Here is a 72,089-nt window from a genome sequence, read left to right as displayed (position 1 = left end):
CTGGAGAGTGAGGAGAAAAAGGACTGAGCATTATCACCTGAACTGCAAGAGAATTATGTTAACAAATCCAGTGTAAGAACAAAGAACAGTTTGCAGAAGAAACAAAATCATCAAAGATGTACCTTGCTCAATGGTCTTGTGTTCTGTACTGTTTCAGATCTACCACTAGGAAGGTAATAGCAATATTTGTCCATGCAACAAAGATACAATTTTACAATTATTTTCATGGTAAAAAACAGCATATTTCTCTCCCAACTGTCTCTGAGGCCTTCGTTTACAAGCTCTGGGAGGGGAGCCTGAAATAATATGAAAGTTGTGGGTGAGAAAAAATAAGCAAAAGCATTCCTTTGAAATGTTCTTAATAAATTTTTAAATTAATTTCCAGGCTGATAGGTCTCAGGAATCAATTTAAACTATTTAACTCACCATGCAAGAATGAAATTATTTAAAAAAAAAAAAGTCAAGCTGAAAAATTTCGAAGGCTATGTGCAGAAAGCCTTCAGCAGACAGCAGGAAGGAGAACTACAGGCTTATAATGGGATTAGGAGGGTTTTTTTCCTCTTGGAAAAGTGCTCACTGAAGAGTACTAAGAGGTCCAATTAAAAACCCCATTATACTCTTATGAATAGTTGAGATTTCAAAAACTCATCCTAAGATAAGAGTTCTAACCAGCTGATACTAGCTGATCCTAACCTGGTTGAGAGGTTTTTGTTTTTTGTCTTTTTAAATCATATCTTGAGTTCTATCTTTACAGAAGTTTACATTGTAGGTGCTAGACTATCTCTCTTCCCTTCAAAATGTGTCTGTTCCTGGATTTTCTATATACATACAAATAAACACCAACTCTGTATATCCTATTACTCCATTAAGAGAAAGAAAAGTATCCTCATACTCTCATAGCTTTGGTCTCTCAGACGGAGCAAAACAGAGTAGAAGAAATCTAAATTTTTCAGGCAGTTGATAAAGTCTTGACATGTTTATGCAAATATAAACCAATGCCAAATGTTCTCGTTGGGTATACACCTAGAATACAGGGCTAGAAACTCTTCCTCGTCCAACCTTTGCATTTCTGGCTGTAGTGATGGGTGAAAGTGTAAGTTTCATAAGTATTTGGGTTATTTAATGAGAGTAGTGTTCCTCCCAGTGGTGTCTCGTTTTTATAATTCATATTCCTTGGATTGGGAAATTAAGAGCCAAGCATTTCTTCTAGCCTAGGCTTCTTTTTAATTCAGTTCAACTCAATTCAGTTCCATTCAATTCCACCTTGCAACTACTTAACTAACTCTTTCCCTCTTCAGAACCGGATTAGTGCATGTTAAATAAGCCCAAGAACCTGCCTGCTTCATTCCTTTACTCATCTACTCTTCATTTAGTAGCAAAGATGTAAAGCATTCATCTAATTGACCATGGAGATCTCTCTGTTTTTCTCTGTCTCTCTCTCTCTATGTTATTATATTATATACACATAGTTTTCTATGTATATGTATAAATACCTATTAAATATAGAATCTAAATATCTTTCTATCCATTTCTTTTAGGAGGATTTTACAAAGTATTTTTAGAGGAAAGTTAGGAAAATAAATTTTACCTATATAGTTCCTTACCCTACCTACATAGGCTTACACACTCATTCACTCACACCCACATGCACACTCACACACATTCTTTTTTCCTTATTTGAATCAGTCACCACAGCTGCCAGTGCCTCAGGGGTTTTAAACATCAATCAGTTTCACAGCTGGAGGCAGAGTGATCTACAGCAATAAAGCTTTAAGTGCTTCCTTTTCTGATATAATTTGATTCTTCCATTAGAGCACTCTTTTCTCTCTCTCTCTTTCTTTCGTTTGTTCTTTCTTTCTTCCTTTCGACTAGAGCAAATGTTCTCTGTCCATACCAGGGCAAATAAACAGTTACCTTAAAGAAGCAGAAGGTATTACCCACCAGTTAGAACGCTGGGTGGAGAAAATCAATCCAATACCCCTTACTTCTCCGCTGCTGAGTTTCTCACCCTCATAGCTAGGAGATTTGCCACACTCCTACTTCCTCAGGGCTGCTGGTGACCTTGGTTCTGCTGCTCTGGAAGTGAATTCTGGTAGTTATAGTAGAACAAATAACAGTGGCTTTATTGAATATATTCTTGGCTTTCTAATCCTGTAGAATTCAATGAAAAATACAGAAAGGTGTTATGACAATCACTGTCCTATTCCCCGCCCATAGGACCCAAAATGCTTAAGTTTCAAAGTTTCTCCACCAGCTAGAAAGCAAACCTTGGATCACCAATTTTAGATGATCTTAAACATGATCTATTTCTATCTTTACCAGTGTCTCTCTGATAAGCTCACTGTAGTCATTACTCTTTAGTTTTGTAGGTGTTTTTATTTTGTTTTGTTTTCTTTTGTTTTTAGTTTTTTTATTTGCTCTATATATGAGAGAGACAGACAGACAGATGGGAGGGGAGGGGCAGGCACAGAGTGAAGGAGACTCCCCGCTGAGCAGGGAGCCCCAAGCAGGGCTCCATCCCCGCACCCTGGGATCATGACCTGAGCAGAAGGCAAAGCCTCAGCCCACTGAGTCACCCAGGCACCCCGTTTTGTAGGTTTTTTTTTTTTTTTTAAATTTTAAAATGTACAAGAAAGGGTAGAAAACAGTCTGAATGCCACCAAACTTTGACAATGATAGTTGCAAAGAATTAGTTGTCGTTAAGCTTGTGCATTCAAAGATTAACCGTCAGAGTGGGTCAGAATCCAGGTATGGAACATAACTTTGTGCTTTCGTTCCTATCGAAGAAGACTGATTGGAATATTCGGGTTTGTTTTGCATTGTTTTTTTCCCTCAAAAGACAGAATTTTGGCAACAAAAATCCAGATGATTTTTTAACAAAACCAGCAATCGCATCTCAACTGGAAGCCTGCTAGCCCGGTCCGCTGCCGCCGCCAGCACTCCTTTCCAGCTGTAATGCTGGCCACTGCCCTTCTCCTGGCTCTACAAAGTTTCTCTCTTGCTATATTTTTAGCTTGATCATCCCTTAGAAATTGTTAGGCGAATCTTCATTTAGGCAGTCTATTCGATAGTTAGAAAGCATGAATCTATAAAGCCAGTGTGTACCGAACTTCATCGTTGATGGAATCCGCATCCTCAGACCTCCTTAGCCCTGTACTGCCCCAGCTCCCCACTTTATTTTTAAATATTTTATCTATTTATTTATTTGACAGAGAACGAGAGGTCACAAGCAGTCAGAGAGGCAGGCAAAGGTGTGGGGGGGAGCAGGCTCCCTGCTGAGCAGAGAGCCCAATTCAGGGCTCAATTCCAGGACCCTCAGATCTTGACCTGAGCCGAAGGCAGAAGCTTAACCCACTGAGCCACCCAGGTGCCCCCAGCTCCCCACTTTTTACAGGGGAGAAATCCAAAGCTTGGGAAACTGAAATTTGGGCCCCAATTTTTCTAAATCCCTTTTGCTATGGACTGAATTGTACCCACCTGGGCCCCTGATTCATATGTTGAAGCCCAAACTCTCCATGTGACTGTATTTGGAGATAAGACCTTTAGACAGGTAATTAAGTTTAATTAAGGTCATGGTGGTGAGACCTAATCTGATAGGCCTGAGGCTTTGTACAAAGAGGAAGAAATACACATTTTTTTCTCTCCACCATGTCAGAACATAGAGAAAAGGTGACCATCAGTAAGCCAGGAAGAACACTCCCAACAGGAACAAATCCTGCTTTCTGGCCTTTAGAATGGTGAGAAAATAAATGTCTTTTGTCGAAGCCACAAAGTCTATGGTATTCTGTTAGGGCAGCCCCAGTTAAGACATCTAACTTCCCAATTATTTATTTATTTATTTTGTATTTTATAACAGCATGCTGAGCTCAAATTTTTTATAAAAGATCCAGTTCTGGGGCGCCTGGGTGGCTCAGTGGGTTAAGCCTGTGCCTTTGGCTCAGGTCATGATCTCAGGGTCCTGGGATTGAGTCCTGCATCGGGCTCTCTGATGGGCAGGGAGCCTGCTTATTTCTCTCTCTCTCTCTCTCTCTCTGCCTGCTTGTGATCTCTCTCTGTCAAATAAATAAATAAAATCTTAAAATAAAAAAAAAAAAAAGATCCAGTTCTACTATGGAACACTGAGTGCAATATGGAGGGTTCCTGATAAAATGGGTCTACTGGCCAAGCACACCATCAATAATCGTGCCCACTGCCTGTGTCTGAGCCAGAACAGACACATCAGGAGCTTAAACACCACCTGTTTTTATTGTGTCAAATTTGTCTAGCTTCAAATGCACACAAATGGAGCTAGTTTTCATTTATATTTATTCTCTAAGTGCCTGCTCTTTGGTTTAGTTTTTCCAAGTTGGTGTGATGCCCACTACCTTGTTTTGTTCCTATCTCCTTATCTTCCTTTTCCATCTTCTCTTTCTACTTTCTTTTTGTCCTAGAGTGTTGCAATAATTTTATCAAAAACCCTACAATCTGTTCTAGAAGTTTATTTTTCTTTATTCAGGATTCACAAGGGGACCCTTCTTGAATGAATGCCTTTGTCTCTCTTTGAGACAAAAACAATGGGGGGGGGGTGTGGATTATATCCCCGCTTGGGCCAGAGTAAAAATTAGTTTTTTCCCAGGTGTTTACTTTTCAGATAGTCAATTTATCTCATATTCTATATTAAATTTTAAGAGCTCTATTTAGAATTATAAATAAGTATTCGTTAGCAACTCACATATTTGTTTTTGAGTTTTTAATTGGCTACGGTATTTTAAGGAAAAAAAAAAAGAAATATGTTATACTCCAGTCTTCCTACAATTGTGCTTTGGTGCCATCTTTCTTTTCCAACCCATTGCATTGAACTTCTCTTAAAGAGGGAAGTAAAACTCCTAAGCCCATCTCTTGAGGCTCTTCATGACGGAGTCCCTTCCTCCCAGCCTTGATTCTCTTGGGTCCCTTACAGGTTTCCTTGCCCTTAACAAACTGGTTGACCCCTAGTTTCCCAAAATCACCATGTGCATTTCTATCATTTTGTCACTTTTCCTGAACTGAAATGTCTTCTTCTCTGCCACTCAAGTACCTTCTACCCTTTCTCCACCATTAGGTCCCATGTCCCATCGCTTTCCCCAGACACTTCCACCAACAGTGATTCCTCCTTTCCTGTTCCTTCTCTCCTGTTTCGCCTGGATTGGTCTGTATTTGCTACGTCTATGCTCACCTGTCATAGCATTTATCTTCCGTGTGGAGAGGCCCTGGATCCTTAAGAGTCAATGCTTTCCAACACTCTACTCAAGCACCTGACACGGTGCCAGGCACGTTTCAGATGCTCCTTTGATTTGTCAATGGCGATAATAAACTTGTTCTGTAACTATTCTTACTGCTGTCGCCTGCTACCTAATGTGCAGGAAGCAATTATCATCAGGCAAGTGGTGAGCCAATGCCTTACATCAGTTCCTGCGTTGCCTCTTGCCTCAACCCTCTGACGTAAGTCCCCTTTGCTGTTTCACAAACAAAGAAAATGAGGCTTGAGATGCCAGAGTAGAATGATTATTTCATGACTAAATGGTGGAGAAAGGGACTAAAACAGGTTTTTGCCTTTTCCCTGTCAGATACATCGCTTAACTTTCACAACCGTCTGTCCAGTGACTGGGTTTCATCTCCCAAATGAGAAAATCCAACTCCAAAAGGTTACATAGATTAGTTAAGGTCAGGCAAGGTTTCAGATGTCAGATTCCTCCTGTTTAAGGATAATAGTCTTCAGTACCTGCTGTGGGGTTTGGGAAAGAAAAATACTATACTGCAATGTAATACTTTTTTATTTTCTTTCCTTTTCCTTTTTTTTTTTTTTTTTACCCAAACTTAAATTATATGCTCCCTTTATTTTTTTAATTTAATTTAACTTAATTATTTCCGTGTTCCAAGATTCATTGTTTATGCAACACATCCAGTGTGTGTCCTCCCTTTAAATAAGAATTGCCAAATGCAGATTGAAGAAGTGGTTTAATGATATTTATGAATTAGAAAAAAAAAAAAAACCCTACTTTAACCAATTAATGGATGTCATTCTAGCAAAATTTGTATGTTGGGAAAATAAACTTCCTGAAGTTTGGGACTGTTTCGTGATAATTGATTTTAGGTTGTTACTGTGAGGAAAAACCCAACTCAAATGGCTGGTTCAAGGTATGGCCCAGAGCTTCTGAGCACAGGGCACTTGGCAGAGAGCACGTCTGGAGTCTGCCAAGCAGAGGGATAGGTCTCTTCAGAGAAATACTACATTTTAAAGGAAAAATTTTTTTTCCCCCTCTTCACAGCATTTTCAAATCTTGGCACTAAAGAGGGGGAAAAAAGGTATGTCTTTTCTTTGAAATACTGGCTTTTTCTGAAAAGACCACCCTCTCCCCAAGCCTTGGAAACTTCAAACAGTCTGACCGAGAAGTCAGAACTCCTCTGGTTGAAGAAGCTGTTATCTTGAAAGCTGCTACAGGCTATAAGCTCTTAGAGGGTCCTGGAGCTCAGAGTCTGTTTGTATTCATTTTTAATAAGCTAAATGAAAAGTGGAAGAGAATTCTGAATGTCTGTATAAATGCATACATACATGTACATCCGTAGATGCATAAATTCTTGATTTTTAACATTATAAGTATATAAAATTTAGTTAAATATGCACTTAGGAAATGAAGTATTTTTAAAAAAGATATAAACTTCAAATACAGATGTAAATTTATTTGAAAAATTGTCATTAGGCTTTTTACTAAATATATTCTTATAGCAAATTTCCTGTGAAATTTTAATTGGATTTCATCCTTTTTGTCTTATTTTTATGTGCTTCATATTTCACTACGCTGTAAGAATTTGACACAATTTCCATGTGTTTCTCTTACCTGATATTATAGTTTAAATACATTTTAAGTGCATGAATTAAAGGGCAAAATCCAAAGTCATTGACAAGGGTGAATATTAATTTTAATGTAGCTTCTCTATTTTTGGCACTTCTCTCTGTGAATACTTCCTTGGCCCCTCTAATTGTTACCCTAGCTTTCTACATTAAAAAAAAAGTCCCAAATTAGGCACACAAACGTGCATATGTGTCTAACTGTCCTAGAAATGCATTCCGAGAAGAGAATAATGACCAGAGCATTGAATGACAGTCCACCGTGCTTGGTTTTCCTGCAGTTCCCGTAACTCCAGAGGTCCCAAAGTCTTGAAGAAGAGCATAACGTATCTTTGGGCTACCTGGGACACTCTTTAGACTCTGCTTTACATCCCCTCTATCCACTTTCTGCTCTAGCTGTGGCTCTAACACCCCATCTCACACAGGTGTTACCAGAAATACCTGGCCTCGGTAGCACCCCCTTCCTTTTTGACCAAGGGCTTCTTTGATGACTTGTGACATGCTGTCACAACCAACCAACCCATTCTGGCACTGCACATAAGGGTACAAGGAGTCAGCTTCCCATGGAGTTGAACAGGGACCAATGACAAATAGGATGTAATAGATAAATACATCCTTTAGGTGAACAAATCAGAGCTGCATCTTATACAATTCAGAGGGTCTCCACCTAAATGGAGGCCCAGCTTTCTAGATAATGACGAACTTAATCTACCGTGAACTCCTCCTCCTTCTGGGTGTCACATTATGCCACCTGTTCTCAGCTGTGGATGATTTTGCTCCCTTGTCCCCATTCTCAGAGTATTTGGAAATGTCAGGAGAACTTTTTGTTTGTCACAACTTCAGAGGGAAGGCTATTGGCATCTGGAGGGTAGAAGGCAGGCATGCTACTAAATAGATCTTACAATATATATATTGGGTTTGCCTATGTGATAGGTGCCTGTATAATACACAATACCTATATTGTATATACAAAGCTCCTACAACAAAGAATTACCTGAATCCAAATGAAAGGCCCCATTTTTTAGGGAAATCCAGACCAAGACAGAGGTTACTGGATTCTAGCTATGTTTAAGGAAATCCAGACCAAGACAGAGGTTACTGGGTTCTAGCTATGTTACCTACTACAAAGCATTTTTAATTAAAAATGTGTGTGTGTGTATCAGCTGTCAACTCAAACTGCTTTCTTAGGCTTGCTTAAATTATTCCACCACCCCCCCTTTTTTTTTAAAAAAAGATGGTATTTATTTATTTGAGAGAGAGAGTGAGCATGCACACACATGAAAGAGAGAGAGAGAGGGAGTGCACAAGAAGGGGGATGGGCAGAGGAAGAGGAAGAAGCAGACTCCCCACTGAGTAGGGAGCTGGATGTGGGGCTCCATCCCAGCACCCTGGGATTATGACCTGAGCTGAAGGCGGACCCTTAACTGACCGAGCCGCCCAGGTGACCCTCTATCAACTTTTTAATTCCATGCAAACAGGTCTGCGGGGAGGGGGAAAATACTAAATTAAAATCTAATGACACTTAAAAACTTAATAAAAAATGAAACAAAATCTAATGACCCTTGAAGAAAAGGAGGCTGAAAATCAGCAATTTATGTTCAACATGAACAGGTTTTACAGTAATTGGTTCTGGGCAGCAATGAGCCAAAGTTTGCAAAAAACTTTCCCTGAACCAAGGCTCTTCTTTTTCTAAATGGCAATTCCAACTTTAGTTTTTGAGGGGAACAGTATTTCTTTTTTTACTCAGTGGACTGTGAATTCTTTGGAGACAGGGTCTTGTTTCATCTGTGAATTTCTCAGAACTTTCGGTTTGTCTCTGTGCAGCAAATGTTCAGTTGGTTAGTGAATTTGAGACAGAACCAGGGTTGTGGCCTCGTCTCTTGGTTCTTAGTGCCCTCCTCTTTCCAAGGAACATGGATGGTCTGGGCTGTTTAACCCAAGGACGACCAATGAAGCAGAGCAATCATTCCATAGCCATTGGAAAACAGCATTCTTTGTCATCTCTAAGGATGCATTGCCTATTTTTCTTTTCTTTTCTTTTCTTTTTATTTTTAAAGATTTTATTTAGTTATTTGACAGAGATCACAAGTAGGCAGAGAGGCAGCCAGAGAGAGAGAGAGAGAGAGAGAGGAAAGGAAGCAGGCTTCCCGCTGAGCAGAGAGCCGGGGCATCAATCCCAGGACCCTGGGATCATGACCTGAGCCGAAGGCGGAGGCCTTAACCCACTGAGCCACCCAGGCGCCCCTGCCTGTTTTTCTATCATTTGGGAGTCTTTTAACAGTTCATTTCCATCAGTTTTTGTGTTTAAATATTATCATCAGTTCACTCTTGTTTCCCAAGAGTGAAATGTAAGAAAAGTATCTCAAGATCTGCTGTGTTTGTTTCTACTTCTTAGGGTACAAGACAACAAAATGACTTCTTCTCTAAAAGAGTTGGTTACTTTCAGATACGGGTTAAATCTCTGAATTCCTTAAACTCCTCTACAGCTACAAAATGGCCAAACGAGAAGAAAACACTTTGGAAAACATTCGGATCCTCCAGTTATACTCCCAACTGGGAACTTTTCACCTCAATATTCAATTATATCTTAAAAATTCAGTAAAATTAAGGAAAGAGGATTCTACTCATTCTTCTGGTGCTGTTAAATCTGAATGGAGATTTGAAACCGTGAAGATAGTTCAGCTAACCCGAGTCCCTCATTTCGGGAATGAGAACGTTTAACTTCTCTCTGGGCAGACCTCGAAGAGCCTGCCCTGATCGCTGGTGGATTGGGTCGCTTCCTCGGAGCAGAATTTTCTTTAATTACAGAGCAGTGGCATCGCTGTCTTCCAGTTCTGCCTGTGTCTTCTAAAGAGCCAATCATGGCATTAGTATCAGCTGCAGCACTCAAGTGGAAGAGGAAAACAAGAACGTAGACGAGTGAACAAATTATAGTTTTTCATGCTTATAATGCACCTTTTCAAACAAAGAGAAAAGATATGTAACCTTGAATGAACTTTTGACTTCAGTTCTGCTCCCTGACCAATGGCCTGGAATCCCTTGGCCTTCTCCTTCCCAGGGAGGAACAATAATATGATATACATTCTCCTAAAACATCCGCAGAGGTTTAAAGATCCATGTTCCAAATGCATCCTGGGGACAAAAAAAAAAAAAAGAAAAAGAAAAAAAGAAAAAAGAAAATGGCTTGGGAATATGTAATAGTTTTATTAATTCACCTTTATAATGAATCATTAAAAGTGAGCCCAGAGCAACCTACCTGTTGTGGCTTCTTGCTCCAAGCTTTCTCTGTGCTCCCTACTCTGAACCTGAAACTTTGTTGAGAATGTGCATCCACGGTTTCAAGGTTCGTTAATCATACTCCCTGCTGCATATGCTTTCTGCTGTGCTGTGATGCTCAATGAGATTCCTATATTTATGCAAAATATTAACAGAACTTTTTTTTATTAAAGATGTGCTTTATTAATCTTAATAAATCATAGTTTGTTGGATCCTTTCTGACGCTTCTCAAGTAAAATGGGGCTTGACTGTGCAGTAACAGTGTTTATGTCATGCTTGAATTGTTTAAGGTGAGGCTTTGAGTAGTTTTATTGCTTTTGTTTATATAGGTAAACCCAATCTGCACATTTGAAATGATTGATGAACTGCAGCCCCACTTGGAGTGTTTGTCATCACTCATGTGCTGAAGTGACATTTCTTTATGTATTTTGGCATAAACATATGCAACTACTGGCAAAGCATTTGACCCTAGAGTCTGACTATTTGTCATTCTAATCTTTTTTTGCCCAAAGTCAGGCAAGTTACTGTATATTCTATCTTCACGCACATTGCTAATTATTCAACAGACAGTAAAATAGTCTTGTGGCTGGGATTGCATAAATTGCTGAATGTGCGATCTTCATTTCTCCAGCCAGGCAGCGAGGTACTATGCAGAAAAATAAATAAAGTTGAGACGCATGTAAATGTCAGGGAAGACAGCCATATTGAACTACAATAGCTTTTCAGGAAATTCTGCAGCTTCTATCAATGAAAAAAAAAATGAGAGGAAAATGCTATGAGTGTGGAGTTTCGCAAATCAAATGTAGGCAAAGATTAAGCAAAATTCATTGAATACGACTACCCTGGAATATAATTTTCCTATAATGAGTCTTCTTTGAAAAGCAAGTAACCAATAACTCATATCATGTGGACAGAGATAAATGAAAGGCTTCCTAACCTCCAGGCTCAGAGTTCAAACTCGATGTTGTGTTGTTTGAAAACTTGTGATTATTTATTGGTGAAGATGTCAGAAAAATAATTAAAGTGTGAAGTAATTTTCTGAAGAAAGCAATCACACCTCATTTGGAGAACTCTGCTATGGCTGTTTTCCTGTAATCCTGCATGAGCAACAACAGAGAGGGAGAGCGGAGATGGGTATGAACAAATTTCAAAACACTGTAACAGAAATCAGAGTAACTGACATCGTTATTACCCAGTTCATAGAGCATGGTGAAAAGGCAGATGGTTAAAGTTTCATAGAAAAATAAGAGCTTACAATTCTAGACTGAATACAAGACTTGGGTTTTAGGATATACATTAATGAGAAATAAGATAGCTTGCCCTTTTTTAGGATACAAAGATATGTTAGTTACCATCAATCAGTTGTAGGCTAACTAGTCAAGTCTGGATAGTTGACAGTGAAGAAACTCTGGGTTGAGCGGAGGGATTTCAAGTCCTCCTCCATGACTGACGTCACTCTGAAGCACCATATGGAAGGGAAAGTTTCCATCTTGCACCTTTGGTAAGCAAGATGACACACTGCTCCTTGTAAAGCGAGTCTTCGTTCGTTCACGTATGGAGATCAAGTCTATTAGTAAAATGAGAAAAGGTTAAAGGGTGACCTGAGAGGATAGTAGTCACTGAGCTCGTCACAAAGAGAGCATTGAGGTCACCACAAAACTTCACAAGTATGAAAGTATAAAATGTACCATTTTTATGTTAATTTTAGTTGAATGTTATACAGTTCAGGTAGTGTAGGAATTCCCTTTTGTTTTTAATTTATTTTTTACTGTTTTTAGGTTGGCTTTTGTTTTTATTAACCATAGTCGGCTACATCATTGTTTAAAGTATTTGCTGCCCCTGAAGTGGATTTGACTCCCTTGTGATTTTATTTATTTATTTATTTATTTATTTATTTATTTTTAAAGATTTTATTTATTTATTTGACAGAGAGAAATCACAAGTAGGTAGAGAGGCAGGCAGAGAGAGAGAGGAGGAAGCAGGCTCCCTGCCGAGCAGAGAGCCCGATGCGGGACTCGATCCCAGGACCCTGAGATCATGACCTGAGCCGAAGGCAGCGGCTTAACCACTGAGCCACCCAGGCGCCCCTCCCTTGTGATTTTAGATTTAGTTGTGTAACTGGCAGTGCCCTACCAGCAAAAAGATTATGCACCAGGCATGGCCATGTGATTTCTTTTGGCCAGAGAAATGTGTATCTGGAGTGGCCTGTGACACACCAAAATAGAGCTTTGGAAAATCATTCCATATTTCCACCATACTCTTTTTCCTCTGCTACGAGTCTGGAAATATTTCTGAAAAGGACAGTCTACCTGCCAGGCCCAGAACAAGAAAAGGAGCAGAGCAGCAGGGGTTCATGAAGGACATGGAATGTGAGTGTAAAAGATACCCTTGTGGTATATTTTTAAAGATCTGAAGGTTGTTTATTATGGCAAGATGTTAACCTAAGGATTTGGCAATCTTCTGTAAATCAGAAAAATATATGGAAATATTCATCAGGGACTCCTTCTGTTTGTTCTTCTATTGATTAAATCCAGGTCAAAAGATAATCAGTAAGCACCTAACACTCTGCAAGGTGGTATGAAGAGGTACCCAAAAAAGCATGCGTCATAATCCTGGCCTTCAGAGAGCTTACATTTTAGTCGTTTTTACAGTCTCTATGGAAGGAAAGATTTCTCCTACTCTTGAGACACAGACACGAAAACCATGCACACCTTTACACATATGTGTGACGTCTAATTTTAAATATGATTTCCAGAAGCCAGTAGAAGGACAGTCTACTGCTTCATGTTTCTACCTCAGTATATCCATGCATTGGAAATGTCTTCAGAGATAGTGGACTGCTTGTTGCTCAACTCCATGCTGAGCATTTCCACATTTTACCCCTTATAAGCCCTCTCACTGCCCTGTGAGGTACATGTCATGGTCCAGACTTCACAAAGGAGGGCCCAGGACTTAGAAGCCGTGAGTAGGAAATGCCTGCTGGCCTCAGCCCACTCTTTTCCCTCTTGGCCACCCTGGTGTGGAACACGAGTGTTTCATGGTGATGGTGCCCTGGGAACTGCAGAGCACTGGGCCTTATGGGAATGGAGCTAAAGTCTTTTCTTCAGGCACCCTGAAGCTGTGTCCCCATGATGCCCTCTGGCAGTTTGTTCACTCATAATCACCTCATTTGGACAATGCATTTCAGTGAATTTCTTCATGGTTTATTTTGATGGTCATGGGAACACAGGGAGAAACTGCAACTTTCATTTCTCTCCCTTTCCCTTTTCCCCTCAAGGATAGTGATTCAAAGCCAATAAGCGATAGCATCTGGACTGTCGGCATAAGGAGATATGTTTCCATTTCCTGTTAAAATCCTACTGCATGTTTGGCCTGGCCTTGTTTCTTTTAAACCCCAGGTTTATAGCTTGTGTTAATTTGCATGGTTGCACTGAAATAATGAGGACAATAATTAGAGTCCAAAATATTATGAATCAGGGGATTCACATCAATATAACAAAAGCATTCAAGAGTAACAAGGAAGAGCATAGACGGAAAAACGCTGTTATAACGCGCTTTGCGAGACCGTGGACTAAAAGTAGGTACCCCCTTCTGTTTGGTATCAGAGAAAGCATTAGAATATCTTTTGTGTTTGGAGTTTGCACAGCATGGAAGTTATAACAGTAATAATATGGTATGTAGTACAGAATCAAGTCTAAAATTTCACAAGAAAACAATGACTACAGTCTCATCCCTTTGTAATTACAACTGGGGCATCCCCCAGATAGGAAGTCTGGTGTCAAAGACTCCCCCAAGCCATCCTCTTAAAGATGGCCAAGTTCCTTCAGCTTTGTCTCTGTTCTTACCGTTCTTTATGCTCTCCAATTTATTGATTTTACGCTATGATCATGTTATCTACACCATTCTCTTACACTGTATAACCTGTTGCCTAAGGTGATCTAGCACTCAGATGATTATTGAAAACAAAGTGATCGGGATATGATTGTTCATACATGAGTGTGTACCACAAACCGGAATGCAACCCGAGTCACCTAGGTTTGTTTGCTGAGTATAGGTAACAGGGAAATTTTGGTACTTGAATAAACATGATTCTGTTGCAGTACATTGATGTACACAAATTCATGCATGGATTCATTCTGTTTTTGAACAGAAATTTATAATAGGGATATGGATAACAATTATATATTCAAGTGTCCATTGATGATTTATTTGATGTTTCTTCGTTATCTGAGGACTTCACAGTTATACTTCCCTTCCTTTCGCCTCCTCCCTTCCCTATCCCTATATTCCCAATTGGGTTGTTATATTTAAAATACTAAGCTTTGTTTTCTTGGGTTTTCATTACTAACATATAATCATTCAGGCAATGATAGCTTCTCTCCAAAAATTAGAAATACCTATACCCTATCATTTATATTGGGAATTCTCCAGATAATCTCTCAGAACTAATAGTTTTTTTTTTTAATTTTTATCAGCAGATAGGGGTTTTTTTTTTCAATATTTTTTTCTAGAATTAAAAGAAGTTTCACTTTTCTATATAGAGATGATTTATCAGCTAGCTTTTCCTCCAAATTACTAAGCCAATTCAGGGGAGATGAAAGAATTTATTCTTTAAGGTAAACATAGAGAGAAAAATCAGAAAGAAATTGACAGCCTAGTGAGACAAAAAGACATATTCATTAAAGAAAATCTTTTTAAGAAAAACTCAGAACATTACTTCTTTGAAAAACTACTTCTCTGTCACAGCTGTGTGGCTCCGCACACAGTTAAAGCTACCTGCAAATAGGACAGAGATCTCTCTGTAGTGTGGTACACAAAGCCACTCTTCAGGTCTACATTTTTTTTTTCATCCAAAAGCGAGAGCAGGGAAGAAGATGGGGGATTCCTTGCAGAGAGTGGGGAGGCAGTGAGAGTGTGTCCCGGCTTTGCACTCTGATTGGATGAGCTTGGGCACATTATTTGACACTGTCTTGATTTCTTCAAGCGTAGACAGAGATAGTAATACTAACCTTGTGGGGTTTTTACAAGGATGACCTAAGACAACCCACATAAACCACACACCATGGGGCCTGGCATGTGGTCAGCATTCAGGAATTATAGTGTCTAATTATTACTGTGCCCATTTTTCCTTTCCTCTTTATTCATTCTCTGAAGCCTAGCCAAGTATGGACCAGAGATATGCTACAAAAAGATGAAACATTAGGGATGCCTAACAGACAGTATGCAGTAATCATCGGTCATCCTCAAAACTTTGATATGCTAAGCTCTGTTACCATGGAGGTCTGGGCCTTGCCAGTGATAGCAGTTCTACAGATGTTCAAATGCAGTGGAAGAATGCATGTACCTGGATGAAGGTGAATCATGCCAGCTGGTTTTACCATCATAGTTTAGATCTCACTAAAAAGTCTTCCTAACGACAGGCATCCCTGTGTGTGGCAGTTTTGGAGAGTTTTGGAGAAGGAGTTTACAGCTGTGGTCAACCAGCCTTGACAGAGACTTAGTCTCTCTGCTTTTCAAAGGCATTCCACCAGATAGTTTGGGATTTTTATTTTGGTTTTCTAAAATAGAATGAAAGTCAAAGAATTAAGTAAAACTATTCTCTTTATTTGTAAAATTTTCTTGCCATTCTCTTGCATTTAAATGTAAAATCTGTGAAGGCAGTGTCTCTATGTGTATATGCTCAGAGCTTAAAACACTGCCATAAACCTAGTGGGAGATTCAATTAAAAAAATTGTAATTTTGGATGACTAAAGAATAAATATATGAATGGTTGAGAAAAATGAAGGAATTAAATACTATCCAGAGGAGGAAATGTCTTTTTTATTCCCCTTCACATCTAGGACTGTGCCTGGAACTAAATGAAATTTTAATACCTGAATAAATATTTAAGATCTTGAACCTTAGACATACCCTTGACAGAAGAAGGATCCTAATTTCTTTAGGAAAATTGTCCTGTTCTTTCCTTTTCTTTTCTTTTCTTTTCTTTTCCTTTTCTTTTTTCTCTTTCTTTTCTTTTCTTTTCTTTTCTTTTCTTTTCTTTTCTTTTCTTTTCTTAAGTAGGCTCTATGCCCAGCGTGGAGCCCAATGTAGGGCTTGAATGCACAACCCTGAGAAAATTGGTCTTTTCAACCAAGGACACAGCTTCGAGAAGACATAAACAGGGCCATGAAACCTGGAAAAACATCATAGATGGCTCTCGCATTCAGCATATGTACTCTGAGACACCCCTTCGAAGGCAGGTTCTCTAAACTCCCACTCAACTCAGAAGATCTCCTTCAACAGTCCTGGAAAATGAGTATCTGTTCAAATACATCCTATAAAGAGAAGCTCATCACTTTTAGAGCCAGTCCATTAAACGGTTGGAGAGCTGTAATTATTAGAACTTTCCTCCTTCTATGGGATTGAAACCTGCCTCCTAACTAGTACCTAGAGCTCTTTGTTGTTCCCACAGGAACAACAAAATCAACTTTATTATCTCTTAAATATGGAAGATGAGATTCTTATCTTTCTGGTTTTTTTCTTCACCTCTAGTGTTTTTGTTATCTCTTATTCAGAGAAAATGTGTTTGATGCTTCATGTTCAGCGTGGGTAGCAATAATGTGTGTGGCCATTTATAATAATATAGAAAAGAATAAGAGAAGAAAATATGAAAACTGCCATATTTCAATCAGTTATTTCAAATGCACCCTTACTATCATTCTATGAAGAAGCTATTACTAGATCATTTTAAGGATTAGGAAACTGAGGCACAAAGACATTAAATCCTGTGAAAAGGCAAGCTGGAATTTGAACCCAGAAATAGCTAATTTGAAAAATATGTGCTCTTTCCTCTCTGGATACAGTGTGGTATCTTTTTGTAGATTTTGGATCATAACAATTTACTTTCTCTGAATGAAGGTAAGCTTACATTCCCCAGTGGTAAAGGTTTTGTTTCAAAACTAACCAGCCCTTGAGAGGCCTGAGTGGCTCAGTCAGTTAATCATCTGCCTTTGACTCAGGTCATGATCCCAGGACCCTGGAACTGGGTCCCACATGGGGCTTCTTGCTCAGTGGGGAGCCTGCCTCTGTCACTCCCCCTGCTTATGCTCTCTCTCTGTCTAACAAATAAGTAAATGAAATCTTTAAAAAAAAGAAAAAAAAAAAAAAAAACACCTAACCAACCCTACTGGGTATGTTGGGTATTTAAGGTTTCAGATCAGGTAAAGTACCACTAACATGAGCAGGGTAGTTGCGAAGTAATAAAAACCTGCATATAACAAGGCAGGAATGTCTTGGCAAGCTCTCTTAATTGGGTATCAACAGTTCTACAAGAACCTGGGAAATACAGAACATTCAGACAGTTAAGTCCACTCTCAAGGACACTGACCAAGGACAAAGACATCAGATAGCTGCTCTAGTCCTCAGCAAACTGAGCTTGAGGTCTGAGAACTCAACCTTAATAGGGTGGGTACTGAGGGAATTTCACAATCTATTTGCCTATTATGTATAAACTCGCATAATTTTAAAAAAATAGGTGTTTTAGCATGAAAAACATAGATATAAGAAAGCCATTAAATAAAGATAAATGTATCAGATAAATAACACAGGAGGGAATGTAATTAGATCAGACATAATAAGTAACAGTTAGGCTCTGTGATTGTGCACCACATTTAGCTCTGAGCTCCCTGGCAGCCAAGACAGAATTAATGAACAACAAGAAACCAATATGATTATTGAGGCTAGAACAGAGGCTATTGTCATATGCCTTTTCCTTGTCTCCTAATTCACACCAGAGGAGAAGCAACAGTGTTTTAAATGTAGGTTGTTCTGGACCAAGCTAGAAAGGGCAGAATGGGGGCGCCTGGGTGGCTCAGTGGATTAAGCCTCTGCCTTTGGCTCAGGTCATGATCCCAGGGTCCTGGGATCAAGCCCCACATCAGGATCTCTGCTTGGCAGGAAGCCTGCTTCCCCCTCCCTCTGTGCCTGCCTCTCTGCCTACTTGTGATCTCTGTCTGTCAAATAAGTAAATAAAATCTTTTAAAAAAGGTGGGGGGCAGAATGGACCTGCAGAGATCATTTACAAAGGTTGATACTCAGATAGATAGGATCTGTCTGTGAGTAATACTTCTGTAAATGACCTGATATGGATTTATTATTCACTGAATTAATCAACAAGTATTTATTGAACCTCAGCTAAGTGCCAAGCACAATTCCTCTCTCTTTACCGCACACAGTCGATATAAAGAGTGCTTGATTATCTCCCAAATGGTGGGTATAAATCAGGGCTTTTCAAAGTATTTTCATTAGACAAACTCCTGAAATATGCACTGCACATGCACACACCCAGAAACCCAGTAGTGATGGAGCAGTGAGGGAGACAGCGGGTCCTGCCCACCCAGAACCTACATTCTACTGGTATTTTCATACCCACTTCACAGAAATTGAGAAGCAGAAAGGATTCTGTGTTCAGACTCTGAGGTTAAAGGTCTTAAGCTCAAGTCTTGAGTCTCTCACTTACCTAACTGTGTGCTGTGGACTATGAAAGGAAACTGTTGCAGACCTCACTTCCTGTTAGGTAGACTAGGGAAGGTAATTCATATGGTTACTGTAAGGATTAGCTCTGACAGTGAGCAATGCTTGGCATAAAGTGAATGCTCAATCCAAGTTGGCCAACCCTGTGTCACAGACGAAGAACCTGAAGTCCAGGAAGGCAGAATGATTGTCTCATGTCACACAGCTCCCAAATGGTGGAACCTAAATTCATATCCAAGCAGCAGGATGCAAAATCCTGTATTCTTCACCAATATTCAGTGAAAGACAAGGTCATTAAAAGCCTGGGCCATGTCTTAAAGTCTTTGGAATGACAGGGGGTGGGGGGGAATAATTGAACTGAGTAATAAGGAGACATTGGAGATTGAGTAGGGTGTGAGTAGGAGTCCTATCAATGAAATAATCAAAATGTTGTTATAGAATGACTGATTTCCTGGCAAGATAAAGAATTATTGAAAGGATAGCAAACAGAGATTTAAGATTGATTTATGTTTCAGCTTTTAGTGATAATGGGAAAAAAAACTTGCTGCCTCAAAAAAGGTCCCAGGCATTGAAATGTTGATTTCAGGGGACAGGGTCAATGAGAAGGAACTAGACCCAAACATCTGTCAGTGTCTAGGGTGGGTCCATCTCTGGAGACGAGAGAGCAGAGGCTAACATGGATGTCCAGGAGGGCCAGGACTGTGTAGCCCAGAGAGTGGGAGGGACTTGGGCCATCCACTTCTTTACCTGTCTTGGGTTTCACTTCTTCCATCTGTAAAATAGGAATAATAAAAGTACCTACCTCACAGGGTTGCTGTGAAATTTAAATAATTAATATTTTTAAAGTGCTTAAAATAGTTAATATATAAAAAGTGCTTAAAACAGGGCCTGGTACATAATATATACTCAATAAATCCCCAGTCAGATTTATGACTTGTGAAAGTTACTTAAGCTCTTTGAACTTCAGTTTCCAAGTGTCAAAATGGGGACCACACTGTAATTATTCAGTTCTGTGAGCTTTTTTCATATTTTAAAATGATATAGTCAAAATGAATCTCGTATTTGATTTATATACTTTACGTATAATTTTTTCCTTGAAAAAAACCATTGATTGCCATACTCAGTGGCATCTTGGTGTCAAGGAAATAAAGAAATGCTTATCTTGCATAACTGTACATGGCTATGGAAGCCACAAATACCCACAAAGCCTTCCACACTGGAAATCAGCTTCTGTCTTTCAGTTTCTTGCCTCAACTTGGTTCTAGAAACTCATGCTTCCATTCCAACAATATATGGGCAATTACAAACATGGTAATAGACCTTTCTTTGAAGTCAAGTGTTCATTTGTTGTGTCTGTCATTTCAGAATTAGATTAACATATACTCTCCCCACCCCTCAAGTTATAATATATTTCAGAGCATTACTTTTGAGAATCAGTACTTGGCCATTGCATGAAGCAGTTTAGCAATACACGGGTTAAGAACCTGGGCTTCCGAATTCGAGAGAACTTCAACATTTTCTTGTATAAGATAATAATAATAATAATAATAATGAGATCAACCTTAAAGACTGAAAACTAAGTAAATCATAATGCTAAACACTTAACATAGTACCTGGCCTATAGTAAGCCCTCACAAATGATAGCTCTTATTGGTTTTGTTTGTTTGTTTGTTTGTTTTTAAGATTTTATTTATTTATTTGACACAGAGAGAGAGAGAGAGAGCACAAGTAGGCACAGGTAAGCGCAGAGGGAGAAGGGGAAGCTGAGCAGCGAGCCCAATTCAGGGCTCAGTCCGAGGGCCCTGAGATCATGACCAGAGTCAAGGACTGACACTTAACCGACTGAGCCACCCAGGAGCCTCAGTCACAAGAATTCTTGTGTAAAATATACATTTCATAAAAACCCACAGATTGTTTCATATACCCTGTTTTAAATGATTCTTAATTTCAGTGCATACATTTCCATATTCTAAGGTGAGAGACATCCATCCTCAAAATATCCAATTTAAAAATATTGTAATTTCATTTTAGTAAAATATAAGTTCACCCCAAAAAATGAAATGCATATTATATCCTCTATCTCAATAATGAAACTTAGTGGAAATGTCAAGTTCTGGAAGGCCTTCGATTGACAGAATTGCACAAACTATGCAAAGGACATAAAACAACTAAGAAGTAATTCTGTTCAATGCCGAGTACATTTCTGCAATTGAGATTCATGGAGTGACATAGTTTATAGTATAAAACTAGTCCTATAGCATGACAAACTACAGCTAGAGTTCCCCAGTCCCTCTAGGAATCCAGGGGACAATCTATACATTTAATATGTACATTAAGTGTAAGATTTATCCTGATTATACAACTGAAATGTGAAAGAGAGATCACAGCATTCAATGAAACCGTGAATCACCATGCCTGGAGGGAGAGGCAAGAGTCCAGCCATTCAAAATTTTACAGAATGTTTCTTTGATCTACCTGTCGGGCTCTTGTTCCTAAGATGATGATCAAGTCAAATAAGAAAACTCATAGAACTCCACTTAGGTAGAGATCTTTTAGAGAATCAATAACTAATAGAAATAATACTAGTCAACATTATTAAATGCTTACCATGTAGAAGCCCCTGTGATTAGTAAACACTTCTCATGTATAATTGGTCAGGAAGCCTTTCTGTTCTCACCACATAGCACATTTTTTGGTACATAAGAGGCATTCTCTTATTACTTTTCAATGAAAACAATAATTTTATCCACATAAAAATAATAGCAAAGATTGGCACATTTCCTTAGTATTTCTGAAATAACTCTATACTTATAATTATTTTTACCATCTTCCAACATCTATTTTTTCTTTTTCTGTTTTTCCCCCCTTCTTTTTCTCCTTCTCCTCCTCCTCTTCCTCCTCTTCCTCCTCTACCCTCTTCTTCTTTTTTTGCTTAGGGCTTAAGTCGGAAATGATTTTGCTCAAACAATTATATTCAAATTTCTTTTGTATTTTCATCTTAAAAAATTATTCTATCTGGATACGAATATATTCTCAAGATGTCATCTTTATGTAGGCTATTAAAATATCCCCTTTTCCTTAACTTTAATTATTGTTGGGTTTTCTGGGGGTCAGTTTCATCTCTTTGTAAATGTAAGTAGAGCATTGTATTTTCTTTCCCTTTCATCTCTCATAGCTCCCTCAATCCCCACAGTTTTTCAAAAAGAACTGTAAATGATGCAGTTAGCATGCTCACCAGTTTCTTTCATCCCACAGATAGAGGGATATCATCTGAACCTGCTGATCTAGAGATACGCTGACTTTCCGAGTTCTCACTTAGCCTGCTTTTGTAGATAGCTATTTTTACAAGATCTTCATTACTTCCTGATTGCCCAGTATTTTTCTTTTTATATTCTTTCCAAAGACCAATTTATAAGATAAGTTCGAGGCCTCCGACATGTTAAAGCGATCATTAATTTCAAGATGCGCCACATTTATGAGTCCGTTGGTGACAGCATTGTGTCCCTACTGTGTTCCCGTGTTTACCAAAGCCAAGAGCAGTTTGAGGCTTTTCTCCCTGAGAGCCTCTGCTCCTTGTTACAGTTTCTTTGTTACTCTGTCTCGCGTTAGCTTTTCCTTGAGTTTCTCACCCACGCAACCTGTTGGTTTGGGTTCACTTTCCTCTTCTCAAATTATAATACAGATTACATGCTCCCTATAATGGTTCTGAAGAGTCTTATAAGAGGGTCACTCAGTGTTTACACACTTAGGTTCTGCTTTGTTTATGGAATTGTTTTTGAAGTTACTTTGTGCCCAATACTGGTTTGTTGCTGTGGCTTAATATTTTCCAAAGTCTGATTTATTGGGACTTTTTAACTTACTCAGCTAATGTGTCTATCTTGATTGGAACAGAATACAAACAGCAGAGTTTGAGAGGCAGGTTTGTCATTAATATTGTCCTAGATGCACCATGATGATATTTATCTAAGTAATAATCGAGCTGATTCTATTTCCGTTAATGTGTGGTTTGAGAAATACGTGTTATGACTATTAATAGCCTAACAGTTTATAGGAATTCTACCTCCCATTGTGACACTTGGAAATCACAGTTAACTATGGGAACTGACATTCAGACACACACTGTCCATCACAATTTTACACAATAAAATGGAAACAACAGACGGTCCATCTTGAGTGGTGGACTCACGGCTCCATTTATAAGGCAAATGGCTGCTTTTGGTTAATAGTTGAGTTTCTGCGGCAACTTTCTGACTGTACTTTGGAACATTTGGAGCAATAAACAAGAGGATAGCAGATTCAGGAGGCCAGACTGGCAGGAAGTGCAGGTGGGCTCTTCCTTGGCATGGCCCCTCCTGTTGGGCAGGGCCTAGTGCCAGGAGGAGAGTGCAGAAGTCATACTCATGATGGTTGGGACTGGCTGCCAAAGTTTCTGCTCCTTATTCCCTGAAACTGGACAGGTTACATGATCCTTCTGAGTTTCACTTTTCCACATATGTACCTCTTTAGTACTGGATGAGATGCCATGTGGTATGGTGTGAAGCCCAACGTGAAATGGAGGGCTGCTTTCATTTTTCTGTAAATTTTATTTATTTATTTATTTAAGATTTTATTTATTTGACAGAGAGAGACACAGTGAGAGAGGGAACACAAGCAGAGGTAGTAGGAGAGGGAGAAGCAGGCTTCCAGCTGAGTGGGGAGCCCAGTGCAGGGCTTGATCCCAGGACCCCGGGATCATGACCTGAGCAGAAGGCAGATGCTCTGAGCCACCCAGGTGCCCTGTAAATTTTATTAAAAGAAGAAAATTAAAACAGAAGTAAGATTATTCCTCAATAATTAAGCCCACGTTAAAAGAGTTCTGTACCCATTAACAACATAAATGTATACACAGTACAGGTAAAATCAGTATTTTAGTGCAGCGCCTCTACTTATATCTTGCAAAATTGTAGAATGTTTCTCTCCTTTCTCCTCTCCGTTGACTTTCTCTCTTTTCCTCTTACAAGTGTAGGAACATGAGAATGACTTCAGAGGCACAGTAAAGGTCAAATTAATACAACGTAGAAAACAAGAAAAGAAAAGTCTACTGTTCCTTAATATTTGCCACACTTATTTTTCAGTCTGAAGGCCAAGCAGTCAGTCTGCGTATTAGCTTATTATTCCCACCAATTAATGAAGGTTTTCAACAAGTATGACTAGAATTTGTGTTCCAGGCTTAGACCTCTTTTGCTTTTAACATCTTATTGCTGTGTTTTCCTCCAATCTACGTTCCAATCTATGTTGGTCTGGCTCAGTGCCTAGTCCCTGAACATACAACATTCTCATGCTTCATTTGAGAATGTTGTCCCCACTTCCAGGAAGGCTCCCTGGAATTTAGTCTCCTGGGTCCCTGCTAGATTCATTTGTCAACTCTTAATTTAAGCTCAACTCCTTTAGCAAGCCAGGCCTGAATTCTCCAAGCACACTAGACACCTCTCCCTCTCTATTTGTACAGACCTTGTCTGAAAGCACTCTGGGGGCCTTAGGGACAGAGGAGCATTTTTTTTCTTATGACACCAGTGAGGTACCTGTCACACAACAGACCCTCACTTAATACCCATGGATAAATTCATGGATATTTGTTTCTGTATAGCAATGCTGATATGATAAATGCCATGTAGCAATTGTTCTCAGCTATAGAACTCATAAACTGAAACTCTAAGGCCATTTCTATTCACTGTTCCATTTAATCTTTATCGCAACTCTATACAATTGACATTATTATCCTTTTTTTTTTTTTAATAGATGGAATTCAGAAAGGTTAAACCACTTGCCCTAAGTCCTGTAGGCAGTAAGTAGTAGAGTAGGGAAGAAAACCCAAGTTGGCCTGGATCCAAAGTATTGACTTTCAACAGAAATAACTATAGAGGGTTATCAGTCTTCCTGCCTCTACTTCTCTAAGCCACTTCTTAAAAAAAAAGTCCTGTGTCCCAACCACACAGACTTCAGGTATGGCACTTCCACGATTTGCCTTAATTCTTTCTCTTTACTGCTGAGTCCTGTCTCCACCAAACTATAGGTTTTATAGGTGGTGCTACTTTCCAATGTGGTTTACTTGGAATGTAAACACATTCCACTGTACCTCTCTGGAGCTGTAGTTTGAAACTACAATGTTTTCCAGACTGAGGACTCCCTGGAAGTTTCTCCCATTCTTCAACGGCATTTTTCCATATGTTTGCCCACCAGTGGAGTGCAAAAATGTGTGTCCCTAGAGTTAAGCATAGTTTAATTGGCTAGAGATTTTGTGGTTTCACTGTTTCAAGCTCACTTGAAGTGTATTTTAACATTACACTTTATTGCATGAATTTGTATCCATAACCCTCTAGGTTAAAGTAATTGTATTAACTCCCAACTTACTGAGCTCTTACTGTATGATGGGCACTATGTGAAATGTTCTACATGCATTATCTAATTTAAACTTTATGCCCACTGTATAATATGATGCTAGTGCTGAACTCATATAGGAGAAAAACGAGGTCAGTGGCCCAAGGTTACAAAGCTAACAAGTGAAAGATGCAGAATTCTATCACTGTGGCATTACTAGAGTCTGAACTCTTAATTACTGCTATATTATCTCTCAACTAGTACCTCACAAAATGTAACTATTTATGCTGAAAGGAAAAGCTATAGCAGTTATTAATGTAAGAATTAGCAGAATTTCTCAACAGTCATATCATATTTTCAGTGGCAAGTTGTACTCAAAAGCACTGAACAGGAAGATAAGATCATAGGCTTACTTATCTGTAAGAAATTTAGAAATAGAAATAAGTTTACCAGCCTGATTGTAATTGATGGCTTCTTCTATTATATATCATTGGTCATTAATATACTAACTTGAAGTAATTGAAGCTAAAAGCAACTAAAGCTTATAGGTTTGAGCTTCCACAACCTAAGCACCAGAACAAAAATGATTCTGTTAGCCATTGGATACTGTTGACAAGTGCTTTTAGACCTATTACTACACTGGGAGAGGCAGTCTTAGCAGAAATGTTTGGAACACCCCAGAAGAGTATATGATTGATCTAATCCATTTTCTTTCAAACAGAATATTTCCTATTTTAAATGATTCCAAAATAAGTCCCCCACTGCCCAATATCAAAGTGCAATTATTTTTGCATTGATTTTAAATAAATGAAGTCAAGAGCCATCATAAGTATAAAGGTTTTGAGCTACTGGGTGAACATATCAGTCCCTGTTGAAAAAGTCAGGGAGATCTCTCCCACATGTCTTTTTTTTTTTTTTTTTAAGATTTTATTTATTTATTTTACAGAGAGAGAGATCACAAGTAGGTAGAGAGAGAAGGGAAAGCAGACTCCCTGCTGAGCAGAGAGTCCGATGCGGGGCTCGATCCCAGAACCCTGAGGTCATGACCTGAGCCAAAGGCAGTGGCTTAACCCACTGAGCCACCCAGGCACCCCTCTCCCACATGTCTTAAAGGTGGTCTCAGTTTTACCTGCATATCCTTTATTCTTCTGACTATGTGAGGGTACATAACATAGAGTGGAACATTTCTTGCTTTAATTCTTACCCACTCATTTACAAAGGTGAGGCCCTCTCATTTCCATTCACAAATACATCATGTAGATAGGGAATTTAGGGAGTATTTCTTGGGTGCTAAAGTGAACCACCTTCTATAAAGTTGCACTGACAGTGAACCAATCATAACAACACATAAATCCATGTCTGAAAATACCACATTTTGTCATTCTTTAAAAACAAAATGCTCAGTTGTGTCTTGCTGTTGAATTAAGTGCTGTATGTTGGTGTTAAAATAAATGAACCAATGAACACATTCCTTTCCAGTATTGCTATCTGTAATATACAATGAATTGCTTTCCTCAAGGAATCCTGGTGGGAAACTTACTTGTTTATAAATATGCTTTCTTTTCAGATATTAAGGGTTTGTTGATCTTTTATGTTTTATAAATTTCTCTTAAAATTAGCATAGGAGGAAAGTGCTTTAAACAGGATGTGAGATAATTAATGCATTGAAAGTTATGATTTTTTTTTTTTACCATGATAGATGGAGGATAGACAGACAGACTGATCTTCCTATTTGGGTTCCTTTTCTATAATTATCTTCATCTGATCAATAGCTTACTGGAGAAGTATATATTACACAGGATTTTTAATTGGTCAATTTCTACTTTTAAAAATCTCCAATACTTTTCTAATTCTCCCCTTTCAATCCTCAAGGTTACATCTGCAATTATGCTTCATTATTGAGGTCATTCAAAATAATATATAGACACCTTAGTATTTTCTATTCCCCCTTGATGGCTTTACTGTCCTTTCTCCTGATTTGCTCTAATCGAGCTCACTTAGGAGCATTCTGTGAGCGTCCGGCTTCCTCTGGCAGCGGCAGCTGCTCCCTTCTTCAGCTTCCCTCCTACTGGTACTCAGCACATTATAATGCTAGATACAAGATCACCTTACAAATAAGTGAAAACCTTCAGTGTTAATTCTGAAGCAGCCAGAATCAATCAATCAACACCAGTCTGTTGAATTACGAAGAAGTTTCTACTTTTAAATCAGGAGCCAGCCAATGGTGCTCTGGTCAGGTCTGTGCCGTCTCCCTGGAGGTCTAGACTTATCTTGATCCTTCCTCCTCTTCCAGGGGCCGGGAGTTTTGGAGAAATCACCTGCATCATCAACTAGGATGGTGGGAAGGAGGGACGTAGGGGCACGACCACATAGTAGGACTCTTTTCTGTGTGTGTGTGTGTGTGTGTGTGTGTGTGTGTGTGTGAAAGTAGCTAAGTTGTTGTCTGACTATGACAATGGCAGGTGCACCACCAACACCACAATAAGGCAAGTAGTCTCATGTGATAGAAGCAACATTTTAATCAGAGTCAGGGAAATTTGAATTTATTGCTATTCTGTTCATCCAAATCCTTCCTGTGATCCACAAAATCCCTCACAAACTGCTGGAGGAGGAGCAAATAGTTGCAACCAATTCGAATATCTATGTCCTGATGTGGAGCTTTTATATTACTCAGGAATCCCAATCTTACACATATCTAGACTTTGTAACAGTGCAATTCATAGTAGCAAAACCTTAGCAAAATGGACTCAAATGCTGAGAAAATAAGCAAACTGTGGTATATTCACACAAAATATTACATCGTAGTCACAACAAATGAACTATAGCAGCAGGAACATTGTAGATGAATGATAGCAATAAATTATTGAGGGCAAAATAAAAGTACAAAGGTGGCACACTGTTCTTTAAAAGAAAAGCTAAAAGAAAAGTATGCACTTGATGCTAAAAACATAGATATAATAAAAACTATGAAACATGGAATGTTGCCAGGGAAGAGTTTGAGTTTCAAATAATGCTTGCCTTGGGTAGAGAAAATAGGAGGATGAGATGAGGAACCATATGATCAGATATAGTTTTCTGTTACTGTGGCTGCCCCCAGAAGGCTGTCCCCCAAATTTAGTACAATAAGACAGTCATTTGTCATGCTCATGGTTTCTGTGAATCAGAAATTTGGACATGGCACAGCTGGTTGGCTTGTGTGTGTCACCATGTTTGCAACCTGAGATGGAAAACTTCAAGAGGATAGAATTGCCAGGAGACCCATTCATTCTATGGATTCAGAGATTGAGGTGACTATCAGTTGGGGCAATCAGATCCTCTTCAAATGGACCTGTCCATGGGAACTCTGCATGGTATAGCGTGAGCTTCCCTACAGCATGGTGGCTTGGGTCCAGGGCAAATCCCCCCAGAAAGAGCCACTTGGAAACTGGAGAGCCTTCATGACTTAATCTTACAAGTTAGTTGACATCACCACATTCTAGTCATCGAGGCAGCTATAAAGTCTGAAGCAGGTGCAAGAGGAGGTAAATACACTTGTTTATAACATCTTCATGTTAATGCAAGGTTTTACAAGAACCTGGGGGACAAGAAATATTGCTTTGTTCATTTTTGGAAATTACAGTCCACCATAGACTACCTTCTGACTATGAAATTTATATCCCTACCACATAGAAAATACAGTCTGCATCTCCTCAAGATCCTCTCAGCCTCAATTCATTACAGCCTAGTTCTCAGGCTCAAGGATGTGAATTCCCTTTTTTACATCAGGTCCATTGTAAATGAGGCATAAAAATGATGTTATTGGTTTATCCTAAAGATACAAAAATACAGATTCAAAGAGTTACATACAATCCGGTGCTTTTAGCAGCATTGTCAACAATAGCCAAACTATGGAAAGAGCCCAAATGTCCATCAACTGATGAATGGATAAAGATGTGGTTTATATAAACAATGGAATATTACCCAGCCATCAAAAAGAATGAAATCTTGCCATTTGTAATAATGTGGATGGAGCTAGAGTGTATTATTATAAGCGAAATAAGTTGGTCAGTGAAAGACAAATACCATCTGATTCCACTCATATGTAGAATTTAAGAAACAAAACAAATAAATACATGGGTGGAGGAATAGAAGAGAAAGAGGGAAGTAAACCATAAGAGATGGTTCCTAATAATAGACAACAAACTGAGGTGATAGAGGGAGATGGGTGGGGGGATGGGCTAGATGGGTGATGGGCATTAAGGAGGGGTCTTGTTATCATGAACACTGGGTATTGCGTGTAAATGATGAATCACTGAATTCTGAAACCAATATTGTACCATATATTAACTAACTATAATTTAAATACACATTTTTAAAAAATAAAAAATATTAATAAGAAATGAAAAAAAATCATGTTATTGTGAAAGCTTAGATAGGGACTCCCAAAAGTGAAGAGCATAATATTGCTATAATTGATTAATGTTTGAAGGGTATATATGAGGCCCATATATGAAAACCCACTGAGGAGCAGAGATAGAACTAAGGATCATAGGCAAATTGTAAAGTGAGCCTGGGGAAGTGAGAGTAAGGTTAGAGGGAAGAGGGGATGGAGAAAGAAATGACCAGGAGACCCATGCACACTGTTTGGGGGGCAACACAAATCTAACAGATCTGGCTCAGGGCCACCTACAGACACCAGCTGGGTATGGCCATGGCAGCCATGTGCAGAAACAGGTCACAGATCTGGGCCTGTCTGGTTTGCAGTAGAGTTTGCTCTGAGGGTACAGGGCAGGACCAAAGAGCTGGGACCCTACTGGGGCTTTCCAGTTTCATGATGGGTTTCAATCCGAGAAAGGAAAACCAGTCTAAGTGTAGTAAGTCTTCTCTAACATTTCTGAATGCTGTGAGTCTTGCCTTCATGTGATCTCATCGGCTGCCCATCACAGCACATGTCCTACTGTCTTGCAATTGCTCATTTCCTGTCCGAAACCAAAACGAAGGGCAATAACACATCATTGTGTTCATTATCCTACCCCAGAGCTTTACCTGTTGTGAGTCACTAATGGGAACATAATAAATATAGCTTAATAAATATAAGCTAACTGAGTGAAAATTATAAATCTACAGTATAATTAACTAAGGGCTGTGGGATGTTAAGGGCAATAGAGCGTGAGAAAGGAGAGTAGGAAAGTATAGGTATGGATGTAGTGGGAGCTCTTATTGATTGAGGGAAAGCTGGAAAATGGACTTTAAGCTTTGGCAGGGGGTTACCCACAGTTGTTGGAGGAGTGTGTGTGTGTGTGTGTGTGTGTGTGTGTGTAAATGCATTTGTGGTATGTGAAAAGGTTTGCTTTTTGGGAGTAGGGAGGAAGAGCGAGACATATATTCAACTCAGTGAACAGAGTAAGATTGATTCCAAATTCTATATGTGTTTGGTCAAGATTTGCTCAGACGTAGGATGATGGATTCCACTGTTCAAGGAACTTAGACCTGAGGTTTTGAGAAAGCCAAGAGTATACTGTTCCAAACAGCCACCATATACCTTAGGTCTCCCTTTGGTCTAGTTAAGGAAATTGATCTGCTATATTTGGGTGCTCCCAAATGAGATGCTACCAAGCAACAAAACCTTGTTACCTTACTTCCTAAAGATTATGTAAGAAGTCTACCTATACATTCAAAATCACTCATGCGCCAAGGATAACCCAAGTTTATAAGCCTGGTAAAAGTATACAGTGCATATTATGCAATGAACATCATTACCAGAAATGTAAAGAAGGTAGAGTCCTTGTTACCAACCCAGAACAGCAGTATTGCTCACTGTCAGCCGATGATGAGTACAATTTAGCCAGCATGCTGTGAAAGTTACTAAATTATCATGGATCTGATTTTCCCATAGTTGGCCCAGGAGTTCAGAGATATATCATGAATGACCATTTTCAGATGTTTTATTTATTTATAAAGTCAAATCAAATGCTGTATAAAAAGACCATTCGGTATTAAAATAACAGTAAAGTAAGAAGGAACTCATATCCTTCCTTTGAACTATTAATATGACATCGGAAAAATTTGATGAAAGAAACATGCAAATTGCACCTTTTCCCAGAGGAAACTGACTGGCTGTGGATATCTGGGAAAGCACAGCCCTGATTATTCTTCCCCACAAACACAAAAATTCTCCTGACACCATCTGTCTGTCCTCACCTACCAAACATATCTGTTCCATTCTGAGAAAATGTCTCTCGGCAACTTTCTTCTCATAAAACAAAGTTATGAAAATAAACTAGCATTATTCATGAACATTTCACCAGTCTGAAACAACATGCGCAAAATAAAAATAAAATTTGGAAAACCACATCTCAGGGAAAGCACAAATTCAAACCACGAAGGAAAAAAAAAAAAAAAGAAACAAAAGAAAAGAGAAACCAGCCAGCCACATAATAATTCTAAAAGTTCCGTCAGTCGAAGCACCTAGGCAGGCTCACTTGCCTCTCAAGCCTGAGGTTGAGAGGATATAACCTTTTTTTGCATTACATGAAAGAGCTTCTCCTAAAAAAAAAAAAAAAAAATCCACACTTGTTACATAGCCCTTGTGGTTATCCTTGAAGCACAATAGGACAGTCAAGACACTCAGAAGAATACATTTGAGTGAACTGAATGACTTTAAAGGAAATCAGAAAATGACCTCCAGAGTAGTAATCTTCATAGAGATATTTATATTTTAATATTGCAGGAAATTTTGCTGCTTATCAAAGCTGGAAAGTAAAAGCACCAGCTGGGGTTGAGCTTCCTATCTCCTGGGAAAGGACTTTCTCCACACATACTTAGTTTTTCATGAATCCTGACTTAACGTGAACCTCCTTTCCAGGGATTTCTACCACTTTTCTTGCTCCTGACTGCGTACGTCATGTTTATCCAAGAGCAGAAATGGCCCCGTCCTGTCCTTAAGAAGCTTACACTCTAGTCTAGCAACTTTTGAGTCATTTTCATATCCACCCTAAAAATATATTTTATTTCCCAATTGAGCAGACACACAAAGAGTATTTATATTTATTTTTCTGTATTGAAGGGTAACAGGTAACAATGAAATTTCATTAAAAATATTAAAGTAAAAGGGGGAACCTGGGTGGCTCAGTGGGTTAAGCCTCTGCCTTTGGCTCAGGTCATGATCCAGGGTCCTGGGATCAAGCCCCGCATTGGGCTCTCTGCTCAGCGGGGAGCCTGCTTCCCCCGCCCCCTCTGCCTGCCTCTCTGCCTACTTGTGATCTCCCTTTCTCTGTCAAATAAATAAACAAAATCTTTAAAAAAAAGAAAATCCCTCCCCCAATGTCCTCTTCTTTCTAGTGATTGCATATTTATCATGTAAGTAAATATATACATTAGGGAACAGAATGCATTGGCATATTACAAATAGGTGTACATACAAACATAGAAACAAGTTTAGAAGCACAATTAGATAATTAATTAGGTTGAAAATTAAGATTAAGCTTAAGTCTCATGACAACTAACTCCAGGCCCACCCCAAATTTGTGCGGCATTCTGGAACCATAATGTTTCTAATCACTAAGCAGCACAAGTTTGAAAATATTGCTTAAATGACTGTAACCTAGTCATCTTTAAAAATTAAAGGAGGAGAACAAAACACCCCTACCATGTATTGGATATTTGTTATGGGGTAGGCACCGTATTGGGAACCTCACATATACTTCACATATTTTGTTTAGGCTTCATAACAAGACAGCTGTATGTATTAATGTCCATTTCACAGGTAGGAAAACGAAGACTCAAAGAAGTGAAATGACATGCTCAAGGTCAAAAATATTATGAATAGTAGAAAAAGAATCCAAACTCAAGACTGCCCAAGTAGGAGGCACCTCTGCACACTGCCTGTCTGTCCCTTCCAGCCTGTGAGTATCCAAGGGGCAGAAGATCACATGGGAGGCATGTGCACGCAGGCACCGGGTTGCATCTGTAAAATAGTATAAACGTGTTTTCTCCCCTCCAAAAATGTCTACCATGTCTCTCCAGCTAAACTACCGAAAGAGCAGCCTGAGACAGGAGAGATGATGAGACCAGTAGGTGTTAGAGCCGGCGTGCTCATTGCTTGAAGTGTGTCAACTATAACATAAAACTCTTCAATTCAGGAACCCATGCCTCTTTCAGCATTTGTTTTTGAGGTCTTGTAGCGGATTGCATATGAAAGAATGAGATTTCAATTGTCCTCAGTCTCTCTCTCTCTCTCTCACACACACACACACACATCCATGTACACACACACACACCCCTTTCAGTCTTTTTACTTTACTTATTTTGAGCAAGGTAACTTGTCACATGTTCCTACTGTTCTTTGTTCCTCATTTTTTTTTTTTTTAATTAATGCATTGACTACCTCATGTGCTTGTCTTAAGGAGGGTTCTAAGCTTGCAAAAGCCTCAATTTAAAAAACGTATTGTCGGCACCTGGGTGGCTCAGTGGGTTAAAACCTCTGCCTTCAGCTCAGGTCATGATCCCAGGGTCCTGGGATCAAGCCCCACATTGGACCCTCTGCTCAGCAGGGGGCCTGCTTCTTTTCCTCTCTCTCTGCCTGCCTCTCTGCCTACTTGTGATCTCTCTGTCAAATAAATAAATAAAATATTAAAAAAAAAACTTTAAAAAACATATTATAAAATATTTTTCTTAAAAAATGTTCTTTTTCTGAAGTCAATAAGACAACTTGTACTAATTAAGAAAAGATTTCGGGTTTGTATTTTCTGGTTCTATCAGGATTAAATTAGACTAGCCTATGGATAGGACCATAGGTTGTGAGGTCAAGGTGAATGCCACAAATTCAATTCTAAATCTAAGCTTAAATGCAAATTAAATATCCATCTTTGGATGGATTTACTCTTGTTCCTAATCACTTGAAGAAATGTGTCCTCCAACCACTTAAGAATTATTTATGAATTCATCCCTTCAATTTTTTTCTTCCTTTCTCCTTTTCTTTCTCATTTCTTCCCCCTTCCTCCTTTCTTCCCTCCTCTCCTTTTTCTGGTTTATAGAAATCAGATTTGTAGATAAGAGGATAACTCTGTTGGTATGTGGGGGGAGTAATTTAATTATGCAAAACAGGAAGATGCTCTTTATAGTTGGTCTTCTGGGCTTGAAACAATGTCATTAATCAGATGCTCATAAGAGATATTTCAGATTTTTCAAAACATCGGCTCTCCTGTTTTTGTTCCTCATGTAAGTTCTAAGCCCTTTCCCTACCTATGTTGTTTCCAGGAAGTAATGATTAGGAACTGTTGAAATCTTTACATTATCTTAGTAACGTGCCAATTAAAGAAGGTGTTTTACCCAGATTACAAAGATTAGTCTGAGGTGGCCACCACTTTGTTAAGGCTGTTTTGTGGACATCTTCATAATTAATGGAAAAATCATTAGGAATTCAGTCTTTATTAACCCCTATAGCTGCAGGGGCCCATTTCATCTTAATTGCATTCATTTGGCACTGGCAGTATTATACAGCATAATCACTAATAAATGATCTTTTAATTTGTACCAATCAACGGAGCTTGCTTTCATGCCAATATTCCTGTTTCTTTGATGTTGACCTGTCTTGATTTTTGATCATTTGGGCTTAAGATGATTTACTGGAAAATCAATATCAATACCAGAACTGCTCGTATTCATAAGTCTGTGGTTAGGTTCTATTTAAGCGTATTTTGATTGAAATAAGTAGTGCTTGATTACCCATTCAGATGAGGGGGGACAAAGCATAATCAAGTTGGGAAATCTAGTACTGTATTCTTATTCAAAGGAAAATAATTAGAAACTGTAGGAAAACTGAAGATTCGGGAGAGCGGTAGAGGTAACACTTCAGATACCACTAATTAAGCAACTTTGTCCACCATCTCCTAAAGGCCTTCACCAAGAGCGTAATATGCTATTACCCATTAGCAAGGCCAATGGGGGCTTTGGTTACACTTGTTAATGGGAAACCCCGAGACAGTTTCTCTCATTATCCCCCTGTCAGCACTGTCTCTGCAGTGTAAAGTGGTCGTCATTGTTCTGTGGGTCAGCTAACCAGGAACCAAGCTACTGTACAGAAACATTCTGCAGCTAATTGAAAATGACTGAAAAATCCCCTTATCATCCAGTCACCTCTCTTTATTTGTGGAACAATGGAACATATATGGACTATGCGGGTTGGGGGAACGGAAAGTTCAGACTATGACATTGAATTTTTCCTGACTAATACAACTACAAAGAAGTCTTTGAAGATAATTCCAGGGGAAAAATCCACTCACTTTTTTTTTTTTTTTTAAAGATAATGACAGTAAGACATAAGTTAGTGTAGAATATTGCATGTGCTGTTCTGAAGAATACTTCATGTTTATATGATTCCCTTCACCAGAGGAACTCAAAGCTTTTCCCATGGAACTGCTGAAATCCTCATTATCCTAATAAGCAAATGGCACAAAACTGGAAAAGCCACAAGGAACATGAAGCTTAATCACATATTCTAAGCTGGGCTGTTTCCGTGAACTCTTAAATGCAATTTAGTATGAGGTGTATCTCCTTTTAAGTAAGTCAAAGCCTGCAAATACAAATTTGTGGGGAAAAAAACAAATCAGGTCTTTTATACATGAAGAAAAGGAGAAAGAAGAAGGACTGGAATAATTCCTATGTTTAATATATTATTTGCTTTGCAAAAAGATTTGAGTCATTGTTCTTTCCTTTAAATTGTAAGATCCTAAGCTGCATTTAAAATACGATTGAAATAAATATTCAAATTGATAGACAAAATGGGATGATCATGTATCTTAAATGAGGAATGCTTAATTTGGGTATCTGTAGGAGTTTTTAATTTTATCATCCCAAGGAAGTTGCAGCAATGCTCCGAGAGCTATTATCATTCATTCATTCTTTCCTTCCGTCGGCATTCTCTGGCAGCCGCTCTGTTACAGGCATGGTTTCTAAGCACTGGAGATACAAAAGGAATTAGACATGACAATTTCACCTAAAGAATGTGCAATCTAGTGGAGGAAATAATAACACAAACTTATAATCATGTTACAATCTAATAAGTGAAACAAACCATATAGCAAACTGTACATAGTAAAAGGGTACGCTGAGGAAAGAGAACCAATACAACTTGAGAGGGTTAGGAAAGGTTCCTATGAAGAAATAACCCATCAGCTGAGTTTTAAATGAGCAGCTAAGTTACCTGAGCAACTGGTGGGAGCAGCAGTAGTCGTCTCTGAGCACATTTCAGAGATATCATGAGCAAAGATGAGAAGGAATAAATGATATGTTGTATGCTAATTATTATGAACGAGCAGAGAACAGAGGGGAAAAAACAAGTCTAGAGAGGCAGACAGACACCATTATTTATTCCTGCTTCTTCAAAATTTACCCTCTAAGATACCAGACAAATAGAAAAGTCAGCTTTGCATTTAGTAGACCACTCTGGCTACCCTGTGAAGGGCACATGTCGTGAGGAAAGGATCAGAGAAAAGGCTATTTTTGGTCAGTATCCTGTTTCAAGAATCCAGACAAGAGATGAGAGGGGTTTGAATTGAGTGGTAAATGTGGGAGACAAGAGTTTATAATGGGAAAACGTTAAAGATAAGCATGAGTAAGATGCTTGCATAGGGTGTCAAAAGCAAAAAGATTAGTGTGCTAAGAATAGAATTGGGATATCAAAGTGTGACATGTAAGTAAAGAAAAGAAATTCACAAAGGAGTCAGAGAAGGACGATTGGAGATATATGAAAAACCAAGAGTGTGAGGTATGATAAATTCCAACGAGATAGAATCTTTCAACGTAGAACAAGTCATCAATCAGGTCAAAAATGAAGAGAAAAGTTATATTTAAGTAAAATCTTTAGAATACTTATTGCATTTGGATTTCAGGACTTATCCGTAACTTAATGAGAACAGTTTATGGAAGTCAAGAAGGCAAAGGCTGAAGGTAGGACGGTGAAGAGATGGGAATGATGGGTGTAAACAAGACTTGCAAGGAACTGGGATAAAAAAGAGAAGATCACGCTCAGCCAGTGGCTACTTGGGAATACTGAATCAAGGGAACACTTTCCAGGATAGGAGAGACGTTGAGGTGTTTTCAGACTGAGGGAAATCTCTGGCAACATGGTAAGAAACTGAAGATTAAGCCAAGAGTAAGGATAAAGGGAAACTGAGCTTCTAGGGAAAGAGCAGTTCAGGGGATTAACATAGGAACTCAATTGTAATTCATAACTCATGGGAAAGGAGAGGGCCAGGTTGGATAAAGTAGATTAAGAGAGTTTCTGCTCTCTTAATGATGGTCAGAAATGCTGGTGAAAGTAACAAAGGGAAGAACAGGAATTATCATCAGGGGGCCATATCCACTCCTGACCTTTGATGATGGTCAAGTAAATTCTCAGTAATGCAAGGTTGGTTTGAAGACATCAAAGAAATTTAGATTAACTAGACAAGTGCACACCAACTTCATTCAGATTTATATAGATCCCTTGTGATCTAAATCTCTAGAAGATTCTAGATTGAATGGATTCCTGCATGTTGTCCATCTGAGAAAACTAAGGACAAATTACTCTAGATCGTCATATTCTAAACTGTTTTCTAGCTTCATGAGATGTCAATAAGTAGTTATAAAGCCACCCCCTTGAGGTCTGTGGATGAGTTTTAAAACAGTAGCTTAAACCCCAATTAGCAGCCATTTCTTTTTTGCTAAAAGAGCCTTTAAGAAGCTCAGAAGCATTGTGGTTCTCCAAAAGGAAAGTACAGTCTGTAGTTTTTAAAACTGCTTTGATAATAACACATTTTGATCCTCAGAACTCCTTTATTTTGTTGCATAACTAGGGAAACTTTGTCATTTAACAATGACATCTTTTGATTTGAAAGGCTGGCTACTTTCACTTTTGCTTTAAATTTCAATCTGAGTAGTGAAGTAGTGCCAACTATTAAAGTAACTATATTATTGTTTCTTAATTTTACCAGCTGGTTGGCTTCATTGAATGCTTAATGGAGGGGTGCCGTGTGCTTACCACTGTGTTGGATGCTGAGAGGTCAAAAGTGAGAGAATGTGAGCTGCTCCTTGGTGCCAGGCTCTGGACCAGGAGGGAAATGGAAAAGCCGTGGTCTGCACACCGACCTTTCCTCTTAGGACACATGCTTTTATTCCAGCCCACCATGGCATTTTGACCACAGTGTTCCTTCTTGTGAAATCATTGCTTGCACATTTATGCTGCCTAGGCATGAAATCTGTTCTCTTCTCATTGTCATTTGTATTCTCCTGGTCCTGTCTTCTTGGGCCACACTGAAAATGGAGGTTCGTGTTGATACTATCCGTACTATTTAAAATTTTAAAACCTTCAAGGAAATCAACTCGTGTGCTTTTATTTTTTACTTTCAGCTCTTCCAGTCTGTCCTCAGACTTCATCTCTTCAACCTTGCCACGTTTCAAGCACAGCAATGTCTTCTGCAATTTCCTGGGTTTGACATGGTCTCCAAAGAGCACCACCAACTCGGGGCCTCCCTTTCTTGTACGTACACTCTCATTATCCAGATGGGCTTGTCTTTGAAATCAATTTCTAAAGTTCTCTAGAAAAGTCATTCTGCCTTTTTGAAATTATATGTCTCCAAAATGTATCTTAAAGTTCTGATTTTCTTAGGAACAAAATCAAGACTGCTATTTTTAAGTTATGCTTAAAAATGTTCCTTTTAAGAGCTTGATTAAAAATTACACTGTTAATTGAGATTCATTATTTCCTTCAATTTAATAAGGTCTCATCTGAGGTTTCTTTAAAAATACGTTACTGCCTCACTGATGAAGTTTTTAAAAAAATTTTTTTCCTGACACGGAAACATACACTGTCATTGTTATTGCTGAAAGGTTTTTTAGTACACCGAAGGACTGCACACCTTGCTAGAAGTTTCAACAAAACCTGATCCCTATCCATGCAGCATTTTCCTGTCATTTCTAGTTATTCTGATATTTAGAAAGACATGTGAAAACCACCCACTCACCCACCCACTCCCCCAAATGTATGAAAGTAAAACAATTACACAATTGGAAACTTCAACCATTTGTACTATGAGAATGCTTCCAAACAATGTGGAATTATTGAAAACACCCAAACGAAGAAAACCAAACAGTAACAAAACAAAAACACACCCTAGTGTTAGAGAATGCTCTGACAAAATGAAACATGGTTACCAAGTAGGGATTATGGTGAAAGTTTTCATATACGTTTAGACCTTGGGGTTTCTGATCTTTTTGATATGGCATTTTTTAAAAAGCAGAATAGTAAGTTTTTTTTCATGTATTTTATTTGTAATAGATATATTTGTAATAGATATATTTTATATGTAATAGATATATCATTTAACAAACTTTCAATCCCACCAAACACAATGAAAACCGTCATGTTTACCAAAATCCTCTGGAGAGCAAGGTAGGGCACCCTGCTCCCTTTTCTCCATGCAAAGCAGACCACGAGCCTTCACTGCCACCTCAGCTTCTTGGAGAGAGCTGCTCACTTAATTGCTTATTTGCCCCCTGCCTGACCAGTGGAAGAATAACCTTTCTAGGGCATTCCTCCGCAGTTCTGTGTGATTTGATCTTTCTTTGGTGACCTGGGCCATGCCATCCCAATATGAGAAGAAGCAGCAAATTGAAGTCAGATACTTATTGGAATGAAACTCTCATTTTAAGAAGAAATTCAGATCTATTTAGCTTGACCTTGGAACTTGAATTAAATCTTTAGACACTCAACTTTCTCCAGGGAAGTGTGAGGTTTATATGAATTTGAGTGTATTAAAGCTAGTCTGGCTCTGATCTACGTACCAAGTTGGTTAATTTTTCATTTAAAGGACAAAGGGTTTCACTGGAACTAATTTAACTGACTTAATTTGTGATATTCACATACCAGTTTATATTCTAAACCAGGAGAGGTTTTTTAAAACCATTAACATGTCATTAAAAAAACATAATATGTTCACTGATTGATGTTTTGAAGGCAGCCACAGTTGCCTATGGCTGGGGACTTCTGACATGGTTCATTTTTTGCCTTTGCTACTAACCAATTGTGTGACCCAGTATGAGGTGTTTCACCTTTCTCTGATTCACTCTCTAACTAATAAACTGGGGTTATAATAATTCCCTCTTCTATCTTTCTCAGAGGGGTATACTGAGAATTAACAAGTTAATGGTCATAAAATACATCAAAATGATCAGTCAAAAAGCAATATGTTAGGACTTTTATGTTATGAAACATATTTAAAATGTATTTTTTACCAGAAAAGATGACTTCTTTAAGACATATCATGTACTCAAATGTGAGAGTAAATTGGTTTGTTTAATACTGAATCTGCTAATATACGCAGATTTGTAGGAATCCCAAATTAACAACAACAAAAATCAAATGCACATTTGAACATCCTGAATCAAACACAGTATTTCTTCTTCAGTATTTTTTTCCATATATTTTAACTGTCCAAAACTCAGCTAGTATCAGAATCCTTGCTTGATTAACCATACTACTTCACACCATCTCTTCTGTACTTTGTTGCTTGAAACACAACATTCATTTGTTTGATTATATATGAATAAGCCTCATAAGAGTTTTAGAGTTTTTGTTTATATTTGTTTTTTTCCTCCTCTCTGCTTGCATGGTCTCCATGTCAGAGGCTGTGTCCCTGCTTACTTTCTCTCCCTCACTGCCCCTTGTGAGCAGACCACAACAACACTGGAGAAATCACATTTGCTCATTATATACAAATAGGGCTGGAGGTTGAATTAGATCGGTGGCACCTTTCTCATCTTATTTTTTAGGTAACTTTATATGAAATTGTGGATCGCACCATAATAAAAATCAAACAGCCACTGTCTTGTGGATGCTTAGAATTTCACAGTGTGATTTTGTTGCATTTAAGTTAAATGACATAAATTTTTACTCAATCTTCTTATAGTTATATTGTTGATAAAACAAAAAGACCCAGAAAATTATCATTACATCAGCAGTACGAAATTTTTTTTTAATTTTAATTTTTTATTTGGCAAAGAGAGAGAGCACAATCTGTGGGGAGCGGGAGCAGGAGAGGGAGAGGGAGAAGCCCCTGCATGGCTCAATCCAGGACCCTGGACCATGACCTTAATCAACTGAGCCACCCAGGCATCCCACCATTTACAAATTATAGTAATATTTTCCAGTATAAATCTTGCTGCTTTGGAAATCATAAAATCTATGGATATTGTAAAGAAAAGAGCTCATGGCGGGGGGGGGGTGACCATAGGGCATAGGGAAGAGAGATAGGAGCCTAATACTACTTTAATTTTCAAAGGATGAATTCAGCACCATCTATTCATACATGAGGTGAATGTTAGTATGTTACGCATCTATAAAGCATGCAATCAAAGATTCTTTCCAAAAGGAAGGAAAAGTAGAAAAGAAAACTTCTAAGTAATGCTCAGGTGTGAATGAAGGGAAAATCCTGCAGCACTTAGTATGACACTTAGTAATTTTTTTCTTTTGAGTTTGTTTATTTTCCTTTTTAAATGTATTGCCTTTGGTCACCTGGGTGGCTCAGTCGGTTAAGGGTTTGCCTTCAGCTTAGGCTGTGATCTCAGGATCCTGGGTTCCAGCCCCTTGTTGGGAATCTCTGCTTAATGGGGAGCCTACTTTTCCCTCTCCCTCTGCCCAGCCTTACCCCTGCTCATGCTCTCTCTCATGCAAATAAAGTAATGAATCTTAAAGAAACAAATAAATAAATGTATTGCTTCATTATAAAAATCTGCATAGAACAGGAAAATAGTAAGAACTACATGATATTAATTATTTTGCCACTAAAATTATTTATTTATTAAAACAAAAAGAAAGAAGCTCTCAGACTGGAGCACGGCTCTCACTCTTCATCCAACAGGCATTGTGAATCTATCTTCTCTTAACACGCAGAAACAGTGTCCAAGTCTGGAACTCTTAGCATGAAATTGCCCTACAGAGTTTAGAATACATTTTGAAGCCATAACCATCATGGGCAACAGCACTGGTAATTTACAGATAAAATGTATCTGAGTATTATTCCAAAATAACAGACAAGAATCATTCTGCTCTTGCTAATTTATATATTCTGAAATTCATCCACTTCATAAAGTTTTGAAACTTATATGTACAAAATTGGGCAAAGTATCTCTTACTTTGCCTTGTATATGAGGTTATATTGAAATCCTTATTTCGAATATATGTGTTCTCTGTGTTTCAATCACTCCTAATTTTTTTTTTTTTTTGACTAGCTATTGATTCATTGACTTTTTTTCCTCCCAGAGGCAAGGGATCTATTATACAATTCCAAACTTTTTTGCCCATCTATCTTTTGTTTTTATCTCCATCAGTTCTTTTTCTTTTTTTTATCTTTTACTAGTGTCTGAATATTAATGCTCCAGATTTTCTTCTGGGCATAGCTTTAACCATGGCCTCAGGTTGTGCTAAACATTATACTCATACCATTTTATTTTCTGCAGTCTCCAGTTTCATATGTAGTTTTTAAAACATTTTTTTGTTTTGTTTTCGAAGAGACTTTATATTTAAAAATTTCCAAATGTTTGGGATTTTTCCTATGATTTTGCTATTAACTTCAGTTTTTACCAGATTGTTATCATAGACTGTAGTCAATATTAGTTGTACATTTTTAAATTGTGGCTTCCCTATGATCTAATATTTAAGTAATATTTATACATAGTCAATGGGCACTTACTCGAAAACTAAGTAGTTTCAAGTATAGATTTACACCATCGCTAATCATTTTATGTCTTCTGATATTTATACTTTTTTTTTAAATCTACTTGGTTTGCTAGGGGCTGAAGAATGTTCTAGTTCCTTATAATTCTGATGATTTTAGCTTTATACACTTTGATGCTATGGCATTTGGTACATCTTTATCACAGTTGTGTTTTTATTGTGAATTATACCTGTTATCATTATAAAATCGGTCTCTTAAAATGCATTTTTTATACATTTAAACCATTTTAGAAGTTGAGATCCTGGTTTTCTCTCCCCTTTTTTCTACTACTTTGGGGTTCTTTTCCCTTTCTTTTACTTTCCACCTGAGACGTTCTGTTCGTTTGGTGTCTTATACACTGCATAAAATTGAATTATGTTATACCATACAGCAAGACTCTTTTTGTAGGTAAATGCATTCCATTTATATCTTACTATAACAGATGTTTCATGTTAAGTTTATTATTTTATGTTATGCTTTTTGTTGTTATTGTTTTTAAGCCTCCCTTTTCCCCTTCTTAAATATTTAAAAAATATTTTTTGTTGTTGTTGGACTGATTTTAACACCTAGAAGAGCACAAATAAAAATAATTTCTCTGGGGCACCTGGGTGGCTCAGTCTCTTGATTTCGGCTCAGGTTATGATCTCAGGGTCCTGAGCCATAATCTACCTCAAGCTGGGTATGGAGCCTGCTTAAGATTTTCTCTTTCCCTCTCCCTCTGTCCCTCCCCCATCATTCCTTCCTTCTCAAAAAAACAAAAAACAAAAACAAAAACAAAAAAAAAACCTTGTTCAATATCTTTTTTTGTTGAATGACTAACAAAAATGAATAAAACACTATTCACTGCTTTAACTACCTCCAAGTATATAACCTCACTCCAAATAACCTTATATGTTTTCTCAATCACCTTATATAAAGAAAACAAACAGATTGACATTTTTTTGTTTCTCTCCCCTTCCTGACAATCTTCCATTTTTTATTAAGTATATGATTTTTTTTTAAGATTATTTATTTACTTAAGAGAGAAAGACCAGGAGTGGGGGGAAGGGGGAAAGAGAGGGAGAGGGAGAAGACGACTCTCCCCTGGATCCCAGGACCTGAAGCCAAAGGCCTGAGTTTATCATGACCTGAGCCAAAGACAGACGCACAACTAACTGAGACACCCAGGTGCCCCCAATCAGGTATATTGTTTTTTAAATGCCAAAGTTTCTGTTGAGCTCTGTATTCATCATTTCTTAGAGTTGTGCTCGGTTCAGCAGCACATATACATAATTTCGTATAGTTATTTCATGCCACAGCTTCCTGACGCTCAAGTTCTCATTTGTGGCTAGATCTTTTCATTAGTTATTTTCAAAAAAGGCCTCTAGGTTCCTTATTTCTTGGGTTCTTTCAGGTTTTGAACATCTTTCTGTTGTTTTTCTGCATATACCTCAATTTGACTGGTCGTATCATTTTTAGGTTAACTTTCTAAGTTGTTCTCCCAGTGTGCTACAAACATTCATTCATTGTCTCTAGAAATTTAGTATGCCTATGGACACTTTGGGCTGTCGCTTTCATAGATTTTTTTAACACTTCTGATCATTTTTCCATAGGATGAAATTTTTTAACTTTGTAGTTAAATACATTTATTAAAATATATCTGACTGTTGATTGTTTTAGATGTGTGCTTCCTCCCTGAAATCTCATGTTATATTCAGAACTCCCATTTCTTATTTTCTTTCTTCATTTTCTTTTTAAGGACATTTTTCTTCTACTACAACTTTGTTATTTTTGTCCTACTTGCTTTGTTATCTTCTTTAGAAATATGAACGTGTTTACATACATGGGACAACCTTTAACATTCTCCAATGTCTGTGATGCTACTTTTAGTTCTTTTTTCTCTTTGTTCTTTTCATTCTGCTTTGTATAATTTTTTTAAACCTGAACTACATGATATTTTGCAGCAGTACCTATTCTGTTTCTTTTTTTTTTTTTTAAGATTTTATTTATTTATTTGACAGACAGAGATCACAAGTACGCAGAGAGGCAGGCAGAGAGAGGGAGAAACAGGCTCCCTGCTAAGCAGAGAGCCCGATGGGCGGCTTGATCCCAGGACCCTGAGATCATGACCGAGCCAAAGGCAGAGGCTTTAACCCACTGAGCCACCCAGGCGTCCCCCCCCATTCTGTTTCTTTATGCTTCGTTTTGCAATTTTAATTTGTATATGGTTCTATTGCTTGACTCAGTTTCTCCTCTGAACTCTCTTAGCTTATATGTTATATTACTCTCCTGTGTCCTCATTATTTCTCATTCTTCTTGTATCTTGATTAGGCCTTCTTTTCAGTAATAATCTTCTTCTTAAACTTATGAGAATAAAGATAAATATTTGTCTGACATTTATTATTTACTGGAGTTACTCTTTTTTTCCCGTGTGCATTTCTTTATCTGCCCTTATTCTGTTATGTTCTTTCCCTTTGTTTCATGGTATGTACACAGGGTCACCTGTGAGGTTCTTTTTGAGTGTTAGTCCTGTCTGAAGGGGTTGGATCTATCCAAACCTCTTTCTTCACAAATAACATGGGAGGATTAGGTGACATGGAGTGAAGTGACCAGCAGCCATGTGCCTGCCTGTGTGTGCATACACATGTGAGTGAGGTGAGTTAGTAATTTATGGCTTTTTAATTGTTTTCTTTCCAAGTCCTTTCTCAAAACTCAGTTTTAAGAGAAAATAAAGATGCCATGTATTTATCATCCATCTTTACAAAATACAAATGATACCCATAATTATTGTTAATATGTTAACACAGTATGAATAAACCAATATGTTTTGGACCCTTATCATATGCGAAATCCTATAGTCTATTCCATGCTTAAGAGTACCCATAATTCGTGACTTAATAAAAATAACACTGACCAGGATCCATGAGACCTGGGTTTCAGATATAGTTTGCCTAAACTAAGATTTTTTTTTTCTTAGTTTGAAAAAAACTATTTAAATTCTCTATACCTCTGGTTCCTTAGAAATTTAGGTAAGACCATCATTAATTCTTTACATATTAAAACCTCCTGATACTGAGAAACAGAGAAGAGATACAGAAAGCTATTTGAGTCTTTTAAAAGATTTTATCAAATCTTTGATGATAATCGTCAACAAAATAAATTTTTAAAAATGGAACTTTTATTTACACATTTAAATAATTCTGTAATCAGAAAACATATAGACATGTTTTCTTCACTCACTGCTGGCCATGTTCTTATATCTTGGGAACGCCAGATCACAGAGGGCCTCAGTAGAGTAAGAAAGCTTTGTTAAAGTTTAGACTTATCTCTGTACTTTCTACACAGAGGTATATCTATTTGCATTTTCTGTTAAGTGGGGAAAATCAAAGTAGGTCAACAATTGTATTTTTTTTTCATCATAACCAGTGGTCTTTTTTTTTTTTCCTGAAATTAGTATCGAATCAAAATTCAGAGAAAAGTTACATATTGCCAAGGAGTAAGTTTTGTTCTTGAAAAATAGACCCTGACTTGGAATTCTTTGCTTTAAACAGTAACTGTCTTCGTGATACATCGTGAACTGTCTTGCAGTGCCTTATGTGTGGTTGAAAAAATATATGTATTTTAAAATCCACAGAAAGACAATTAATAAAAGACCTACATTTTACTTACACGGAAAGCGATCTGAGAAAGAAATTATAAAAGAAAAACCCATAATTTGAAGGGAAAGAAGGATAAGAAAAAACAAAGAGATTCTGATAGGTCACTTTTTCATACACAAGCATTTAGTCTACAGTAATCTTCCAGGACTGTCAGATTTGATTGAAAGATAATGCAAGATTTTTTTCTTGCCACAATTTATAGCATGTATCCATTAGGAATAATTATGGTTGCATGATTTTGCTAGCTGTTATCTCTACAAGTGTTACTAATGGTTTTATCAATTACTCCCTGTCCAATAACTGCATGGTTGTAACCTAATTTAAAGACACTCTATCACCAGGCTGATTTGTGTAGTAGTAAATGACAGCATTTGAGACACCAGCCAAATGACTCACTTCAGTGACTTAGTTAGTCTCTAATAATTAACAATTAGTAGGTACCTAGAGAAAGCTCAAGAGACTGGAGCTCCCACGTTTCTCTTTCTTATCTAAATATAAGAAGTTAGAGAGACTTCAGTGATTCATGTTAATAAAATTGAAGGCCTCTATGGGTTTGGAGAACATGTGTATATAAGAGCTGTTAATAATTTCTATTTAAAATGAAAGAAATTGGGGTGATGTGTGTTCATAAGGCTATGTCTTAATACATTGGAATTAGTAGATACGCTGAGATCCACAAGTAGAAAAATTACCCTCCAAGTATTTTTTTTTTTTTTCCAGGCATGTTAGTGCTTCGGTTCAGAAGTAAAGTCAATGTGCTAAAAGGGGAATAGTGTTGGCAAATTTGTGCTATTTCTTGAACTTTAAAGGGAAAATGCTGGATGTGCAAAAAGAAGCCCTTCATTACAGATCATTAGTGGGAACTTTATGTACAGCTGAAGGCTCAGAAAGGTATTGCCTGCTTAGAACTAGCTGGGAAGAAATTTGAAATCCCCCCCTTTTTTTTAATGAGTGTAAAAGATGATTTTTTTTTTCTCTAAGGATGTTATCTCTAAGGATTTTTTTTTTTAAGAAATCGGCCCATTTTGAAAGTCTAAATAAGAGCCTGGATTTCAAGTCTTAAGTGGCCTACATTTTCTGAAAGCAGTTTGTTTTCTCAGGGTGCAAGATAGTGAAAGCGAGTATGAATGCAGGGAGGACCAGGGTTCTGGCCCTGCGCCGCCCACCTGCAGAGCTCATCAGTGTATTTGGAGCGAAATTGATGAGACCAAGTTGTTTAGGAGTCCTTCATCAGTCAGGTTCCTGTGTCAGACCTTAGTACTTTAAGGCTTTCAGGTAAACCATGAACTTAAGAGAACAGTCAATTTACAAGAAAAGGGTATCTGGTAGAATGATGAAGAGTTTCACTCAACACTATCATGATGTTCCCGGTTGTACTGGAAGACCCCAACCTGTGAGGACATATGGGTCCTGTGCTCATTCTGTAGCAGGTTATTCTCAGTAATGTCTGCAAGGAACCGGTGAGCAGAGTCAACTACCAAAATAGCACAACCTCAAAGCTTTAAAAACGTCATGAAGAGTACTCTCCAAATACCTCCGCCCTCCTCTTGTGACCGCATCTAGCTACACAGTCTTGGCAACGAAACAGATGTTCCTAGATAAATTCTGATGGACACTCGTCACCCAGATTCCTTCAGCTTGCTCCACAAACATGCGACACGAATCACAGGTGCAAACGCGCTGAGAACCCAAGTCCGCAGCCACTCCCTGCTACACAACATCGTTCCTTGCCCATACATTTATGTCACCATTTTGTACCAATCACAAAAGAAATCCATGGAAAGGAAGAAAAGAAATCCCTGAGGATCTGATCATCCCTCGAACAAGATCACAATGGCCAATTTGCAGGAAAGAGGTTCTCTAATTTCCCCTTGTGGTGGTGATGAGGTTATGAAATAGTCATAATAGCAGGAGAACTGCCCTCTTCGGACGCTGCTAAGAAAACTCCAACCATAATAGAAGGGCAAGGGCTCGTGGTGTTTCTTACAATGGAGTTGAAGCCCCACCCGCCTTACCCGGTCGTATTTGCATATTCTTTTGAAAACCACACATTGAGTATCTATAGCCCCAGCTGATGTCACCGGGCACAGCATGCAGCCACTAGAAGTGGGACAATTATAATTTTTGTAGCTGATTAATCATCATGAAAAAGTAACAGTCAATTGACTCAATCATACATCCATGGTGATTAATCACACTTCACTTGTGTTTTTTTTCCCCCAAGTATTTTACTGACAGTGCAGATGTTGGTTGATTTTCTCCTTTAGCCTTTTACTTGGTCACAGATGTTAAGTAATCACCTTGTCCTGATACTTGACTTATCCATAATCTTCAGTATTACAAGCCCTTAAAAGAAAATGTGCTATTTTCTTAGAAATCAAATGGTAACATAGTCATTACCTTAAGAAAAAAACAGGTTAATCAATATATGAAATAGCCATAATTGTACTCTGTAATCACAGATGCTTTTTTTTTTTTTAATAATCATGCTACTCCCCCATTTGTTCCCCAATGACACGGTTACTGATAAAACCCTGGGAAAGAGAGCTGTTTTTCTTCCCTCCTCCCCGAGTAGGAAGAACTCAATTCCACTTAGATTTAATTCAAAACTAAATGTTCTAATCCAGATTCAAAAAAGGCCCCACCTGGCTGCATTTCACTTCTGGAGCGGACATAATTTACTCCTGGCAACGGAACAGACATCATACCACACTCTCACCTGAACCACACCACCGCTGGAGTTGTCTCAGCTACTGGCCCATAACAGAAGCTGAAATGATTCCGCTGGAGCCACATTTATAAAACCGTCACATATGAATTGTTGATATTTAAGAAGCAATTACCAACACACCAGTCTGTTGGTAAAAGAGGAATATTCAAGGAATATTCCAAACGATTATGAATCAATTAAATCACTTTTAGGGACAAGTGACGACCTAGTTTATATTCAAAGCAACAGAAACACTTCACTTCAGGCTTCTTGCTGGAGTAGTGGGATTAGCGGGTGAGGTGTGTCAAAGATACGCTGCTTCAAGCCCTAGCAGACACCCTTGCCTGTCTAATTTCTCAAATGGAAATGCCTGATCCTGAGGGAATGGCAAGGCGGCTGTCAGAAAGTGAAATCCCACCCCCGGCCCCCAGCCTGGCTCCCATGATTTCAGACACTTCAGTCTTAGAAGACACTATCATCTCCTAGCACCGACCTTCGAATAGTCTTTGAGGTCATTTCCCATGCTGGAAATTGCTTTCGAGCCAAGATCACACAGCACCATCGAGTTCTGTCCTAGGTAGCTGTCTTGATACTGTTAATAAAGAGCCTTGGGTTGGATATAATTGTTAATAAACTAATTCTAAAAATCCACTCAAATGTCACTTATAATCAGGATTTTCTGCTGTGCTAGGACCCCTGGGGAAACCTTTGAAGCTGCGAATCTTCTATGCGAGGGCAGGGAGGAACATAAGAAAGTAGAGGGCCACCATTGCTTTCTAGTTTAGTTTAGGTGTTTAAAATGGTCATATATGGCCAAGCTCAGACACACTGGCAGCTTTGACAACCATTAGAGAAAGCAAGCCATGGGGCAAAGAACCAGTATGACACTCCCCAACTAAACCCAGTCCTCTTTCGATGTGCCAGAGGAGAGGTGAAAAGATGTTATTACTTGTAATTTCTAGCAGGAACATCAAGGCACAGAAGATAATATAAAAGCATTTCAGTGAGAAGATACCCATGACATGGAACTATTTAAAACAATTAATCAAAAAAGCCTAATTATTCAATTAGATGGATAAATGAATCTTCTTAAAGTGGATATGCAAAAAAGAGAGTGATGATGAAATCTTTTAAAGGGAAATGAGTGTAACAAATCAGCTAAATATGATCTCTAAAAAATTCTGAATAATAAGTCAGTGATTAGGTTTTAATTGGGCTTTAGCTTTATTATAATTGAGGACACTCATTATCTTGTTTTATTGTATTTATGATTTTAATATTCATACCATTTGGTACTTTATCTTTGTATACTTTCTGCCAGTGCTTGTTGCACTTCCTGGCTGATTAGTGCCTGGGTTAGTGTGAAGAGAATACAGATGTCTCAATAATGACCGGCAGGAACATTGGGCTGATTTTCAGTGTTTGAAGGTCTCCTATGAAGTCGTCCTTTGTGCCATTGTGACGGTTGTTTTTTTTTTTCTTTTTTTTTTTTTTCCTCTCTCTCTCAACATGAGCAGCTCTGTTGGTAGGAGTCATCTAACAGAAAACTATTTTTCCCTCTGAAGGGGATCAAGGGACTTCATTTTGGGGTATGGTAAGTGTTTCTAAAACGACATCTTATACATGCACATTGATCCTATCTTAGGAAAAAAATATGTCTTATGCAAACAGTAACATCTAGCTGAAAATTCGAGTTCTTTATCTGAGTATAAAACGGAGGGCAAAACAGAGCTCTTAATGCTTGTAACTTCCAGACGATCGGATAAGCCACTCTTTGTTCACAGAGAAGGGCAGTTGAGCCAAAGATTATTTCCAAGTTTTTGTCAATCACTTTGCCCTGTAAAAGGTGCACACATGGCTGATTACTTACACGCTCAAAATCAGCCAAAAGGTGCAGTCAGAATGGGTCGGCAACTGTTCAGCTGCCTTACACATAGAGAGAGCTTTAAATGGGCCTTTGAGAAGCAAAGAGGGTAACCATTTAGTGTGTGGGCGTGGGACTTTTGTAAACCCAAGTGATATACATGAGTATTTAATCCATTTTTTAAATCTGCCAAATGACTCAGTGGCGAGAATTGCATGGAAGACTTTATTTAGGTCCACAGTGTCGCTGCCAGTTATATTGAGATTAGGAGGTAGAATGTGTGGACTCTATTTTGCCCTGTGGTCAGGTAAATTTATATTTGCCAACCAGTGTCCTCTTAGTAAAATTAATTAATGAAAAAACAATGAACGAATAAATAAATGCATAAACTGGACAGAAAACACATGCATGTCTGATAGCCTGTGCGATTCCGAGAGCTCTAGTCTGCCTGGTTGCTTCTCTAAACGCAGCCATGAAAATTATTTGAAAGCTTGGACATAGCTCTTTATTGGCAGATATATTTTCATGATCATATTTTTGAAAAAAGAAAAATGGACTTATTATACCTAGTCGTGATGTATGTTTTCTATGACGTGCTCTCTAAAGAACCTGAAGATCTTAGACAAGGGCTCATACGCTCTCTCAACTTTGGCATTATTGACCTTTGGGGCCAGACAATTTTGGGTTGTGAGAGGCTAATCTACACACTATAGGACGTGTAGCTGCATCCCTGGGTCCACTCTACTCAAGCCAGGAGCACCACCTTTCCCTCAGTTGAGATGATCGCAAGTGTAGCAGGCATTCCCAAATGGCCCCCGGGAGGCAAAATAGCACCTCCCACGTTTGAAAAGTATCGTGTTAAAGACTTAGCTGATAGTAAGACATTCTTAAAAGGAAGATGGTCCACAGTAATATAGTAAGAGACAATTATAAAAGCAGGCCCTTGATCCCATCTACTGTAATCTGGAAAGGGTTGGATGATTTTCTGCTCAGTTCACTGGTAGTAACCAGTACAATCATCCATAGCACTTCCAAGTTTTTCTGGAGATGAAAAAGAAATAGTACAAGAAGCTGTGTTGTGTTAACTTGAAGAAAATGGGTAATTGTACTGAAACATAATAATAATGATAGGGATACTAGCAACAATGATAATAATAGCAGCATCCATTAACCGACACAGGGCTGGGCAGCCTTATATTTTCTACTCATTGAGGTTATTTTACCATAAACAATTTCCCCAGGTAACAAGCCCAGATTACTCTGCTTAATCAGTGCTTATTCGCGGATCCAGGTCTGGTGTGGTGCCTAGAGGCTGAGTAACAAATGGGTTGGCACCTTTCCTCAAGGTGGTCTATGTCTAGGCTCTTGGATCCACACCAGTTGTTAGTTGAATATGATGACTTTAGCGGTTCCATTTTGAAAATGTGAAGATCAAGTTATTTATCCTGAGATACTGAATGCAAAGGCATTATTAAAGAAAGCAGCAAGGTGGGGCGCCTGGGTGGCTCAGTGGATTAAGCCGCTGCCTTCGGCTCAGGTCATGATCTCAGTGTCCTGAAATCGAGCCCCGCATCGGGCTCTTTGCTCAGCGGGAGCCTGCTTCTCTCTCTCTCTCTGCCTGACTCTCCGCCTACTTGTGATTTCTCTCTCTGTAAAATAAATAAATAAAATCTTTAAAAAAAAAAAAAAAAAGAAAGCAGCAAGAACTCCCTGTGTGTGACTGGACGGTTAGTTCACTCACGTATATCTCTAATTGTAGGAGGTCCAGCATAGGATTTTCACTTTTGCTATGTTGGATCAATTTTTTCCATGGAAGAAGAGAGCCAATGGCATATCCAGTGCTGGACTCCCTTGGTGTCTTCTCTGTGTCCCATACAGATTCTCTGCAGAATTGATGGTTCCTATAACAACCTTTATTTAACTTACTCTGGGTTAAAGAAGTTAAAAAGCAGCACGTTTTTTTATCTCCCATCTGGTTGAGTGTTCCTAAATAATTTTTTTTTTAGCTTTTTATGTACTGTATATTTCTCTCCTGCACTGTCTTCCTGTGCTTTATAATTGCTGAACTGGGGACACCTGACCCACTTCTCATTCCATTTCTCTGCCTCCCAAGATTTGACTTTCCTTGGAGCCTCTGCTCCTAAAGAGAAGTTTCTTGTCCTTTAAGAGTTTGAGCCACGTGATCTTGAAGTAAGTGAGCTCCACACATCTCACAAGCCATTTTTCCCTCTGATGGTTCTCACTATACTACACAGCTATTGTCATTCTGTTCTTAGAGTTACTGCTGGTCACACAGTGATGAAATTCCCACACGTTCTTCTCCATCAACCATGAAATATGAGATCTTTAAGACCTCTTCTCTTCCACTCTGTGCCCCACAGTTTTGCTTCTGAGTGAAAAGCTTCTGCATAGAAAACTTCAGGAATGCTAACACCCAAGAAGTAAAGGAAATGAGTCCTCAGGGATGGTGATTCTCTTCTTTTCTCCTCTTTTGAAAACTTACCTCTTCTCCCTCATCTGCAGGACAAAATAATAAGCAGAATTTCTAAGCATAGAAGGAGCTTCCAATTGCTTCCAAATATCTAAAATCTCTTTTCATGTGTGTAGAATTTTCAGCTACGTGTATCATATTGTGTGTGTTACTTTAGTAAAAAATATTTTTCCCATTCAAGCATCTTATGGCAGTGTATATAAATTACCTAAATTGAAAGCTAAGATGTTTCTTTCTACGTATAAGAAAGATGGAAAATCTACTCCCAAATTTCCATAAGGAAGATTTTGTGACATACCATTCAGAGCCAGTTTCACAGTTATATGCCAATCATTTTGATGAGAAATTTTATTATTTCTTATTATGAGATAATGTATATCAACTTGTGAATTCAGATGATACTCTTCAAAGATGCAAAACAAAAGTGGGCCAGGATTTTAAATTGTCTGTTATTCTTTTCTACAATTAAATTCAGAATAAAAATGAAGTGATGTGAAATTCAACCCACATTAGCAGAATTATTTAAAAAGTAAATAAAATTATGAAAAATTAAAAGAAGAAATGTTCGCAAAGTCAACCATCACATTAAAATTCCTTTTTGCTGGGTTAGCTGAAAGACTATGAAAAAAATCCACCTGCCATTCAGTTTAATTTCTTGTGTTTAGAGCTCTACAGCATTCTGTGTAAAACTAATCAATAAAAAGGATTTATGAGACCTTGAAATAGAACAGTCGAAAGGAGGAAATTATAGTCAGTTTTAGTTATTAAAGATTTTCACCACTAAATTTAGTATAAGGGAAACGTTATACATCTTTTTTAGCTGAAACAGGACATTTATCAAATGCATGGATTGGGGAGACAATTGTGCTTAGACCCACTGTAATGTGTCTTTATTTGTTGCTCACCATTTATTGTGGGCTGTAGTGAAGTAAGCCCAACCAGAAGGGAAGGGAACAGGATTGGAAAAACTATGTTTAAGGAGGAAAAAAAAAAAAAAAAAAAAGGCAAGGGAGCCATGACCTAAACATGAGAGAATAAAAGTATTGTGAATTCAGAACCAATCCACATGGAATTGCTTTGACTATATATTTAAAAGAATGAGGGCAAGGAAAGAAGGAGACAGGGAGAGAGGAAATAAGCAAGAGAAAGAGACAAAGCTCACCATCAACTTAAATGGCTTTTCAATATTACAGAATTAAAATTTAGCTCTGCTCATACTTGGAGGCCAAGTCATTACTGATTTTCTTTTATTTTTGGTATCGTAATATTTGCGGGACCATGAGCATTTCTGAGAATAAATATGCAGGTGCTGCATAGCGTTGTTGCTTAGAGACAAGGAGTTTTGAGAGCCCACCTCAGAGTGCTGCCATACTGCATACATAGTCTGGAGACTTTGATTCATTTCATAGGAGGGTAATTTGAGAAAATTCAAGAATTTCGCTTTTGTTTGATGAAATACAAATGACAGATGGAAAACTGCAATATTTTGAAAAGAAAAAATGCAATGATGCACAGAACATAAGATTGCCATAATAATAATAGTACTTAGCATTTACACTGAGTTCTTCATCTGCAAAGTACTTTACAAGCAACTAATTAAGCCTCATAACACTCCTGCAAGACAGGTAAGTATCATTACTGCCATTCTACAGATGGAGAAAATGAGGCATGGGGGTTAAGTGTCTTAGCCTAAGGCTATTGGAAATAAATAGCAACACCCGGATTAAGGCTCAGGGTCTCAGTCCTTCAGGGATAGAAGTCCAGAGGGCTAGCATTCTTTCAACCAAAACAATGATGCTTTTAATGCTAAATATTTTTTTCCTTTTGAAAAGATTAACAGATCAATCAGTTAGCACTGATGTTCTTATAAATTGCACTACTTGCTTTCAGAAAACAATAACCCGTCCCCCACCCCTCCTTTGTTTTCCTCATTCATTCTTCTCACTGTCTCCACAATTATCCCCAAAGAATGCCTTTTCTGAATGTCTGGGTGATGAGGGCCTTTAGAGTCAATGTCACCTGGTGGCAAAGCACTGAGACTCGGGTTTCACTTTATATTAAAGTTACAAATCATATCGATGGGCTTCATTTCAAAATTATGATGGCTTCTCATTTCTGATGGGTAGTAATTGTTGGCAATTTCAAAATCCTACACTACGGGAGGGAAGAAATAAGTAGATCTCATTCTTTTCTACCAGTTAACTCTCTCCGTAATTCTCCTGAATCCCAAAATTATTGTTCAAGATGTAGAATGTCACCAAAGAAACAATTCTCAGCAGGAAAGCAATCACCTCGTAGATTGCTTGTTTCTGAATCTTTTGCTGCTGCTTACTTTTAGAAGTCACCTGGTTTTTAATGAATATTCTGCCGAGCTCCAAGCGCATTATGGGAAATAGCAAAAATTTTAGGACAAGGTTCCTTTTCTTTCTCTTTGGAGGATCAACAGGATTGTTAAGTTCAAAAATAAGAGCGCCGGTTATTTTACCAGCAAAAGAAGGGTTTATTAGGAAATAAAAGAGAATTACAATAGGGACAAACAAGTTGGAGCAAAACCATAGGGGTGTCCTCCGCAGTGAGGAGACAACCCCTCTCTTACAGAGCAAAGGCGGGAGTTGGAAAGACTGTTATAAACAAAAAGTGCATTGGAGTAACCTAGGAGTTCAAATACAGGGGCTTTTCATTGGCTAAGTTGTAATAGTCTCTTATTGGCTGGGCCCTTGCAGAGGAGGTAGAAATCCTTTCTTCCAGCTGTTGGGATGGTAAAGCAATATGCAGGACCCAAGTCCGTCTGCTCCTGCTGGATTTGCGATTGAAGGCCAGCGTTAGAGCGTGAAAGCGGCCCTTTTGGAACCCTCTGATGCCATTTGTTTTTTTCTTCTGACCCCATTTTAATGAGTCTCCCCTTTATTAATTTTTCAACGACCGTGTTTGCATGTACACGTATTTGTAAATTCCCAGTCCCTAAGATCCTATATACTAGCCAGGGGGAATAGGATTTGAAGCAAGAATGAGCAATGTACTAATGACACCGGGATCTCAATGTGGAACTAAGTCATATTCTGCTATCTAATCAATCTGTTGAGGAACTATGGAAAGGAACAGAGATTAGTTTTGTCTGCTTATGTACCAAAAATAGTTTTTGCCAAACTTCCGATTTGTATATGAGGCCATTAATTGACTAATTTGATTCTTAAAAAAAAAAAAAAAAAAAAAAAAAGATTCTCGTACGCTTGCTTTTTAGAATTCCAAACAACGAAAATGCTCAAAATTTAAAATGTAGTGATGGTTGTACAACTCTGTGAGTACACAAAACGATGGAATCAAACACTTAAAATGGTGAATTTTATGTTGTGTGAATTATAGCTCAATAAAACTGAAAAAAAAAAAAGTCAGAAATTTCTAAGCCTCTTCACGGCATCCTCGTGATCAGTGGTGGTCATTAGCTTCCAAGAACTATGCTCTACCAATTTAGAACGTACTTTTCAGAGAATTGTTTAAAGATTATTTTTTTCTTACCTTGTTTTCTTACCTTGTGTTTTCTTGATTCTCTGCAGGAGCCATTTGGGTGCGTAGTTGCTGCCCATATTCTGGCTAGCGGGCTCATCTGTCTGTAGAAGGCTACAAAGGGCAGGGACCATGGCTTCAATGACTTGTAAGTCCCACAGGAAGTAACATAATGAATACACTGACTATTTGCTAAGTAAATCCGTAAAGGTTGGATTGATTAGTATTTAGGCGGAGTTACTGTTTTCATCATTTCTCTTTTTCCTTTGCTTCCCCAATTCTTGTTGCCAATAGTCTATGAAAGCATACTTGTAATGACGACAGAATACTCTAGAAAGTGAATATGTCATGATTTATCCAATCATTTCCTTACTAGTATATAGTTGGAGGTGTGTGAAAAACAAGCAAAGTTGTGATTCCTACTTTTCACTAACACGGTATCTTCTTAAATACCCTCATTTATAGGTTTTCTTCTAACTCTATTATTATTTCATATTTAATCTAACATTAAAACTTTACCGAATTAAAGTATGTAAACTGTTCTAATCCTCTTTCTGCCGGTTGCCAAAGGCCATGGCAAGTGTGACCAGTTATAGTACCATGTCCAGATATATGAGAGTTTTCCTCTCCCTCAACCTTTGGCACTTTTGCTTTCTGATTCTTTCAAATAAATTAAATAATTCCTCTAAAGTACATTTCATAGTGTTCCATAGTGAGATGTTATACTTAATGGTATTATTATAAATTTTGTTACTAATGATGATACAGATCCTTGTCTAGGAACTAGGAAAATAATGGTATCTGTCAGTAGGTTGAAAATGTTTTATATTTATCAATCACTTTTATTTCTTCCATGAATTTTCTTATTGTCTTTTTTATTTATTTTTGTTAGAGTGCTTCTCTTTTTATCTAGATTTTTAAGCATTTTAAATGTAGTAAATTATTAACTTGTCATTTTTGCCGTAAATACTTTTAACAGTTTTATTTTAATTACTTGAGTTTTTCAACATAAAAATTTCAAATTATTAATGAGTATATTGATCTTTAAAAATTTAATTCATCTATCACTATTTTTATATTTAGAATACTTTTCCCAAATTTTAATCTCAGCAACACTCAGTTTTTGAAAAGTGTTGTTAAATAAATAAAATGATATGGCCTAATATGTTTGGAGAAAAGGAAGAGGTATAAATATTTGTAAGTGGTTTTCTTTCATGTTTCCCATGCTTTTTAGGAAGGTAGTATGCATTGAATTTCCAATGAGGGAATAAAGTGTATCACATTTATAGAACATATTTGGCCACAAACCTCTTTGTTCATAGAGTTTGCCATACCATAGGGCTACTGTGGCTCAGAACACAGGAATGACTTGCCTGTCCCAAGATTATTTTTTAAGTTAAACCATGCTTTTTTTTTTTTTTTTTCAGCTCTTAAAGGCCTCATTATTTATTTATTTATTTAACTTTTTCTCACATAAGGAGTTATTTAATATATCTTGCAGGCTGGTATTCTTTTTTTTTTTTTTTCACCAATAATCAGTTCTCCCAACACCTTTTGTTAGAAAACTGGCAGTCTTTTAATCATTTGGTTTATGATGCACTCTCTTTATTTGCCATGATATAATTCTTGCATACATATTTAGTGTGTTGAAGTGCTCTCCGTTTTATTAATCTGACTATAATTTTATGAACCAGAATCATACATTGTTTTAGCATAACAATCATTTAAATATCTCCTTAATATATTTAATATGTGATTTATTTTCCCTGTAATGTTCATAGATACCTCTACCTATCTATTCTTCCAAATAAACTTGTAGAATTGTTTTATCATGATCCTAAATAACATTTTATTAATCTTATAATTAATTTGGAAATAATTTGCATATTTTACAAAACCTAGTGCTCCACTCTGGAGATACAGTTTTTTCCTTACTATATTGAAGTTTTTATTTATATTGCTTAGGAAAGTATTTTGATACTTTTTATGGATTATGTGCATTTCTTAATAAGATATTACTATTATATGAAAGTACCTTTTCTCATTATGTGCTCTAATTGGTTATTGCTGCTATACAGAAAAACTATCAACTTTTGCCATTTAATTTGTATCCAATCATTGTAATGAACTTGAATATTAATTCTCAGAATTTTGTAGACGGCTCTCTTGAGTTTTTCTATTCAAATAGTCATATTGTCTGCAAATAATAACAAAAACATGCCTTCTCTGATTTCAATAGTATTATGTTTTATTGCCTTGGCAAGGAAGTCTATGTCTGGGTTAATTAGTAAAGGTAATAGCAAGGATTCTTGATGTTAATTAAATATAATATTGGTTTTTAAAGATAATTTTAAAATATATATTAATGAATATTTTATTCCTAATTTTATAGGAATTAATTTTTTAAAATCAGAAATGGGTGTTGAATACTATTGAAAACATTTTACTAACAAATAAGAGTAAAAGGAATCTCTGAGATTTCTTTTTGTATCTGTCTACACACACATACACACAAACATACACATCTATGTCTAATGTTACTGAAAAGACTGGCTTTCCTGCACCAAATTTTCTCTGGTATAAACTAAAGCAGGTTCCTAGAGGCTGTGTCTTAGTGCTTAATGCTGAGACTGCCACATGATTTTCTTACGTAGTTTCAGATTTTTGTAATAAATTATTTTCAGATTCTCCTTGGGCCTCAGGATAATGGTCTCTTTTCCTTTTATTTATTTATTTATTTTAGACCTTGTCTTATTGTTTTTGTTTTTCCCTTCTTCCAATGCTTACATCAGAGCCATCCAGAGTTAGTGTTTACCATCAGACAAAGTATCAATTTCCTTTGAAGCTCTAATAGTCTACCAGGTTCTAACTCTATTCCCTTCTCTTATCTGTGTAAATGAAAGAGCACTAAACATCTATTTTATCAGCCACACATTGGTTCAGTTCTTCTGGACTGAAAGGGAAACGTTTTCTAACTCCTAGAAATAAAGGACAAGGGAATTCTATACCGTACTGCTTTTGAAGCCTCTGCCTACAGACTATTTATGATTCCACACCTGCAGGATGATGTTTTCTAAGATGTTACTCTCTATGGTCAGCCCTGAACCATCTGCACAGGTGACATAGCAGAATTCTGTTCTGCCTATGGTTGTACCAAGACTTAAACGGCAGACTTGGTCTAAGACATAAGAACCAATGTTCAAGGAACAGAGAGAGGCCTCAGGAGCTAAAGGTATTCCCTAGCTGACAACCACCATAATATTTGCAAAAAATCAGGATCTGCTACCATAAGAAATTGAATTCTGTCAACAACCTGAATGAGGCTAGGACAGTCCCTGCCCCACCACCAACCAAACCTCTAGAGTCCCAACCTGCCAATACCTTGGTTTTGGTCCTGGGAAATTCTCAGCAGAGAACCAGCTCGGCCATGTTGTGCTACAGCTTATTTATTTATTTATTTATTTATTTATTTATTTATTTATTTAATAGAGACAAAGAGTGCTCATGAGCCAGGGGGAGAGGCAGAGGGAAAGAAAGAAGCAGACTCCTGACTGAAGAGGGATTCTGACTTTGGGCTTGATCCATAAACCCTGTGATCATGACCTGAGCTGAAGGCAGACACTTAACAGACTGAGCCACCCAGGTACCCCCATGCTACAACTTCTGACCTATCAAAACTGAAAGATACTAAATTTGTGTTGATGAAAGCTGATAAGTTTGTGGTGTCAGGCTCATTCTGTTATCTGACAGCTTGCTTTGTCTCCTCCTGCCTTCCCCCATCATTCACAGCAATTATCTCCCAGAAATCTCTAGCAATTAAAACAAAATGAGGAGAGTGTGGAGGGTGGGGAGGGGACGAGAGTGCCTTGGTACCTTAAGAAACAACACTTTGATGTCATAAGGATGACTGCACCAGTACTGTGTTAGATACTGACTGGAAGACTATATTGCTGTTCATGCAGTGCAGACAAAATGAGATGTCCTCTCGTTGTTTCTCAGGAAATGGGACTTCTTTGTTGTAGACAACAGGTTAGAGGAGACCATTAATTGTTTTTCTCATAACCTTCCATTGCTCTGCTATTCAATGGAAACCCCTCTCCCAGACAACTCAAGCACTTATATATTCTTTCAGTCTTAATTTTCCAGGTTTATTTGAGATTATATCCTTTTTCCTGTCTTCATAGATAATTTATTAGGGAATTTAGAGATACTCATTGAAAAGTTACTTTGTTGGTGTCCATTGGATAGAAATCTGGAAAGATGGGGGACCTGGGTGGCTTGGTCTGTTAATCACCTAACTCTTGATTTTAGTTCAGTTCATGATCTTAGGGTCGTGAGTTCAAGCCCCACCTTGAGCTCCATGTTTAATGGAGAGTCTGCTTGAGAGTCTTTCGTGTGATTATAGAGGCAGAGAAGTAAAAGTTCTTGCAATGAGCAAGTTGGAGACCCAGAGCACTGGATAATATACTTTGGGGTGCATCCGAGGACCTAAGAACCAGGAGAGCAAATAATGCAAGTTCCAGCCCAAGTCTGAGTCCAAAGGCAGAAAAAGACTGATATTCCATCTCAAAGACAGCAAAGTAGAGAGAAAGAATTCTTTCTCACTCGCCTTTTATTCTGTTCAGACCTTATACAGATTGGATATGACCCACCCACGCTGGGGAGAGCAATCTGTTTTACTCAGTCTACCAATTCAAATGTTAATCTCCATCCAGAAATGCTACTGCAGACAGATCCAGAGTAATGTTCAACCAAATATCTGGTCACTCCATAGCCCAGTCAAATTGAACCATAAAATTAACCATCTCAACATTCTATTTTACAGTACTATATCCCAGATTAGTATAATAACTACAGAAAAGACACTTAAGGCCACTTGATAAGGAAAAGGAATTGATCCTATATCTTTTTTTTAATCCTATATCTTCTTTTTGTTTTTGATCCTATATCTTCTAATGTTACTCTTCTGTTTAGCGTTTATTTACTACAAAGAAAATGTACAGTAGGAAATATGATTTGGTTTGTTTCAAGGTTTGTGGTTATTGTGAAACTCTCTTTTCTTTGAGGCTGTTTCCTTAAAAGTTCACTGGAACTTTATTGCTTTCTCATATTTAGTACAATTTAGTCTTAATATGAAAAAAACACATGTCTGACCGGCATAGCTGCTTCCATATGACTTTTTTATAATTTGGAAATATATAGCATAGAGTATTATTTAAGAAAAACTCATCTCTTTATATTTAAAATTTATAAATTAATGGTGTGGTATCGATATGTTCTAAAAGACTTCTTGGTAAAACGTACCATAGAAGAAACTAAACACAGCATAATTCCATTATCCTCATTTTATAGATAAGAAAATGTAAGCTTGTAGACATGAAATACCTCCCACAAGGTCATAGCACAAGTTAATTGGTGGCAGAACCAGAAATGTGCAAGATGAGTAAGCAAATGCAAATTAATTTTATAATGTATTTACTCTTAAACAAGTTATTAATTTTTAAAATTTATTTAATATATTTGATTTAAATATTATATTTAAATAAATTTAAAAAGAAATGTCATGTCCCCATTGAAAATTTGAACCAAGATGTTAGGACATAGTCTTACTTCTTACTTTTACCTCCAAATAGGTGACTTAATTAATTATGGACAATGAATATAAAACAAAATCTAAGATGACATTTGAGCCAAGGGAGCATTTAAAGCTGAAAGCAAATTGGTCATGATTTAATTTGAAGACAGTAAACTATGGTCACTGAAATTGAGAAATCAGGTATGCCCACCTTCAAGGAAGTAAGTGAACTTTTTATAAGACAACATTTCTTTTACTAGTGAATATAAAACAATTTATAACCACTTTATGTTCCTGTAATAGGAGCATCTAATGAGAGTTCCACTTCACTTTTTGCATCTGCTTTCATCTGAAAACCTCCCAAATATTCTTCACAACTAATAATTTATTAATTAATTTAAAAATACTTTCAGTCAGGTGAGGACAGACAAGATCCCTCACTCTACTCACATTTTATTCTATTTATTTATTTATTTTAAGATCTATTTAAATATTTGACAGAGAGAGACAGTGAGAGAGGGAACACAAGCTGGGAGAGTGGGAGGGAGAAGCCGGATGCGGGGCTCGATCCAAGGACCCTAGGATCTTGACCTAAGCCGAAGGCAGACGCTTCATGACTGAGCCACCCAGGTGCCCTTACTCACACTTTAATAGAATCATTTCATTGAACTGAGACCCAGAGATCTACTCTCCACATTTCACAATGTCTGTATTTTAGAAATGTCTTTAGCTCTATGCAGTTGTCATTTATAAAAATAAATGAAAAGGATCACAATGTTATTCATATATTTCACACGAAATCTAAGCACAACTTGATCAGATGCCATTTCTTTTTCTTAGTGGGCATATGGCTATAGCCATTGCAGAAATATCTCTATTTTTGGCTCTGTCCCTTTGCCTTCAAGCTGAATAATGCCACCATTCCATACAGACTGCTCATTTCCAACCACCCTAGCCAAGCCAGTTAGAACCAACGATGACCAATTTGCAGTGGTATATGTTTGCACTGAAATTCTTGACAATGTGCTCCACTTTCCATACCTTCCTTGCTTCTGATACACAGTACTCATCTTTCTGAGCAAGAGAGTTAACCCAACATGAATGATTTCATCATCTTTTTCCAAGGATATTCATTTTTGTTTTTGTTCCCTAGGTTTATATAGATAAAGAAGATAGTTTTAAAGAACACAGATACAGTATCAGTGGTATATCTCTCTCAGCTACACAAAATACTGGACTTAACCATGCTGTGAAACCTTTTCAGGGGTCTAGACTGGCTGATGTGCTGATGTTAGTTTTTGGTAGCTGGTGTTCTCAGTTAAAAGCACCCTTTGTCTATAAGTATACATTGTGTATCCATAGATTACATAGAGGAGAATTTGTTCTTGTAGGTGACTGACTGAAAATATCCGGACTTGTATATTGGATTAACATCTGGAAATGTTCCCATAACATTTTTTATATGTGCTTCATCAAAATTCTATTATTGATAAAATCTCAATAAACTTATCCTTTAATTTGGTTCTTGGGAATTAAAGATCAGTCTATCTGCATAGTAAGTATCAACCAAACACAGAAAGTTACTCTTTTTAAAAATCAGAAATTCACTGGGCTACAGAAATCACTATTGTCTATATGAAATTTACATGGAATTGGGTTTCCCTTCCAAGCACTGGTCTAGTAATACTCAGTTTATAAGTTTTAGAAGAATTACTGCTCAACTTTATAACTAAAGACAGAAAAGTATTACTTAATTTCTTTGGATAAATAACTCTACCTGCATGAGTTATTTAAAATCAATGGAATGAGTGTTCTTAGAGCAGTATCTCACACTTGGTTGGACCTGAAGCATTTACAATTTGAGTCTACTGGACTTCGAATTGAAAACTTCTTTTATAATGAAACAAATCTCAATGGAACTGATTCTCATCCCCCTCAGTGCTCATTTTGGCTTAACTGAGCCTCCAGATTCAGAGTAAGATGAGAAATGCATCCATTGCTCTTACTAAAGTAGAATCACTAATTTTAAAAAGTTGATATTACTCCTTGAGAAACATACTATTAAATCAGCAACATTGTACTATATCTGTAATTATAAAGTAATAGCATGTTCTGGGGGAGTTGATTGCTTATAATACATCAAAATCAAGTAAAAAAAAAGGAAGAAAAAACACTTAATTGAAGGTGTATATTCTGAAGGTATATTTCCTGGGATTCAGAGGAAATTGCATGGATTGATTATAAATGCTAAGTTTCATTAAAAATAAAGACCTGTGGAGAATGTCTTGCCATCTTCCCAAAAGGCGGCCATAAGCTAGCTTATTTGAGATTCATTCTTTCAGTAATCCTTTACTGAGTGTCCACTCTGTACATGAAGAAATTTCAAACCAACCTGGCTTAACAATATCTTCTTAATACTCCCATCTCCAATAAAAACTGTGAAATTCTGTCTTCAAGTACAAAGAAGAATACTTTAGTATTTCCATTTTGAGGGGCATCAGTGTGGCTCAGTCATTAATATTTCCATTTTGAGCTGTTTGTTGGTTTCAAGTGTATATTTACTGTAAGGTAGACTTCATAGTTTAAATTTCAAAAAATAACTTTAACTGCATGTCTAACAAATTATTCATGCCAAAGTTCCGCTCTCCAGTACTTTAAGGATCCATGAACTTGATAGTTTCTTGGTACCGCTAAGGAATTATAGACAACATGGGAAGGAATTCCCTATACGTACTAAATCAAATAATGACACTCTCTTCTTTGAGAGGTGCTATAGTGCATATTTAAGAGTGGGGGTTCTAGAGCAAGCGTTCCTTAGGTCAAATCCTGTGAACCAAATTACTTTGGGCAAGTTATTTATGTATGTCTCTATGCTTCAGCTTCTTTGTCTATAAAGCGGGGTTAATAATAGTGCCTAACTCATTGAGTTGTTTTAGGATCCAGTGAGTTAATGCATATAAAGCATTTAGAATAATGACTGGTACATAAAGTACTCAATAAATGTGAATTTGTAGTATTATCAATCTCACCTTCCCATGGCAAATCAGTAACTCTGAGTGGAAGGAAGGTCAGAACCAATTGAGTGGTCCAAGACCCGTTCTCTTGAGCAGCCTCAGACTGACCTAGGTTAGAGATTCTGAGGGTACCCACAACTGAAATCTTCCAGGCAACCATCATTTTAGTTTTCCTTTTTACTTTGCTACCTTCCCTTATTCAAAATGTCTTCAGATGGCAATCTATCATTCTGCCCATTCTTCTACTCAATATGCCTCATACTAATCATTCAACTCCAAGATGCTCAAGGCACTGGAGTCCTTAAAAATTAACTCCTTTATGGATTCCTCTCTGAGTGTCTCATGAAACAAATTATACAGTAAAGAAATTAGTTGTTCATTGAATTTTAAAGCCAGCAATTAATTTACTTAATCGCGAACTATTTAGTTAAGCTTTATTGTCCACATTAATTGTGCTTGATCTTATACTCTTCAGAAATAAAACTGAGGAAAACTCCAGATCAGTCCAGTTAATTTAGAATATTCATTAGGAAGATTCTATAAAAAATGCAATTTATACTATAAATTAAGGTACAGATCAAATTTGGATGTAGTTTAAATGGATAAGAAACCTCCTTAATAATATATCTGATGTCAAGATAAACCTCATCTGTCTGTTGAAAATCTTTGACATGAAATTAGAATCTGAGGTTCCAAAAAGTGAAAAAAAAATGTCATCTTTATAGTTGCTGAACGTTACAGTATCAAATGGTTGGGATGAAACTTGAGAAGTTATTTCAGGCCACACTTAAAATGTCCCAGGCGAATGAAAATGTCCATGAATCTTAACTATTAAAGAGGCTCCATATCTCCACAGCCAGAAGAAGAGAATGATAACTCCACCAGACAAAGGTTGTTCATTTTTTATAAGATTTCTTGACTCCATGAAATTCACAAGCTAAAATTTGTCTCTGTAGAAACTTTTCTTATCAATCATTCAGTATTTCATTGTTTTCATACCAGTTAGCTTTTGGAATATAGACATTGAATTTGAGACTGGTTCCATTCTATGGGGTCTCTATCAAATGAATCATGCTCTTCCTACTGTGCACTTGGAAGCAGAGGTACAGGAGTTTCTCCACTTGGACAGTAGAATAGAAAAGGTCTGAGTATTCTAGGGAACAACTTATTAGCCATGAAGAAGAGAGCTGTCCAAGATAAAATATTTTTATTTTATAAAAGATACTAAATATAGTTGATGCCTGAAGATTTGTAACGAGGTTGTAGCAGGTTCTTTTCTCCCCCTCCAGTTTAATTAGTTTAGAGTGATAAGAAGGCATCCCAAAAAGACGGCTTGAAGATTTGTTATTTTAATTAGCCAAGTGTATAAAGAGGAAAACCATCATCTAACGTGAAGGAAACTGAAGGCAACATAAGCATTATCAAGAGGAGATAAGATCATCTCACCAACAACACTAGGCTAAATTAAGAGTTTTATAGGCTAATGCAGACTTATAAAACAGCAGAAATGTTCCCTGCCTTTATACACGAGGATAATACCCATATCCTGGTACTCCTGCAAAGTACACATGGACTTTATACTGAAGCTACTTGAATAACTCCAAATGGCAAGGAGAAGCATCATGACAATTGCCCAAAATGTGTGCATTGTATCTGCCAATTTATAAATGACATTGAACATAAATACCATTTAAAGGGGAGTGGAAGAGAAGCAAAATATATTTTGTGTTATCAAACCAAAGCATTTAGAAAGTACTTGGCATTTCTTATGGCTAGAACGTCAAATAGTTCACATGATTTAGACTGAATTTTATGTGCATAATTTTAGATTGATTATCATAGACACATTTTTCCTATTTGGCCCAGGTTTTCTCTGGCTCAGATGTTTTAAGTGCTTTGTGTGCATGGCTTCTGCATTAACATTGTGCTGTGGCTATTTTGTGATCTGTTATTAGTATTATCAATTGGAACCCAGGCAAACTTTTATATAAAATGAAGGTGAGAAATGAAAATCGTCAATATCTTTTAACTGTTAACCCAGGCCTGAGGTAGTCTGCATAAGCATCTGCTCTGCATTTCTAGAGATAGCTGTTTTTCTACCTTCGCTCTCTAATTACACCTTCTGGGAGACAGGAATTTGTACCATTTTGCCCTTCATTTGCATCATCACAGCAACACTAGCCTTCATGTCCCTTTGCCTGATAAGTTGCAAGGTTTGGGTTTCTGCTCACTGATTATTCAGCCAGGCTCGCCTCTCCTTGGAAGACTCCAAGGACACTGCTATTCCTCCTTGGGGCTTACGACGCACACTTGAAAAGACCCGTCCTGCCTTCCATCCTGCTCAAACAGTGGTGCATGACATCCTCCCAGCCCAGGCGCCCTTTCTGAAGACTGGAGTGTGCCATTAGGGCTAAAAGCACAGACTTGTTGGAGGCAGAATACATCTTTGCATCCACTGGAGGATTAACCCTTGAGAAGCGTGCCTTGCAGCTTACCTGTGGGTCTGGCTTTCAGAGCAGATTCGTTATTTTCCATATTTGGCAGAAGTAGTAAGATATTCCATGTCTGTCCTAGGGCTATATGAGTATGCTTTCTCAGGATACAAACATCTAGGGCATTTAATCAAGTACTTGTCTGAAGTGTCCCACTGATCATAAAATGATGCTTATTCTAGAATTATTTTTCCGAGGGGGGGGGTGCTTATAAAGTCCTTCATAGAAGTTAGATGGGCCTGCTCTAAAAGTTGCAAAAGAACTAACTGAGATTCTGAAGAAATCATTTGACCTGATGCAAAATGAAGTCTTCGGGGACTGTTGGTTATCTGAAAACTTACTTCATCTAAATGGCTAACTTAGAGTTTTAACAAAAACATTTAGACATTGCTATATACGAATGATTCCTAGAACTCAAAGCAAAGCATCCATAAAAGTAATATAAAATCCAGTTTCCTACGAGAGTTATGACTTGGTCAGATACAACTCTCCTACAATTCAGTTTTTAGGTAATTTCGAAATCGGACAGAAATTTTCTTTTCTTTTCCTTTTTTTCTTTAAGATTTTATTTATTTATTTGACAGACAGATCACAAGTAGGCAGAGAGGCAGGCAGAGAGAGAGGGGGAAGCAGACTCCCTGCTGAGCAGAGATGTGGGGCTCCATCTCAGGACCCTGAGATCATGACCTGAGCCAAAGGCAGAGGCTTTAACCCACTGAGCCACCCGGGTGCCCCTGGACAGAAATTTTCTAACCAAACTCTGTTTGACCTAAATGACTTTTCTCCCCTGTATTATTGATTGTCAATTAAGAAACTGATCAATCGTGAAACTTTTGCCTGGAAATTGCCTCACAGTTGATCAGAATTAAGGAAAAAATGAAAAAAATTCATTCTGCCTAAGAATTGAATCATGGAGATAGCCAAATAAGATGTAGTGTAAGAATTACACCAGGTATTACTATAAACTTTTTTTCTATTATACATTATCTTAGCACCTTTGCAAGGTAAATATACAAATTAAGTGTGCTAGAATCTAATGCATTGTAATGATCTATAATCATAATTTGGCAAACACACAAATCATCATTCAGCGGCGTATTTCTTAGAGGTTGCACTAAGATTAAGCAAACAGATAAAAATGGCAAGAAAAAAAATGATTGCCTGAAGCTAACATACAGTGAGAACATTTCAGGTATTTGAAGATTGTTACTGAGACCCAAATAAACGTTTTCTTCTTTGTACTAATTACTGTCTTTCCTTAAACTGTTACTCAGCAGGGTTTCTCCTGAACATTTGGACTTAAAGTACATTCTTTTTATCAAGGCTTTGAGTTTTTTGCCACATCTTCAATTTTCTGTAGGATGAGTTATCATTTTAAGTATACTTCTCCCAGTATCTCATACAGAGTATAAATTCTTTAAATGAAGGAACAGGGAGAGAAAGACATTCTGTTTACATTCCAATGATAAATTGCTGAGTATTCTTGCATCATTTCATCCCATATGAATCAACCCCATAGCTGGAACGGGTTTGACCCTGTCTCAGAGATTCAGGGTAGGACAGTGGAAAATCATTAGGTCTCAATTAAGTAGAGCTAATTCCAGAGTGAAGGAAATCGTTAGGAAACTACAGATGGCTGAAATCCAAATGTAAGAAGATATGCTGGACTCAAGACCTCATATGCCTTTTGGGAAGTCAAAAATGTTATTAAAGCCGTAACTATATATTTGAAGTTGACATATATCCCAGGATTGGAAAATGTTTGTAAATTCATTTTTCTACTCATTGAAAACCCATATTTCAAGAAGTATTGATTACTGGATGTCAAACAATAGGGAAATGGTTAAATAAATTTTGATAAATAATTACAATGGGCTAACACAGACTTTGAAAAATGAGGTTATTGTGTGTACATGGACATGAAAGCATATCCATAATATATTGCTAAATGAAAGAAACAAAGTTGTTTTATAATGTATATTATATGATCTCATCTTATTAAAGATACATACGATTGTTATAATATGGGAGCTAGAAGGCATATGGAAACACTAATGATCTAATTTTGCCGGATGGCAGAAAGGTGAGTAGTTAGAGCAAATACTTAAGCAAGATACAAAAAATGGATAGGAGTTAAAATTGATGAAGGTAAGGCACTTTTCTAGGAAAAGAGAAAAACAGAATGTATTTGAGTGTTTGAGAAATCGAAAGAAGTCAAGTGTAGATTCTAGAGTACAAGTGAGTGGTCTCAGGGATAAACCTGGACAAAGCAGAGCCAGATTGCTGAAGATACTGTGGGTCTTAGTCGTGACTTGAGCATTCTTTTAAGAGCCTCTGAAGGGCTTTTAACAAAGAAGTGATATAATCAGACTTAGGTTAGAAATATCACCATGCCAGCTACCTAAACAGTATAGGAGAAAAGCAAGAGTGGAAAACCGGAGAATGCTTTTGGAGAATTTGTAGTAATCCAGGCAAGAAACAGTTCTGGCCTGTAAGTATTACTAGTAGTGTTAGAGAAAATTGCTTGAATTCTTGAGCTCTTAGCTCTTTAGGGGATAGAGAACTACAAGCCATCCACTGAGATAAAGTACCCAGGAGGAAGAGACGTTCTTAGGAGGAACCAAGGAATTCAACTGGATACACTGAGATTGAAGTGCCTATAGCACACCTGCCTGGAGACAGGCAGTGTGACAGATGGAGAGATAAATGTGCAAACTGGGCATACCCATTTGAGATCATCAGAATGTATACGTGGGGAGAACCAGAGCTCACTCAGGGGGACCACTGCATGATATGAGAAAAACCTTGGTAGATTACGGAAGATTATCAACCTTTAGGGGCCCAGAGGAAGAAAAGAATTTACCAAAGGAGAATGGGAGGTCAAAAAAAAATCAGGAGGTCACAAAATCAAAATAAATAAACATTTTAGTAAGCTTTAGTGATTACTCCTGGCCAACCTGTTCCATGGTTATTTCATGAGGCAGGAGAGCTTCAAATGAGACTGTATCTATTTTTCTATAGCATCAGTGAAGAGAGTCCTATATTGAGTAACAGTTTTTAGGTGTAACAACCTCAAAGGGAATTTTTTTTGCCTTTTATGCTTTTTATTGAAACCCTATAATACTAAATCACTATGTAGAGTTTATGGGAATGACAGACTCCTATCATACTCCTTCTAACCAACTCTTGAAAAATTCACAATGGTGAAATGCCAGATAAATGATATACCCTAGTCTGGCCCCTTTATACAAAACCAGGTTATTTACGCTATCCTGTGTCAGATGAATATAAAACCCACCACACCCATGGTTCCCATTTCTGGCATTCATCCAAATCCATTTTTGTTTGCCTGCTCTAACGTACTATGTGATGCTCTCCTCTTTCATGGTTCTCCAATCATGTCTTCTCTTCTGAAATTTGGGTCCTCATATTCGCTCCCATTGCTGGATGACTGTTGGACATGGTTTTCTGGCTCATAGCTCTTAGTCTACCATGAACACAGTCTCTTCTGTCTACATCTATATCTGTTAATGGAACTAACTGCTATCAGAATTGAATTTCTAAAAATCTCATAAGCTTAATCCAGTGTAAATTTACTACTTTCTCCCATAATAATGCCATAGTCTCTGGTTAGTGAGTGGCTTAACTCAACATGGTGAAACATAGACTCAGGCTCCTTCCACTCGGTTGCTCTGTCATGCCATAAGGAATTCCGAGTTCTCTGCAACCTCTTGCCAGGAAGGGAAAGGAAGCAATAACACTACTGGTGGGAGGAGGAGCAAGAAATTCGGTGCACAGTGAAATGGCTTTAGTATTGTCAATTTCCACCAGCAAATACTTAAATATGTAAAGAAAAATTCCCTCTAGCCATAGGTTAAAGTCTACTGGGCATTAATTCTCTCTGGCTTCCAGTCTGCCATATCTGTGGGCACAAAGGACTTTGTCTTCATACAAAGATGGGCAGAAGCTGGCAGCTGTAAGTCAAGGCCCACACACTTTAAAGTGGTTTATTCCAAACAGTGTAGAGGATCCTTAAAAAATTAAAGATTGCAGGTTG

Source organism: Mustela nivalis (genome assembly GCF_964662115.1).
Source record: "Mustela nivalis genome assembly, chromosome: 5".
Lineage (NCBI taxonomy): Eukaryota > Metazoa > Chordata > Mammalia > Carnivora > Mustelidae > Mustela > Mustela nivalis.
The sequence above is the reverse complement of the archived record's forward strand: the minus strand, read 5'-3'. Positions refer to the sequence as shown.